Source organism: Prenolepis imparis, unplaced genomic scaffold (genome assembly GCF_030444845.1).
Source record: "Prenolepis imparis isolate NDT839.2.m4 unplaced genomic scaffold, iyPreImpa1.0 SCAF_167, whole genome shotgun sequence".
Classification (NCBI taxonomy): domain Eukaryota; kingdom Metazoa; phylum Arthropoda; class Insecta; order Hymenoptera; family Formicidae; genus Prenolepis; species Prenolepis imparis.
The window spans coordinates 12657-80240 of NW_028141325.1; the positions used below are offsets into that span (position 1 = coordinate 12657).

A 67584-nucleotide genomic window follows, 5' to 3' on the forward strand; every position below is an offset into this window, starting at 1 on the left:
TGTTTTTAATCTATGCAGCTGCCAAATTATCATGAACTTTTATATGCAATTTTCGAATAAAATCTGTAATTCACTAACCGACTGTTCCTCATTTAGACTCTTTGAACTACTTTTTGTCGATAACAGATATTCTAATGCTCTCTGATAACATTATATTGCAAAAGGCAGCACATCCGAATAAACCGTCAATTTTCACGTTTACATTTCTCATTGCTTTAAAAAAATTAATTCAACTATTGTGTTAAAAGTCACATAGACTAAAGGCAACCACAAGCTTTTTCATAATACGTTACGTTACATTAAGTACTAACCGTAAACTTAAATTCGTGATCTTAAATTTCAGTTAATACAGAAAGAAAATCATAACATAGTAATACTTTTGCTACATACGAGTATCTAAATTTATGATCAATGTTAACGTAATTGAGCGTACCTATTTAAGATCTAAACAAAATGAGAGTTTGAGAGAGTTTCATTTTCTTTTGAATGCTTTTAGTCGGACTAATGTACAAAGAACAATAAGATTGAATGAGTGTGCTTACTTGCACTTGCGCAATCTATAGAATCTATTTGGAAGGACTGTCGGAAAAAACTTAAAACTCATAATTCCCGCCGAATACGTAGATGTCTTAACTAAGCTTAAACTATTGCATAGAAAATTAAATTGATTCTTTGGTAGAGCTTTGATAAAAATATCCGCTCGCTGCAGATTCGTCAATACATATTGCACATCTATTTCATCGTTTTTGCCAGTTTCTCTTATGAAATGATACTTTATGTCTACATATATGTTTGATGCGTTTATGAACTATTCGAACTGCGCTCTTATTATCGACAAATAGAATCGTCGCACCCTTGAGTACGCAGCTAAGATCTTTTAATAGTTTCCGCAGTCATATCGCCACAGTATAAATATACACAGTAGCGTCGCTTCTTTATTCTATGTGAGATCAAATTTCCAGTACGCATGCGTCGGTTGTACATTTGAAGATATAGCTGCGCCCATATGTACGATATTATAACCTGTAAGGCCGGGTCTACATTGGTCGTAGAATCGTAGATCGTAAGAAATTTGACCAACCACATTATTTCAAAAATAATCAACTGTGGTTGGTCAATTTTTTTACGATCTACGATTCTACGATCAATGTAGACCCGGCCTAAGTACCTGTGTATGTAACCTGGGTGCCTATTACGGTTCTTTGAGTGAGTTTGCTCACGAGGTGAAAATTACAAAAGTGAGAGATTCACTAGATTATCTACGATTTCATTTGTCGAAATCTGGTGAATCTCTCACTTTTGTAATTTTCACCCCGTGAGCAAATTCTCACCCAAAGAACCGTAATAGGCACCCTGTTTTTTATAATTCGAAAAGGTGTATGATATTAAAAATAGTTATTTCTAATATAAAAATTAACATTCTATTTATTTATTTATATATAAACTAACTTTACATTTTACTCTGAGCATTCAAATTTAAGCGATGTACAATTTTCAATGTGGCAATGGGTCATATGACTTGGGACAACTACATCAAAGATGCCGACTACTCGCTCAGTGTCGCTACTGTGTGTACTTATACTGTAATATCGCTTCTTTCGCAATCGTTACTACCGCCACGTATTCGGCTTCCGTTGTGCTCAACCATAGACATATAAGATAGACCCAACATGCATATCTTTGGCAGAACAAAGAGGTAAAACATAGGAGAATTTTTTCTTTTCATCACGATACTTTATACTTTCAGATGAAGTTAGATTATTGTCAATTGCCGATCATTGCTGTCACCAATACGTGTACAAGAAAAGGACACAGATTCACCGATGTTTTGCCTCTCTCTCCGTTCTGCCAAACCTAACCTAACTTGTATTCTAAGGAAATATATGGCATGTTGGGATTATCTCATATGTCTACGTGCTCAATGTCATAAGTTTTCTGTCATTGAAACGACCAAGATACAAGATTATTAATTGCACATAACACGTAACCCAATAATTGACCTTCAAGTCTCCACATCGCTTGTGAAATTGAAGTCTGAAAACCCGATAGATTTGAAAATGTTTCCGTCGTTTTTGTACTTTATTTGGACACACATTGACCATTCAATTAGATATTTAAAGATCCTTTTTACGGTTTTCCAGTGGTCGTAATTATTTAAATATCTACTTACAGAATACGCAATATCTGATCGTGATACAACGAGAAACATTAGTGACTCGACCGTGATATATATACTTTTACCTAACTCTCTTCATCAGAATCGTTTTAAATTAATAATACAGATTGGCAAGCAACTTATAGCTTTTGTCCTACTCATTTGATATTGATCAATTATTCGCTTCGTATATGCTGCTTGATGACAGAAAAATATTTTATTCTCGCGATTTCTTTCTATTTAAACTCCGACAAATATGTGCCCGTCACCGAGAACATAATTTCGACACATAATTTTGCATTTCGCAGAGATTTGACAATTAAATCGAGAACTCGACGTAATTTGACTGCGATTAGCCTGTCATCCACGACTAATATACATTGATTCCGTCAACATAATCATAACCACAAAATAAGTACTTATCGGCCTAAGTTTTTCGAAAATTACTGTTTTTAAGAACCGCGAAACTTCTCGTTCCAGCACCGAAGTATATTTATTTTAAACCATACAACGATTTATTTAATTTGTATACGATGTCTTGTTTTCTGCTTCCTTGATGTTGAAATCCTGAGAGATTTCCATGTAAATTTCTTCTCACAGCTCTCGAACTGCACGAGCTTCAAATCTTTTTCAACTACCAAGATAAATAGAACTCGCAGAAAATCGTATCTCATGACTGGAGAAAAGGTTTCTGTATAATCAAAACACTGTTTCTGCAAGAATTCTCGAACGCAGAGTTGTGCTTTATAGCGATATGTTTTGTCGCGATGTATCTCGCAACATTTTGAACACGGGTACTTTGTATCGATGGGCTTCTGATTATGTTTTTTCAGTACGATCGTCTAAGTTGCGTTTGATCATTTTGTTGCTCTTATAAGCGTTGAACTCGTTCCTCATAGCCTCGATCCATTTCTCAGTCTCCAAGCTGTTTATTGCTTCCTAGAACGAAGGTGTATTATACTCGGCTATCTAGACCTCATACCTGGAAGGCCTCCAAATCGAAGACCGATCTAAAGTTGTCAATTTTAAATAGGCTCTTCTTGCTCGATTCTGTCCTCGATTGGTTTTGCATGCTCTTGTCCTCATTGTTCTTCTTGAGATACCAGCTCGATGTCTTCTGCTTGCTCGAGAGTATTATGTTTGTCTTTTTCGTAATTAGAGAACGTGTACTCGTTGCAAGTCTCTTCGTTCTTCACCGTTAATTCTCTAAGCGATTCCTCCTTGAAAACAATATCTCGTGATACGATTTGTTCAGTGCTCGTATTGTGCAGACAGTAGTTTGTAGAATCGTCCTGATATCCTATTAGGATTATCTTTTAGCCTTGAATTTTTATTCGGAATTGCTTATCAATATGCATGAACGCACATCGGAATCGAAAACTCAAATGAGGTACATATGATATCTTAGCCTTCCATATTTTGTACGGCGTTTTCTTGTTTTGTGCTCGATAATGTTTGAATGATACCATGCTTTAGTCCATAGCAACAGAAGTAAACCTTTCAATCATTGTATGAGCGCTCTCAATCATGATCCTGTTGTCATGTTTTGACTTCCTAAGACTTCTGTTAAGATGTATGCGGCGCTGAGGTGTCGAGAACGATTCCTCGAGTCGAAGACATTGTTTCATCTCCTAATTAATATATATCTCGTTCATTATCTGAGCGTACTCTCATTGACTGAATTTGTTTGTGATTTAAGCCTCTTATATTCCTTAAACTGAGTAACAACATCAGATTTGTTTCTGATAAAATAAAGATACAAAATCTCGTTTTGTCCTTGAAAGTCACAAAATATCTGGAAACACCGGGCGATTCGACCGACATTGGTCCGCAGATATCCGAATGTATGATCTCCTTGAGTTGAACGTTTTCCCTCACTTTATTTTTCTTGAAGGTTAAACGATGAGATTTCATTAGAGAGCATGACTCACACAGAAGAAGTCAGCATCGGACAATTTTATGTCATGGATCAGATTTTTTTTATCCTCTCCTTTAGCATTCGTGTTTATGTGTCCTGTTTGTGTACGTGCTCATGCCACAGGCACAAACTCATTGTGGTTACATTGACTTCATTATTAAGTTGAGAACGTTTGACCTTGAAGAACATTCGATCTCGTTGTCTTGTTTGATATTGATGGCAACAGTTTTACCGTCTTGCTTGAAAGTTATATATATACAGGGTGTTACAAAAGCATCGGATTTGCTTAACACCATGCGATAGAGAATGAAAATCTAAGAAGATTTTTCCTCAATGAAAATGTCGAGGCATCAATAATTTTCGAGTTATAAGTGATTGAAAATGAAGGGCTTTTCGCAAAATAAACATTATGGAATTAAAATATTAACAAAACTGCATTCTTCAGTTAATTTCAGGTCGAGTTTAATTTAATAGATTTTTAATTTAAGGCTTAGTTACTAAGATATATGATGGCAAAAATTGGGAACTTGCAAAAAGATGACCTTCCTCGACATTTTCGTTGAGGAAAAATCTTCTTAGATTTTCATTCTCTATCGCATGGTGCTAAGCAAATCCGATGCTTTTGTAACACCCTGTATATATATATATATATTACAAATTCAAAAGGAGGCTATATGGAGCCACGCGTAGGGTGTAGGTACGCAAATATTAAAAACAAACTTGTTGGAATAACAAATTTATTGAATCTAAACGTTTCGGTCCTTTCTTTGGACCTTCTTCAGTAAATTTAATACAATAAATAATAATGGGGAATCTACATACTACCGCACGTAGCGCAAAAGCCGTGAGCCCCCACTATCGATATCCCATTGGATAGACAAAGTGACATAATATGTCAGGTACTCAAAATGGACTCTAATAAAATGGACGGGTATAGTGAGGAATTTACGAAAGGGGGCTCACTCTTACTCACACACTCATCTATCGCACGTTCACACGACCGTACGCGGACGCGCCCGACGCACGAGTGAAGAAGATATTCGTTTTGATGCTATTTATAAGGCGCCCTACCACGGCTCATAGCCTGTTATCGAAGTCAATGTCAAACAATGTGTGGAATTTATTTCTCCTTCTCTCTCTCCCTCTCCCCCTCCCTCTCCCTCTCCACTCTCTCCCTCTCCCCCCTCTTCCCCACCCCCCTCCGTCTCCCTCCCTCTATCCCTGTCCCCCCTTCCTATCGCTTCCCCCCTTTCTCTATCTCCCTCTCTCAAACATACGATGTATGGAGATTAATGTTACAAATGATTTATGGCTCTCTAAAGGAATTCGATAACAACTAAACGAAGACCGTCTTTCAAGAAATTTGAGGCATATTTGTCACAACAGATATATATGCTTGACTTAGACACTCTGTGTCTTCTTGTCGGTTTAGGCCATTTATCTGGCGCCTGATAAACAGCATCTCTGAAACAAGTCTCTTCCTTAGAAACGGTTCCTCATCCAAGATCTCAACGTTATCCCAATCAAATTCGTGGTTATTCAGCCTGTGATCCGTGATCACGGATTTTTGCGCGGTGTTTCTTTTTATGTGATTTCTGTGCTCCCTAATGCGTGTTCTCAACTGCCTGCTGGTCTGACCGACATAAGAGGCATTACAATTTTGACATGAAATTTTGTATACAACGTTATTATGCCAGTCTTTCTGCAGTGTGTCTTTATGCACGCGGATAAACGAGCGTAACTTATTCAAACCTGTGTAGGACATTTTTACATCTAGATCACGGACCACATGGCTAAACCGCTCGGATCATTTGGGTATGTATGGGACATTAAAATATGCAACGCGAGCCGAATTAGTATCAGGTGTTCTGTTAGCGTCACCTGAATTATTATTTTTATTTCTCGCAAACAAAGTCCTAAGCCTTTCGTGAAATGTTTCAAAAATCAGTTGTAATGGATACCCATTATCACGTAACACCCCAATGACCAATTCGAGGTTCTTTTGGTGATATCTTGGATGTGATAACCAGAAAGCCCTATCTATTAGGCCAAATATTGTGCCTCTCTTGTGGCAGAGAGGGTGACAGGAGTAATAATTCAGATATCTTCCCGAAAATGTTGGTTTATGATACCAATCGAATTCAACGTGTCCCCGGTTTAGAATGAATGTAACATCCAAAAAATCGAGTCTATTGCCCCCCTTTTCCAAAGTAAACTGTAATCTATTATGACACGCGTTAAACTGTCTTAGTATCTCTTGGCTCGTCCCGGGAGGGACGGCCAACGCGATATCATCAACATAGCGTACGTAGATCGGGAGTTCAAAAGGAAGGTCTCCTATCACCCTGCTCTCCAAATCGCGCATGGTTAAATCGGCTACTATGGGAGACAGCGGAGAACCCATGGGCGCTCCGAAGGTTTGTTGATAGATTATGCCATCAAAGGTGAAAAAAGTTGAGTGAAGAGGGGGGGCTCACGGCTTTTGCGCTACGTGCGGTAGTATGTAGATTCCCCATTATTATTTATTGTATTAAATTTACTGAAGAAGGTCCAAAGAAAGGTTTTGATTCCGAAACGTTTAGATTCAATAAATTTGTTATTCCAACAAGTTTGTTTTTAATATTTGCGTACCTACACCCTACGCGTGGCTCCATATAGCCTCCTTTTGAATTTGTAATTTATCAATGCAGGGAGCCTATATTGTTACTTATTATATATATATATATATATATATATATATATTTCTGTCCTTAAATACTACTTCTTTAGAAGTACATACACCGACTGTGAACAGATTCTTTCACAATTTAAGAACATATAAAACATGTTTAATTCACGCTTTGAGCTATTTTCCGTTCACCAATTTATCGACCATGATATTGCCTAAGGCAATAATAACGCCTAGCATTATCGCCCAGCGATATTGGTGGCTCGCCATTGCTCGAATGAAATTTGCTATATCAGTTCTGTCGATAAGTAATATAGCGATGGTCCGCTGTTGATGATCCAGACCTCACATGTATTGACTGCCAAGAATCATTCATCTTCACCCAATGGCAATATGCACAGTCTTCTCGTTTATCACTACGTGGACAGGAAGTCACAACAAAAACACAGTTACGCGACTTATTTTTATTTTTCTTGTCTTTCTTTACTCGTTTTTTCTTGCGGTACTTGCGAGCATAGTGTCTTCCTTTTGCAGTAAAAACATTCCACGTTATCTTTCTTATTGCCTTGAGATTTTTCTCCGTCTTTGCTTTGCACGATCACTTGTTTCTGATTTCTACGGCCAAAGTACTCGTGACGTCATCGTTTTCTTTAATCGATTTTTTCCTTTATTAGTTCCAATAGATTTTCCAGCGTTTGACTATTTTCAGCGACACTGTATCATGCCGTTGAAGAGCGTTATATCGCGGAGAATGACTTCCGAGAATTTTCGGAAATATTCTCTCCCACATCCTTCAGTTGCGTTGCATATGCGACACGTGTTGAACAACCGATTCATTCAGGTTCAGGCGATATTCATGAAATTTTTGCTGAAGTAGCAGTTTATTCAAGACTAATTTTTACTCGTGTATATTTCCCATTTTACCCTGCATCTCTTTAGCTGTAGTGCAGGTGAGCAGGCATTTGAGTTGAGTGTATTCCAACGCAAAACGAGAAACATCACTTTTGCGTTCTTTTATCGAACTTTTTCCTTAAGCAGCGTCCGTAGGCATCACTCTAGTTTCAGACATAAAATCTTGTGAATATATGCAACAAAACTCGCATTGATTTGGAATTTTCTTGGAAATTCGAGCTATAGATTTCTTTTTATTTTGTGAGGATATCTCTTCTGATATTTTCGTTTCGAAAAATTTCGCGATATCAGCATACCGAAGAACAAAGATGATGACCATGTGGCGACCAATAAACAAATCGAAAAAATTTCTTTTATTACTTTTATCAAATAATTCCTTTCAGAGAGATTCTACGCAGGTTGGATGACTAAACTCATAATCTTTTAACGTAATTGAGCGAATCTATTTGGAATAAACGAAATGAGAGTTTAAGAAAGCTTTTTAACACATGTCGTCTTTTAAGTGCTTTTATTCGGACTAACGTATAAAAAACAATGAGACTCGAATGAGTGTGCTTATTTGCACTTGCGTAGAATCTATTTGGAAACTGTTCGCAGATCCTCGAGCTGATATTACAAACACCTTGGCAGAGTTGGTCAAGCAATACGATATTTATAGATTAAAATGTCCGTGGAAACAACTTTTCTTGATATCGAGTACGTGAAGTTGCAATAAATTGCTTGCGACTAATGATCCTCCTAAACAATACGAGGTGTTTGAGGCTAACTATTGGAATCTTACTAATCCATTATATATTGAAGATGTAATTAGTAAGCGTTATGCGTTGCAGATTTTAATAATAACGATGAATTAGTTGATTAGTCATCAATAAATATAAGAAATAATCCGTTACAATTATATAACGGATGGATCCAAGTCTGAGGGCGGCCTTTCCACAGGCTGTGCCTTTTTTGATGCTGGCGATTCTATGAGCTATACGTTTAGTTTAAAAAACAAAGCTTCGATTTTTACCGCAGAAGTATGCGCAATTGCCAAAGCTCTTAATTGAACCCTTTGATATCTAGGAAAAGGATATTTTAATCTTTACGGATTCGCTTACTTATTGTTAGTTTAATAAGTAAATTACACAATAATGATAAGAACATCTATACAAACCCATATATTACTGAAATCAGACATGTTGAAGATCTTAACCATCTATATTGACGGGAGGGCAAGAAAGTTGTGTTTATCTGGATTCCAGCGCATAAAGGTATATATGGGAATGAAATTGCTGAGTTAGCTAAAGAAATCAGAGACCAAGTTCACATGAATTTCCTTAATGTATCTTTTACAGATTTCTGCAAAGGACATAGAGAAGAGAAATATGTTTCAGGACAAACAATGAAATTATTTATCAATTTAAATTTAAAGGAAAACAATATTATCTTATATTATCTTATATTATCTTATATATATAAGAAATTCTTTGATGAAAATACAAGGTATCCATAATTCGTTGGCATTAATTTATCTAGAAAATCTGCAGTTACTATTAATAGACTTAGAGCAAATCATTACAACTTCAATGAATTTCATGCTAGAATAGACTATATTGAATCTTCGAGATACGACTGTGGATATAAAAGTGAAGATATCAACCGTTTAGTCTTTCAATGTAGCAAAATTTGACGATATCAGGATTGATCTCAATATTAATCTTAATAAGGTAAGAGCGAGTAGACCAGACTGCATATGGCATTGGCTTCAGAAAGAGGAAATGCGCGCACTCAGAATTGTATTTGTTATCTCGAGGACAGGAAAAATCATATAGCTATTTAGATCTTAACTTATTGCTTTAATTTAATTTAATTTAATTTAACTTAATGTGTTTTAAGCTTTAATTTTGTTAAAGCGTAATAGTATCATGTGTAATTCTATTTCTTATTATGTATATCCGACTCTCGAAAATTGTGTTTAAGTGTTGTTGAGCGATCGACTGAGACGAAATAACGAGACATTCAAAAGAAATGTAAATATTCAATATTGTCAACTCGAAATCTGTATCTCATCATTGTTATGATTCTTTGTCTGATCGCCGGATTGTCTCTCGGGTAACCGACTCTTTGAAAGCAATGTATCGCGCAAACTCGGTCCTCCCCTTCTAACTTCTCCGAACTTTCTGGATTATTTGCGGTATATAAGGAATCAATTTTTGGATCTTCTCTCTCTTTTCTTTTCGTGCGAAATAAGTCGATTGAGTATATCGAGATCCGAGCGTTCAGATAGATCTTTAATTGTTCAATATTATTCAGACTTGATGACGAAATATATCTGCATGGATTAACAATCAATTCTCTCGGTCTCTTCTCTTGATTCCTATGCTATTTCCCTCTCTCCATCTCTTCACGATTCGCAACCGAATTCATTTCCTGCATCTCGCTTGTTTACCTCCTAACGTTCTCTCTCTTTCTCTGTCAATCTCATTGCAAATCGTCCTTCGATCCTAAAAACGATATCTCGCGCTTTCTCTGAGCGAAACCGGCAAAATTCAAGTAACTCGCGGTCTAAATTAATACCGCGCGTGAACAAATTTCTAGTTCCTTATTTTACATGTGTAAGATAAACTGTATAGTCTAAAAGCACGTACTTTCAACCGAAAGTATTAAAAAGAAAAAGATGGTAGTAAAAGTGCTGGAGAAGGATGAGGACGGGGAGAGTTGGATGAAAGTTAGAAAAAGTAAGAGAGGGTAGATGGAAGGGGTTGTTATTAGAAGAAAAGGAAATGGTGAGAGCGGAGAGGAGAGAGAGGGGGAGGAATGAGGGGTAGTTTATGGAAGAGGGGAGAAAAAAGAGAAAGAGCGAGTGAGAGAGAATGTGAGGATAAAAGAGAAAGGGTTAATGATTGAAAATGCAGCCGAAAGCAAAGGTCCATTTAGGCTAAGTTAGAATATAAAATAGAATAAATAAATAGCATGTGTGTTACACTGAAAAAATTATTTATGTAACTGCAACCAACCCAGATAGCACAAAATGTCCTCAGGATAATCCTGAATATGTCCAGGATGTCCTTTCCATATTTCAAGGATATTTAATTGTGTATTTATGCATATTTTATATGTATATTTGACTTCATTAATTATGAAATACTTAAAATAATTTCTGGAAGTTTTAAGAACTACAATAAAAGTATAAATCATCCATTTAATGTCCACTAGACTCAAAAATAGCATAAAAGTCCTAAAATTATCCTATACACATATCCATGTCTTAAGGCGTATCCCAGGATGTCCTGAGTACGTCCCACAAAACTCCTCAAAACATACTGGGCACATTTTCGATGATTTTTGGATATTTTTATTATATCTAGTGAAAACAGTGTTTATTAGCTTGTTATAGTGTGTGAGTGCCTAAACAAACGCAGCCAGAGTGTATCGCGCTAAGTAAATTGATAATAAAATAACTGAATGAATTTTGGATATTTTGTTCTTATATGATCAATATTTTACTTTTTAAATTACGCGGTACAATATGGTAGCCGTTACAGACATTAGCATGATACAATGAGAGGACTTCCGGTTCCGGTCTCTCCTCACATCTCACATGGTTACACATGGAAGAAGCAGCAATCATAGCAACGTGTATAACGAATATCGATTTAATTTCAGGTAAGCTCTCCTTATTCAAAATAATATTATTCACATAAATATTTCTAAAAGTATTTTTGTATTATATATGTCTATTTCAATATTATTCAATATTATCCATATATTGTAATTTAGCGATTTGTCATTACTCTAAAAACGTGACATAATCTGTAAAAATCATGTTATGATTATAAAAATTATTTTAATGTATATATAATTGCGACATTTTTAAATGCATATATTAACATTTGTGATCTTATTAAGTGAATCTTTCAAGAGCTTATGCTGTATTAACAGCTCCATTCTTAAATCTTAACCTTAATCTCAAAATTTGTAGCAGTCCAATCATTTTTGTTATTAACATTTTTTGTAAGCAGATGTAAAAGTAATAATTATTATTTCTGTTTTATGTTGCAGTGTTATTGTTGTTCAGTAGAACACGTAGCAGAGCAATAGTGCATTCTGACAGCAGCGAAAGAGGAGGCTTTATCTATTATTAGCTATGTAAGTAATAAAAACTTAAATTTATTAATATAAGGCTGTGTTTCAACATTAATTGCTGGTACTGAAAATCTGAGATAAGAAAGATCTAACGTAACATTGACCATAGATTTTCAGTATGATCATTGAATATTGGAACACAGTCGTATTTAACTTTGTATTCTTATATTACATATGTAAGCAGATGTAATTAATAATAATTATTTTTGTTTTATGTTGCAGTATTATTGTGTACGTTCAGTAGATAACAGTCCAGAGCAATAGTGCAATTCTGATAGCAGCGAAAGAAAGGAGGCATTATCTATTATTAGGTATGTAGGTAATAAAAACTTAAATTTATTAGGCTACGTTCCAATATTAATTACTGGTACTAAAAATCTGAGATATCTAATGTAACATTGAGCTTAGCTTTTCAATATGAATATTGAATATTGGAACACAGTCGTATTTAACTTTGTATTCTTATGTTAGATATGTAAGATGTAATTAATAATTATTATTTTTATTTTATGTTGCAATGTTGTGTAACGTTCAGTAGAACACATAGCAGTACAGAACAATATATAGTGCAATTCCGACAGCAGCGAGAAAGAGGAGGCTTCATCTATTAGATACGTAACTTACGTAACGTAAGCAACAAAATTTAATTCAAGCACACACACACACACACACACACACACACAATTAAATATAATAAAGATTAATAGTTAATTTTTATGTAAAGTCTGTTCTTTGTTGTTAAACTAATGCATTTATGGAACTTAAAAACAGCTATATACATCTGTGATTTTTGATGTTGAAGAAAGATGAAAGAAAAAAATATATATAGATCTATGTATATAAGAAAAAAAATATATATCGAGTGTTCAAAAGAAAGTGTAACAATAAGTTTTCATCTCCAAAAATATTGTTTCTAGAAAAAAGGTTTTAAATAAAAATTGCAGTATTTCAAAAAGGACCTAAGTTGATGTTATAGGAACATTTGTGACGGTTTTTAAGGTCACTTCAAGGTCAACTTGATTTTTTTTAATAGAATTATTCTAAATGCTTTATGTAAATAGATTCCTTGTAACATTTGAATTATTTTAATAGATTATTTAAATAGATTCCTTGTAACATTCCACATAAAAAATTATACATATATATATAATATAAAGATAAAATAACAAAAAATTGAACGGTTCATCAACTTATGTCTCCTTTGAAATACTTCAATTTTTATTTGAAATAATTTTCTCTAGAAATCATATTTTTGGAGATAAAAACTTGTGACGTTTTATTTTGAACATCCGGTGTATAGGTCTGGAAAATTTATTGCAGGTGTTACCAATTTTTTGCATAAATGATTTCGATTAGAATTCCGAACAGTTTCTGAAGAAATTTAATTTATAAATTATAAATTTGTTTTTTATAGCCGAACTAGCTGGAATAATTTCCACTATTTCCACTTTTTACACACATATACACACACGCGCGCGCATGTATCATTATCTTCATATTTTTAAACAGTTGAAGTTATTGAATTAATTTTTATTTTAAATTACTACTTTTTTCTTATAAAAGCAATTGCTAAATTAGTTTTAGAAATACAAATTTAATATGTTGGGTAAAAAACATTCATACAAACGTACAATTACTTCCTCATATCGAATAAAAATGACAAAAATGGAAACAGATATTATAATGGAATCTCATAAAATCGTTCAATCAACATCTGCTTAGACATCATTTTCTGAAAATGCATTACAAAATGAAAATGTACATGATGATAATCGTATAGTACAAACTGAATTTGAAAATACTGTATTCAATGATGATATAGTACAAAATGAATCTGAAAATGTTTTACGTGATGATGATATAGTACAATATAAATCTGAAAATGTTTTACATGATGAGGATCTAGTATCAAATGAATATGAAAATGTTTTGTGTGATGAGAGTCTAATAATGTCGAATGAATATGAGTTTTTTGATAAAAATGGCAGAGTAGTACAAGATGAATAAACAATGTTACAGAAAATAATAATGTAGATAGCGCATCAAATAGGAATATTAATTTTAAGACATTTTTAAGCCAATGGGCTATTAAAGAACATATTTCGCAATCAGCATTGAGCTCTTTGTTAAAAGGAATTAAACAATATACATGTAATAACTGCAGTTTCAACATACCTTTAGATTCAAGAACTCTTATGCGTATTCCTAGAAGTAGTAATATTGAGATTTGCGCTGGTGGTCCATATTATCATTTTGGATTGAGAGAAAGGATACTAACAAGTATTTTACCAATAAACTCACAAGATATTACAGATATCAAAATATCAATAAATGTTGATGGATTACCATTATCGAAATCTTCACAACGACAATTTTGGCCAATTTTGGGATTCATATCTAAATCTAAAAAAGTTTTTATTATTGATATTTATTATGGAACACAAACCATCAGATTCAAATAAATTTCTTGCAAAATTTGTGGATGAAGCAAAGATATTACACGAAGAAGGAATTACTATTAATAACAGAAATATACCATGTACATTACATTCTATTATATGCGATGCACCAGCGAAAGCATTTGTGTTGCAAATAAAAGGACATAATGGTTATTCCAGTTGTACAAAGTGCATAATTGAAGGAAGTTACATTAACAGTAAAATGTGTTTTCCTGTAACAAATGCACAATTACGAACAAATGAAGATTTCCGTTTAAGGAAGGACGAAAATTATCATATTGAGCATTCAGCTCTTTTAAAGCTACCAGATTTTGATCTTGTGAACAATATACCTTTGGACTATATGCATCTTGTATGTTATTTAGGAGTCATGCGCAAATTATTATATATGTGGTTATTCGGTGTCTCTGATTAGTAATAAGATTTAATTTTATTTTGAGTTTTTGTGTTGTTGTTTGGTTTCTTTTATATTTGTATTTTGCGCCTTACCGCGTACATTGCGGTAGAGCTAGGTGGCGCCTCCAGCGCCACGACTGTTGTGCTCTCGAGTGCTTTGAGCAGTGCCAGTGGTACGTGAGTCTCGGTCCTGTACACTCAAGCAATAAAGACTGATATGAATGTCTTAAGTAAAGATTTGTGAAACTAATTATTCACTTCCCGAACTTCATCCTGAAGCAGAGCTACGGCTAAATGATCAACTACGAAACCCATTTCATTCAGAAAACTTGAAATACGTTTACAACACAGAAAAGTTGAGACAATATCATTGCAGCTGGAAAATGTATTAAAATTATATATACTATGCGAATTTGAGCATAAATCAAGATCACTTGCCTTTGTCAAACTATGGAAGGTAACTTTATGTGGGCCACCCTGCATATATATGTGTGTATATGATATATTACAGTACAGTACACGTATACATAATGGAAGATTTATGGTCCATTGTTGAGTTTGAAGATGGTATGGAAATGATTCCCACCTCCTGGATAATAGAAGGATCCTGGATAAAAGTGCTGCTCGTTGGCCAAATTTTACTTCACATTTAAAATGTATGAAAGCTATAAAGAACCTCATACCACATGAAAATGATTGGTCATTTTATAAGATAAAAAAAGTCTTAGCCAGTTCAAGTAAGTTACTTACGAAATATACAAAGTATAAATTTTGTTATATTAGTTTGTATACATTGAACATTTGTTATAAGTTTCTTGTTTTTGTTATACTTATTAAGCATCAATTACATTTTCCATTTAGGTACATATGACAAAGGATTATTAAAATTAAAAAAAGCTGAAATTTTATCGGACATTAATTCAGAAAACGACGATCTAGAAGATTTCAAGAAATCTCGAAAAGCAAGAGCAAAAAAGATTCTCTCAAGCAGTGATGATAATGATAATGATCAAGAAAATATACAGTTATCTCATTATCCCAACGTTCCGCAAATAAAAAGTAACACATTTTACAAATCAAAGAAATGTGATGAAAAATCCAAGAAACAGTGTATAAGTAAGTATGAAACAAATTGTACATATATTTATATAATACATGTAAAAGTGTATAACTAATTATTATTATTGATTGGTTCATTCAGAAAAGAAGCTGTAATTACTTTGGAAGGAAAAGAACTGAAAATGTCTACAGAGACTAATGTATGCGAAATAAGAAAAAAGAATGATAGTGATTTCATTTCTGGTAATTTAGATTATTTATAATTAAAAAATCAAATAAACATCAACTAACAATAATACTATACACCAATGTTATATTTTCGTATTCAACAATATAAATGTAATAATGCATATTATGTGCATGTTACGTATTACATTGTATTACACGAAAAATTATAGCATTGATGATGTTATATTACTGATAGTTCGTGTTTACATTGGATTGCTTTTTTAAAAATATATATTGATATATTTTCTAATTATAGATACGTGTAATAAAGATAATTTATCTGATGATCTACATGACAAACCTTGCGCTAAACGTAATGCAAGTAATACTGGTTTAAGTAAGTATGAAACTATCATTTATAAACATATAACGTGTGTATTTATTTTATTTTACGATGTACTAATATACTATTATGTAATTTTAGCAAATTCTGATTTTCAATGTTACATAATTAGAAAACTCGTAGACGTAGGATATCAATTACGTTCATTGCAAGAACAAGGAAATGTTATGAATAACAGATTAGATAATATTTTACAAAACCTTCAAATATCTTCCTCTCATGGAACAGAAGGCGAAACAGTGGAACAAGATATAATGAATAATTTTCCCATTGAAAATATTGAAGATTTACAGAGTTTTGAAAAATTGTTAATTAAAAGGTAAAATAAATCGCCAAAAATTGGTAAGTGTTAAGATTGGAAAAATTGGAATTAATTGTGTGTGCATGTGTGCGTATGTGCGCACATGTGTGTACATAAATATATTTTAGTTTTTATTATTGATATTTATTATGGAACACATAAACCATCAGATTCAAATGAATTTCTTGCAAAATTTGTGGATGAAGCAAAGATATAACACTGTTAGTAAGTTGAGAGGTTGTGCGAGTGGGAGTCTTTTGACCACGTTGTTATTGACCACAGATACTTTTGACCATGTTGCAATTGACCACGTCGCGATTGACCACGTTGCTATTGACCACGTTGCGATTGACCACGCGTTGCATTTGACCACGCGTCGCATTTGACCACGTCGCGATTGACCACGTTACTGTTGACCACGTTGCATTTGACTACGTTGCTTTTGACCACGTTACGATTGACCACGCGTCGTTTTTGACCACGTTGCGACTGACCACGCGTCGCGATTGACCACGTTGCGATTGACCACGCGTCGCATTTGACCACGTCGCATTTGACCACGTCGCGATTGACCACGTTGCGATTGACCACGCGTCACATTTGATCACGTCGCATTTGACCACGTCGCGATTGACCACGTTGCGATTGACCATGCGTCGCATTTGACAACGTCGCATTTGACCACGTCGCATTTGACCACGTCACGATTGACCACGTCGCGATTGACCACGCGTCACATTTGACCACGTCACATTTAACCACGTGTCATTTGACCACGTTGCGATAGACCACGCGATGCATTTGACCACCACTTGACCTTTAATGATTTAAGGCGGGAAACGTATGTGCACACACACACACACACGGTGGGGTGCAAGGGGAGGCCTTTGGCCCCCCCTCCCGCATCCACCCCGCCGATAGTATGGTGCCTATGGGGGTGCAAGGGGGGCCTTCGGCACCTCTTCTGCACACGTAGGAATGACCCCCCCCCCCTTGCAACCCACCTCGTATGTGTGTATGTGTATGTGTGTGTGCAAACGTTTGTCGCCTTAAATCATTAAAGTTATGGTAGAGCAATAAGGACGCGTGGTCAATCGCAACGTGGTCAAATGCGACGCGTTGTCAATCGCAACGTGGTCAAATGCGACGCGTTGTCAATCGCAACGTGGTCAAATGCGACGCGTGGTCAATCGCAACGTGGTCAATCGCGACGTGGTCAAATGCGACGCGTGGTCAATAGCAACGTGGTCAATCGCGACGCGTGGTCAATCGCAACGTGGTCAAAAACGACGCGTGGTCAATCGTAACGTGGTCAAAAGCAACGTAGTCAATTGCAACGTGGTCAATAGTAACGTGGTCAATCGCAACGTGGTCAATCGCGACGTGGTCAAATGCGACGCGTGGTCAAACGCAACGTGGTCAAATGCGACGCGTGGTCAAACGCAACGTGGTCAAATGCAACGCGTGGTCAATCGCAACGTGGTCAATAGCAACGTGGTCAATCGCAACGTGGTCAATTGCAACGTGGTCAAAAGTATCTGTGGTCAATAACAACGTGGTCAAATGAGACGCTGCCGGTTGAGCACACGAAATAAAGATAAAGCGGTTTGATATAACACTGCACAGAAAATTTATTTCTATATTATAAAGAAAACGTGAGGCATAACGCGAGAGACAACTTGAGAGAGTATCGAGAACGACTGATAGCGCGATGTTACTCTTACTAATGTCGATCGAGGACAAAACGGTTTTTAAAGGAACGGTAGAAAACGAATATCGAAGTCGGTCGATACACAGTAGGTCGATGACTCGAGTCAGCTGATTTTAACTGAGAAGGTAGAGCGAGGGGCGCAAGAAAAACTGTGTAAACACAGCGAACGATAGGCATCGGCGATGCGGTGATTTCGCGAGAACGCTATTTATAGACAATAACAGAGAACGTAGATAATCGATATAAAAGAGAGAATACAATTTTGCAAAATAAGGAAATAATTCTGTCGCACGAAAATTAAGACTTTTTAAAGAGTAACAAAAATAATATGAATATGAGACTAAAATATTAATGTTACTGCCCGCTTCAGGGGCGTGATTGGCGCCGCTGAATGTAAGATAAACGAATCGATGAATTACAGAAAGAAAAGAGATGAGATGAGAGATGAATTAATGATGGATGATGATTATTTACAATGTAGATGTTACAGAGAAAAGAAAAAGAATGATATTAAGTCGCGATCGGAAGCGGACAAAATTTCACGATCGGTCGTTTGAACTCAGAAACGGCCGTTCGAACCGTAACGACGCGTACGCGACCGTCAGTGCCAGGATGTACTGCTGTCACGCGTGCGAGAGGCCATTTGGTGGGTGGATATCGCTCGTCAAGGATAAAGACGAGATCTCCGATTTGAAGAGGCTTGGTGGATAGATTCCATTTGTTCCTTGACTGTAGACTTTGCAGATATTCGGTTGACCATCGAGTCCAGAATCTATCCAGCATTTGGCGTAAGAGTTGCCAACGCGGTAGCCGAGAAGTCGGAACGTCGTCAAACGGCGGTTCTGGAAGGACGATGAGAGATTCACCGATAAGGAAATGCGCTGGCGTGAGCGCGCTGACATCCTCAGGGTCATCGGACAGCGTGCAAAGCGGTCGAGAATTGAGCACCGCTTCGACTTGCGTGAGGAGAGTGCTGAACTTCTCGTAGGTTAGAACGATGTCGCCTAGAAGTCGTCAAAGATGAAATTTCGCTGATTTAACAGCGGCTTCCCACTTGTTTCCGAAGTGTGGAGCGGACGGAGAATTAAATTTCCACTCCGTTCCGTCAGCGGCCAGTAAGTGAGCAAACTCTACGATGTCCTTCGATGCAGAATTAAACAGGCGTCGGAGTTCAGCGTCTGCTCCGACAAAATTTGTCCCGCAGTCACTCGAGATTGTGATGCATCGTCCTCGGCGTCCGATAAATCGTCGATATGCGGCGAGGAAGCCCTGAGTTGAATAGTCCGTGGCCAGATCTAGATGAACAGCGGAGGTCGAAAAACAGACGAACACAATGAGATAGGCTTTGTACGTTCTGGATGCTCGGCCTCGCCAGGTGCGCAGCGTGTAAGGTCCGGCGTAGTCAACACCGCAGTGCAGGAATGGCGCGTCGGTGTGACACGCGATGCCGGAAGAGAGTCCATCATCTCTTGAGCAGTTGCTGCGCGATGTCGTGCGCATCGAACGCAGCGGCGAATGAATGCGCTGACCGGAGCACGTCCACCGAGTATCCAGTAGTGCTGTCTCAAAGTAGCCAGAACAACCTGAGCTCCGCCATGTAAAGTTCGATTATGAATATCTGAAATCAGAAGATGTGAGAACGAGGAATCACGAGGAAGAATGGCGGGATGTCTTCCGTCCGGATCGAGAAGTGAATTTTTTAACCGTCCACCAACGCGAAGAACTCCTTCTGAGTCGACGAATGAAGCCATTTTGAGAAGCGGATGCGTTCTTGACAGTGGCGTTTTGGAAGAACAGATCTCTAGCTCGCGACTGAAGTAAGCTCGTTGCGTGTCCTTGAGTCAGAAGATCCGAGCATTGAGAAATTCCTCAGGATGTAATGATAGCGAAGAATGATGATCTACTTTCTTAAATATGGCGGCGATGCGTAGGATCCATGCGGTGATGCGAAGGAGGCGATCAATACTGGAAAAGCGATCTATTAAATCCCAGCAGGAAGATGCCACGCTTACCACAGCTGCTGAGACTTGCTGAAACCGTTTTTCTTCGAGATTTGTGGCATCATCGATGGGAGGAAAGGTAGATGGCCACCCCACGGAAGGACCTTGAAGCCAGACTGGTCCACGCCACCACAGAAAGTGTGATTGCAGCAAGGTTGGAGAGAGTCCTCGCGAGACGCAGTCGGCTGGATTTTCGCTGCCGGCTACGTGATGCCATCGTGCGTCGGGAACGAGCTCCTGGATGACGGTAACTCGATTTGCGATGAATTCTTGCCACTGCGATGGATGTCCATGAATCCAAGCCAAGCTGACATTGGAGTCGACCCAAAGGTGAGCAGGAACGTGTTGAAGTCCGAGAATGTTACGAACGCGAGTCAGCAGACAAGATAAAAGAACGGCCGCTGCTAGCTCCAGAGGAATTGTCTGCTTCTTGAGAGGCGCCACCTTGCTTTTCGCTACGAGAAGCGTGACCTTGGCATCCGCGAAGGTTTGAATGGTGCGGATGTAAAGCACTGCGCCGAGAGCGTCCTGAGAGGCATCCGCGAATCCATGGAACTCGAGACCTTGAGTGTTAGATGAGGTACCAAGCCGTCACGGAATCGAATATTCGGAAACTCCTCGTAGATCGTCATCGAAGCAGTTCCATTGCTGTTCGACAGATAGAGGCAGCGGATCATCCCATCCGATGTTGGACTTCCACAATTGTTGAATGAAGATCTTGCCGAGAATTGTCACTGGAGCGAGCCAGCCGAGCGGGTCGAATAGCTGCGCTACTCGAGAGAGAATGGATCTTTTTGTTAGCTTGATGATGGGATCAGTGCGGGTTACATGAAATTTGAAGGAGTCTGATGCCGGATGCCACGTGAGACCCAGAGTTCGAGCTTCTGATTGGAGTTCTCAAGTCGAAGAGTTTTGAAGTGAATCCGAGATGCCTTGAAGAATTTCGTCGCTGTTGGCTGACCACTTTTGAAGTTTGAAGCCGTCCGCCCTGAGGAGCTGGATTAACTGGAGAGTTCGGGTCTGCGCGTCCTTCGGAGTGTCGGCGCCTGAGAGAACGTCATCCACGTAAATCGCCGTGCGCAAGATGTTGGAAGCGTGCGGAAAGACGTGTTCTGTATCCGTGGCGAGTTGCTGAAAAACTCGAAGAGCGAGGTATAGCGCACAAGTTAATCCGTACGTCACTGTGTTGAGTTGATAACTGCAGGGTGAGTCAGTGGTGCTCCAGAGAATTTGCTGATACTGTCAGTCTTCAGGATTTATCACGATTTGCCGATACATTTTTTCAGTCGGCGGCAAATGCGAAGGCGGGTGTCCTCCAGCGTAAAATGACCGCGTCAAGGTCTTGCTGAAGTTTCGGACCTGCGTGCAGACAGTCATTGAGTGAGACTCCAGTGGTGGTGCGAGCTGACCCGTTGAAGACTACCCGCAGCTTGGTAGTCGAGCTGATCTCGCGTAGAACTTTGTGATGCGGGAGGTGGATTGAGGTGAGATCAAGTTGAGAAGAAGAAGTCGGCACCATGTGACCCAGATCAGCGTATTCCTGCATGAAGTCCGAGTAGAGTTTTCCGAAAGCCTCGTCACGTTGGATGCGTTGGCGAACTCTAGCAAAGGAACGCAATGCAAACGGCAGCGAATCGCCCAGTCTGTTCATCGAAGATCGAAAAGGCAGTCGAACGATGTATCGCCCGGTCGCGTCCCGAGAATGCGTGGAGCGAAAATGATTCTCGCAGGCCTGTTCATCCGGTGTGAGGCATGGAGTAGTGGACGAAATGATATCTTCCTGCATCCAGAATCTTTGAAGAGTATCGTGCAGATCCACATCTGGAAGGTTGCAGCACGAGACGATGGAAGCTGAGTGAGACGATGACGTTCGAGCGTTGACTGGCCCGGAAACAATCCAACCCAAGGTCGTCTGTTGAGCGATGGGTGCTTGGAGCGTTCCGCGTTTGATGTCGCCGAGTAACAAGGAACCGTACACGTCGGCTCCGAGGATGATGTCGATGTGACCAGGTATAGCAAAGTCCGGATCGGCTAACGGCAATTTACTCAGATGATTCCACGAGGCAGTTACTGGGCTTGAAGGAATTCGACCTGTGACCTTTGGAATGACAAAGGCTGAAACAGAGAACTCAATAGACGGATCGTAGCGTGATCGAAGCTTCAGGTTCACGGCACCTCGGGTTGAGCCTATACTGTTAGCGCCGACGCCAATGATTGGCACAGATGCACGAACTCGAGGAAGACGTAGCAGCTGAACCAATGACTCCTCGATGAGCGAGATCTCGGATCCTTAGTCCAAGAATGCGCGCACCTTGATGCTGCTTCCCTTTATGTTGATAAGCGTGACGTAAGCGGTTGCCAACAGTACTTGAGAACGTTCAAGGTGAGCTGCGGCATTGTAAGAATGCACAGCTGTTGAGGTGGACGATCCAGAGGACGGCGTAACGTGCGTTGATTCCGTTGAAGCGATATCCTGAGAGTTGCCTGCAATGGTTGAGATCTTGGAAGAAGCGGCAGCTTCGCGATGAAGCAATGTGTGGTGCTGACTCTTGCTCTTCCGACATCGTTTGAGAGAACGACATTCATTGAGCTTGTGCGAGCCGAGACAATTAAAGCAGAGCGACTTTTGTATTACGAGATCCTGTCGTTCAGCTAGTGATTTCGATGCAAAGTCAGAACACGATGAGATGTAATGAGAGGCACCACAGAAGGAGCAGCCAGGTTGATTCACGATAGCAGCGTGAGCGCGAGCTGAGGTCTTTGATTTACTGTTTGACTTCTGCGATGATGCGGTTGTAAAGAGAGAGCGAGATTGCACGGATTCGAGAGCTCGAATACGTCCGTCCAAGAAGAGTTCAAGCTGCGTGAAGGTTACGAATTCAGGCGACGTTCCCTGCTCGAGCTCCCATGCTTCGAGAGTTTTTGCGTCAAGACGTCGGGTGACAAAGTATACGATCATGATATCCCATTGTTTCGTGGGTACTCCGAGAGATTGCAAGGGTCCTATTACTTCCTTGACCGTAGAGAGCAGAGACGTGAGTTCGGAGCTTGATTTCTGCGTTATCGGCTTGATACTAAACAGACGGTCGAGATAGGTCGTAACAATGACGCGTCGATTTTCATATCGATCGGTGAGCGCTTCCCAAGCGCGCGAGAAGTTTTCTGACGTCACGGGAAAGTTGACGATGTATCGCGCTGCTTTGCCAGTCACTTGCGATTTTAAATAATATAATTTTTCAACGGCGGTAATACCTTGTTGAAGCTCACCATTGATTTAAATAAATCGCGAAAGGACGGCCATTCCTGATATTCTCCGGAGAATTTAGGCAAACTGATCTTCGGTAACGCCCGACACGTGCTCGAATTATATTGAGATCCGCTGGAATCGTTGAAGAGACCCGTGATGGAGTCGCGAAGGGTCATGATACTCGAGCGAGAATCGTAGTAAGCTTCTTCGCATGATAAATATAAATCAGTGGAGAAGTAATTGTGCTTACGAGTCTCGTCTGTAAGAGCACGAGTTTGTCATGATGTTCCTGGAATCGCTTTCAATAAGCGTCGAGAGATTTAATTCGAGCTTCAAGGTTGTGGCGGTTGATTTTATCGCTTCCCAGTTTTTTCGTATTCTCGAACGCTCGAGCGATGAGACCGAAAAGATTGTTTTGTTTTTCGACAAGTGATCCGAAGGTTGACATCGTTGGTTGTTGACGCACAAGGTCACGAGAGTACTGATATAATTTTAAAAACGAATGTTAACGGTCACTAATGATTACCAGTATAATCTGGATATGCCGAATGCAGATTGAAGAGTTGCACTGAATATGTAACTGTCACTTCGCGATTGAGTGCGAAAGAGAAAGTATAAATAAGCGCGATGAAAGCGCGAAAAACGATCGCCGGTCGATTGCGGTGTCGCGACGAATGTTCGAGAATCCGCGAACGAAAGATCCGCGATCGAATATCCGGCTCGAAGGACCATAAATGTTAGTAAGTTGAGAGGTTGAGCACACGAAATAAAGATAAAGCGGTTTGATATAACACTGCACAGAAAATTTATTTCTATATTATAAAGAGAACGTGAGACATAACGCGAGAGACAACTTGAGAGAGTATCGAGAAAGACTGATAGCGCGATGTTACTCTTACTAATGTCGATGGAGGACAAAACGGTTTTTAAAGGAACGGTAGAAAACGAAAATCGAAGTCGGTCGATACACAGTAGGTCGATGACTCGAGTCAGCTGATTTTCGCTGAGAAGGTAGAGCGAGGGGCGCGCGCGGTAAGACGAGCGACGCAAGAAAAACTGTGCAAACACAGCGAACGATAGGCATCGGCGATGCGGTGATTTCGCGAGAACGCTATTTATAGACAATAACAGAGAACGTAGATAATCGATATAAAAGAGAGAATACAATTTTGCAAAATAAGGAAATAATTCTGTCGCACGAAAATTAAGACTTTTTAAAGAGTAACAAAAATAATATGAATATGAGACTAAAGTATTAACAAACACGAAGAAGGAATTACTATTAATAACAGAAATATACCATGCACATTACATTCTATTATATGCGATGCACCAGCGAAAGCATTTGTGTTGCAAATAAAAGGACATAATGGTTATTCCAGTTGCACAAAGTGCATAATTGAAGGCATTAACGGTAAAATGTGTTTTCCTAAAACAAATGCACAATTACGAACAAATGAAGATTTCCGTTTAAGGAAGGGCGAAAATTATCGTATTGGGTATTCAGCTATTTTAAAGCTACCAGATTTTGATCTTGTGAACAATATACTTTTGGACTATATGCATCTTGTATGTTTAGGAGTCATGCGCAAATTATTATATATGTGGTTATTCGGAAAAAACTTGAAGTTCGTTTACAACACAGAAAAGTTGAGACAATATCATTGCAGCTGGAAAATGTATTAAATTTATATACCATGCGAATTTGTGCATAAATCAAGATCACTTGCCTTTGTCAAACTATGGAAGGTAACTTCCCAGATAGCCAAATCTGTCAAGAGCATGTATTAAAACTGTGTGCTATATATTTTTGCCAGCAAAAAAACTGCAGATTTTATACAAAACTTGTTATATCAGATAATGATAGCAGAACGTTGGCAGAAATGTTATAAAATCTGCTGACATAATTTGGCAGCAAGTCAGTAGCAGAAATCAAGCAGGATTTGTATAGAATTATCATAGCAGATTGGTAGTAGAAACCGAGCAGGATTTGCGCAACGCAGTTTGGTGTCAGATTGACGGCAGAAATCGAGCAAGATTTGCGCGCGCACAATCTGATGGCAAATTGACAACAGGATCTGCATTTTGCAGTTATTTAATAGTTCCTTCACCTACCGCTATGTGATGTATTTTCTCGCAATCAAATTTCTGTTAAAAATAGATATAAAGTCTGCAAGTCGTGGCTATTAATAAAAGGTCAAAAGTATATTTTTCTATCAGTTTAATTTTTGATATCTGACAAGTCTAACATGAGAATATTAAACTTATTAGAATCAATAGGATATACATGAAAAATTATCCATTTACTTTCTATTTAAAGCATAAAGCAGAATTTAATTCTCATATAAATTATATCTTAAATTTGATAAATTATATTAATTTAATTATTTTTACAATTTATTTTATTAATTTAATTAATAGATTAAATTGAACATTTAAAATTGCTATGTGAGATATAACTACATACAATATAATATGTTATACATTAAATATCATATTTATGAAAAAAAAAATATATAAGTAGCGGGTAACACGTCTTATGCATCTGTTATATTCATTGAAAAATATTGAATTTTATTATACTTATATATTCAAATGGCAAGAAACTGTGCAGATCCTGCTCGATTTCTGCCGCCAATCTGCTATTAGATTGCGTTTGACAGATCTGTTCGGTTTCTGCCGCCAATCTGCCATCAAACTATATGTGCAGATCTGCTCGATTTCTGCCGCCAATCTGCTGTCAGATTTTGCTTACTAACTATGCTAGCAGAATATCATCAATTGCGGACACAGTGGATAGGAATCTGCTGTAAAGTCATGATTAGATCTGCTGTCATACTGCCGACATGCTGCTAACATTTTGCTATCTGGGTTTATGTGGGCCACCCTGCATATATATGTGTGTATATGATATCCCAGGTAGCAAGGTATCGTCATTATGACGTCATTTTTTAGTCATTGGTTACGTCAAATTCATCTTTGAAATGACGTAAAAGTGACGTTAAAATGATGGTCCTAAGTCACAGACCATTGACGTCATATTTATGACGACAAAATGACGACATTTCTCGAATATAAAATGACATACATACGACGTATATACGACGTATATACAACGTATATGCAACGTATATACGACGTATAAAATTGGTGAATTTACTTTTCAAAATTTAGCATTAATTTAGTAATAAAAATCCATTGGACTATTAACTCTTTATCAAATAAAATAAAAAACATGGAATATATATATTATAGAACACATAGCAAAATGAAATTACAAATGTAATATAATTTTTATATACACACATATATTTCACATATTGTGTGTGTGTGTGTGTGTAAAATATGTGTAAAAATTATATTTCATTTGCAATTTTATTTTAATGTGTGTTCTATAATATATATATTCTATGTTTATTATTTTATTTGATAAAAAATTAAATATATATATATATATACTTATATATTTCTTGTTATTTTATATTATAGAAATATCTATATCTAACAAAAAATAGAAAGAAGATGGGTAAATTTTACAATAATACTTTAAAAACTGCATAAATGTTTGCCAGCTCTAATTGACAAAAGGTTATTGAATAAATCTAAAGGTGTTTGAGTGACTCTGAAGGTGCCACGCAACTTATTCGAATAATTAGAAAATGGTAAAAAAATAGTTTTTTCGTCATTTTGAATACGGCCCACCACTCAAACCTGTATAAAAATTATTGGAAAATTTGAAATTAATTAAAATGCATGTTTAAAAAAAATCTGGGATTGCCGCCCTTTTAAGGTACTTTTACATGGTAGCATTGAGCGTCGAGCATCTGCGCAGAAACTCATGGCGCAGATGTTAAATGAAATAGATTCTAGCTTTTTGCTGCTAACAACATAATGATGAGTCATACGAATACGGTCAAGATCAAAATGTTATATTCTAATATGCACACATTAGTACTGAAAATTAATGATATTAATTATATTCATTTATATTTGTTATATTTATTAATATTATTAGCCGCAAGAAGGTAAATTCTATCTCATTTGAGATCTGCGCAAACGCAGACGCTTGACTCTTGATGCTACCATGTAAAAGCACCTTTAGCTTTGAAAATATAACGGTTTTTAATTATTCTGAACTTTTTTACCTTGAAGATGACCTTGGAAAAATCTAACAAAATTTGGGTATATTTTGGTGTATGGCCCCTATATACCTAAATTTTTTCAGATATTTTGACCTCGGCGTTCCCGAGATAGAAGGCAAAATAACCTAAAACAAACGGTTTTTCGCGTTTTTGAAGACGGCGCACCTATAAAAACTTGAAAAAATTGGTTGGTATATTTATAACAAATTAGAATACGTATTTTAAAAAGAAAAAATTCGATGTATGGTTTTTTGTTTTAATGTTATAACGATTTAAACTTTTTCGGAATTTTTTTTACCTTGAAGATGACCCTGGAAAAATCTAAACAAATTTGGGTATATTTTGATGTATGACCCCTATATACTCAAATTTTTACAGATTTTTTTAGCAGGAAATTTCCGAGAAAAAAATTAATTTACAAGAAAAGGGGTTTTAACCCCAGGAATGAGATGGAGGAGGGGGAGGCGGGCAGGGTGATAGAAGTTATTTTTTTAAATTTACAATAAGTTCCAATAGGTTTTTTTCGAAAAGCGGAGTGAGGGCATTTCGACTATTATAATGGGAAATACCCTTTGCATTTCTGATTTTCCTTTATCAAAAGGGCCTTTCCTGGCTATACAAATTGTACAGGATCTGCACCAATCTTCAACATCCTGTTTACAAGCAGACCAATAAAATCGTTTTCGAATTTTACTAAGGGTTTTATTCACACCAAAATGCCCACCAGATGGAGAATCATGAGCTTCTTCCAAAATCTGCTGAATTTTTTTTTTGGAACTACAATTTGAAGAAGGTGAGACCGTTAATTAGGAGACTCCCATCTTCTATATAAAACTCCATCCTTCAAAACTAAAGAATTCCACTGTAACCAATAGACCTTAGCAGAATTTCCTTCCGAAACAATTTCCTGCCAAGAAGGACGTCTATTTTCTTCTTTTCCACGAAAAATCTTAATTAAGACAGGATCTTCCAGTTGATCTTTCTTCCAAGTTTCTAAATCATTACTTTCAAAAACTATTCGTCCAACAAAATCTTCCTGTTTCTTCTCAATTTTGCGACAATAATTACAATTCATCTCTTCGCAAGGGCGTCTTGATAAACCATCAGCATTTCCATGTTTACTTCCTTTTCGATACATAATTTCAAAATTGTATTGCTGAATTCGCTCCAACCACCGCGCCAGTTGTCCCTCTACATTCTTAAATGACAACAACCATCGCAAAGAAATGTGGTCAGTCCTAACCAAAAAATTATTTCCATACAGATAATGATGAATAGATTTCAATGAATCGACAATAGCGAGTAATTCTCGTCGCGTCACACAATAATTCTTTTCTGATTTGCTAAACACACGACTATAATATGCTATAGCTTTCTCTTCCCCTTCCTGAATTTGAGATAACACCGCGCCAATACCATTTGAAGCATCGGTGTCTAAAACGAATTGCCCTTTATCTTTGGGAAAAGATAAAATTGGAGAAGTTAACAATCGTTTCTTCAATTCCTTAAAAGCTTTCTCACAGAATTCAGTCCAGACAAACTTTGTCGCATTTTCCGTTAATGAAAACAACGGTTTTGCTATAAGTGAAAATCCCTTCACAAATTTTCTATAATAAGAGCAAAATCCTAAGAATCTGTTTCTTACTTCGAGGAACTGGCCAATTTTCTACCGAAGAAACCTTTTCGGAATCTGTAGCAATTCCTTTTTCAGAAACTACATGACCTAAATACTTAATCTCTAAAAAGAAAACATTTCTTTGGATTTAATTTCAAATTAGCAGAGCGGAGTCGAAAGAAAACTTGCTCTAGACGACTTAACATTTCCTCAAAACTTTTGCTGTAAATTATAACATCATCTAAATACACTAAGCAGATTTTAAATAATAATTGATGTAAAACCTTTTCCATCAAACGCTCAAATGTAGCAGGAGCATTACAAAGTCCGAATGGCATGACCGTAAATGGCCATAAACCATTCCCGATCGAAAATGCAGTTTTCTCTTTATCTTCTTGACGAATCTTCACTTGCCAATATCCACTTTTTAAGTCTAAGGTGGAAAACCACCTATTCCCAGACAATTAGTAAAGCATATCGTCAATTCGAGGAATAGGATAAGAAGCCTTTTTAGTCACTGTATTTAATTTTCTATAGTCTACACAAAATCTAAGTGTACCATCTTTTTTTCTAACTAAAACTGCTGGGGATACCCAAGGACTTCGAGACTCTTCAATTATTCCTTGACGCTTCATATCTTTTATAATTTCATCTACTTCCTCTCGCATCCGTAATGGAATTCGACAATAAGCTTGTTTAATTGGATTGGAATTTTCCAAATTAATCATGTGTTCGACCTTATTACAATTTCCTGCAATTATTTTCTCTGAAAAGATATCCCGAAATTTAACTAAAAATTGAGTGAAACAAGTCTTTTGTTTTTCTGTCAGACCCTTAGACTCTCTATCAAAGAGTTCTTTTAAGAATTGGGGAACTTCATCAGTACAAGCTCCTATTTGAGCACAAACATCTGTACCCTCTTCCTCAATACTCTTTTTAAAAAAAGGTTCGAAAATATTTCCTAAATTTATTTTTGAAAGAAAATCTAACCCTAAGAGACAATCCTCGGCCATATCTATCACAAAAACCGGACATTCAACTGAAAATTCTCTTATACGAATTAAAGTATTAATTTTACATTTCACCGGTACTTTCTCTCCTGAAGGATATTTCAAACAAGAATCTTCTACCGAAATCTGCTTCCTAGGCATTTTAATCAGTCTGCTATTAATTAAAGAAACATCCGAACCCGTATCAATTTTCAAAATAACAGGTTGTTCGTCAATATAACCATTAAAACAAAATATTTTTTTATTTCCAAAATTAATTTTCTTATTTTTACTTAAATAATTCTTTAATTCTACCGGGGCTCTCTTTTTCTTCGTCGAACTTGCCCCTAACAGTTCGACAAAACCTAGTTTTCCTTTAATTTCTCTAAAGAGGGACACTTCGCCCGAAAATGACCTGTACTACCGCACTGCCAACACTCTTTCGTAAACTTTTTCTTATTATTTCCATTAATTACACTCTTCTTTTCAAAATCCTTACTCTCTTTTAGAGACCATTACTTTCTTTTAGAGTTCTTTCATTTTTATTATTTCCGTTTTTAATAAAATTAAACTTTTTTTCTTTATTCCCTTGTTTATAATTTTCATCTTTTCGTTTCTCAAAATTGGTTTCTTGAATACTTTTTATAGTTTTAGCTCTTTGTACGGCCATCCTCGGGGAAGTAATTCCCTCAAGTTGAAGTGTTCTTTTAATAAATCTGTCGGACAATGCAGAAATAAATTGCGCGCACGCGATTTTATCTCGAATTTGATGTAAACACTCAGGATAAGCCAATTGCACCAATCGTTCTAAATCTGTTCCCACAGTCGCTTCATCTTCTCCCAATTTTTGTCTTCTATTAGTAAATTGCGAATAATATGACTGGGACAAATAACTCTCCCCGAAACGCAACTCTAACTTAGATTTCAACTCTAAATAATTAAGACTGTTAAGGGGATCCTAAACGGTTGGCCGAACTCCGACGGGTTTGCGCCCTCATCTGAGCGGAACTAAAATTGTCGATAATTGTTGATAATTTTAGTTCTACCATTATCGACAGCGTTATGCATGTATAAAAAAGTAATTAAAAATTGTGTCTAATATGTTGAAAAGACATCATATATTTCTACTGTTCTATCGCTTCGCACGCGTATCAAAGAGTATCGAAGCGCATAGATAACAGTATATCACATGTGTCTGTCTTTATTATGTGTACATGTTTGAACACAATTGTTCATATGTGTGAGCGTATTGCGTTTATAAATTTTTATTACATATATAATATATATAAATATTTATTTATATGATCAAAAATATATATAATTATAAAAATATATATTTATAAATAATACATTGTTATATTATATAATCGCCGATTATATAGATTAGAAAAAACGAACTGTATTATATTGTAATTTACTAGAAAGTTACATTATAATATTCAGTTATATATTAGGTGTACAACTTTGCTTCCGCCGTTTTCCTATAGATAGCTTTAGCGGTAAGTAGTGGTCGAAATAAATAGATCATAGACGTCATGCAATAAACTTGGGCATCTGTCAACATAACCCCATAGAAACATTAGTCGATTTGTCTCTGCATCATAAAGTTATTCTCGATTGAAAATGTCAGTTTACGAGCCAAATTCTCGTCATTTGCGGGAGGTTATTCGGTTTGGCCGTCGACGTGGAAGCATGGCCGGGATATCCCCATGATTTTCTGCGCTTGGGGTTATCGTAATGAACCCATTTTTCGTCCCCAGTCACAATGCGATGCAGAAATCCCTTCCGTCTTTCAAGCAACTATTCACAAGCAAACAAACGCCGTTCAACATCTCTCGGTTTCAACTCGTACGGCACCCAAGGTTTCCTTGCTTCTGAATCATTCCCATGTCTTTGAGGCGTTTTGAAATTGCTTGTTGAGTCACTCCCAATGATCGTGCCAATTCTTCTTGACTTTGACTCGAGTCTTCATTAAGTAATGCCTCCAATTCTGCATCTTCGAAAACCTTCTCTCTTCCACCACTATGCTGGTCTTCGACGTGAAAATCACCGTTCTTGAAGCGTTGAAACCACTCACGACACGTTCTTTCACTAATAGCGGCCTCACCATAAGTATTTGAGAGCATTCGATGAGCCTCAGCCGCAGATTTCTTCATATTGAAGCAGAAAATTAAAACCTCCCGCAAATGACGAGAATTTGGCTCGTAAACAGGCATTTTCAATCGAGAATAACTTTATGATGCAGACACAAATCGACTAATGTTTCTATGAGGTTATGTTGACAGATGCCCAAGTTTATTGCATGACGTCTATGATCTATTTATTTCGACCACTACTTACCGCTAAAGCTATCTATAGGAAAACGGCGGAAGCAAAGTTGTACACCTAATATGTATTATGCGCACATACATCTGTATGCGTCATACACATTTCTTATATTTACATACATGTATGCATACATACATAATACGTATATATATACGAGGACAGTTCGATAAGTCAGTGACTTTTACAAGATATGGCACTCAAATCGCAATCTAATTTTATTTCTGATATTTACCATCTTATTTAAGTATACACACCAAGTTTCAAGTAGATCTGTCAAATAGAAATTTTTTGACAGCGTTCTAAAGCGGATAAGTTTGTGTTTTTTGCTAAAATGGAAAAAAGTGAATTTCGTGTGCTAATAAAACATTACTTTTTGCGTGGAAAAATTTAAGGAAACTGAAGAAAAGCTAAAAAAGTATTATGGGGACTCTGCTCCGTCGCATGGAATGGTTCACAAGTGGTTCACTGAATTTCGTTGTGGTTTTTGGTCGATTGTGAGCAAGCGCGGCACCCATCTGGCCGACAGCTTCTTCATGCCCAAATGTTTATGCAAGATATTAAAAACACGTTCGTTTGAGATGTTTACCATCTTGGCTATCTCGCGTATCTTCACTCGACGGTCGTCCAATACAATATCATGGATTTTATTGACTGTTTCTTCAGTTGTGACCTCATTCGGACGTCCCGGGCGCTCAGCATCATTCGTGCTTGTACGACCACACCGAAATTCAGTGAACCACTTGTGAACCATTCCATGCGACGGAGCAGAGTCCCCATAATACTTTTTTAGCTTTTCTTTAGTTTCCTTAATGGTTTTTCCACGCAAAAAGTAATGTTTTATTAGCACACGAAATTCACTTTTTTCCATTTTAGCAAAAAACACAAACTTATCCGCTTTAGAACGCTGTCAAAAAATTTCTATTTGACAGATCTACTTGAAACTTGGTGTGTATACTTAAATAAGATGGTAAATATCAGAAATAAAATTAGATTGCGATTTGAGTGCCATATCTTGTAAAAGTCACTGACTTATCGAACTGCCCTCGTATATATAGGGGTGAAATGTGGCCCCGCATGTTCAGTATCTGGCTGACATGCGGTGGGTCCCAGGTTCGAATCCTGTTCGAACCAATCACCCCATATGCCTGCTCGGGACTGATGGAAGGAAAAACGGTGTCGGTGAGAGAGAGGGAGAGCAGGATGACGTGGGGGCGGTGCCCCCCTGCGTCACAACCGGGAAAGGACCGCACGACCAATTCGCGGGGGAGAGTATCCTCCTTTCGGGGAGGACGCTCTCCTGAGAAGGTAGGGCCAGGGGATGGCAAGAAGTCATGCTCGGCAGTTCCTTGCCATCCCCATAAACGCCAGCGAAGGCACCCGCTGTGGTTTTAGTGAGGTAGGTCTTGGACCCCATCGTCGATCCACACGTGGATCGATGATGGGGGACAAGGAGTCCCACATAACCCTCATCCCCTACCCGGGGGTGAATGGTACCATGAGGTTTCCACAGCGCAAAAAAAAAAAAAAAAAAAAAGGGGGTCTGACATAACACACTCCGCGTTAAATTTTAAAGTCTGTCCCGTTCTGTGCAATAAAATGAAGGACAGAGTCTCAGGCATTAATTATGAATAAAATGACTGGCAGTTTTGAAGATTTGCGCATTTGTCACGTCAACTGTCAGTCATTGCTTGCGCACTTTGACGAATTCAATCTGTTTTTTATCAATTCAGGATATCATATAATATGTTTGTCTGAGACATGGTTAAAGCCTGCGATTCTAGACAGCATGGTAAGAGTGCCGGGATACTCCCTGTTTAGGTACGATAGAGAGGGAAGACAGGGGGGAGGAGTGGCTTTCTATCTGTCGGATACACTCAGAGCGGTGATATTAAAACAGTCATTTACGGATGCGCATTATAAAAAGCCTGAATTCTTAATCGCTGAGATTATAATTGACAATAGGAGCAAGCTTCTTCTCTCTGTGGTCTATAGACCCCCTAACTGCGGATATCTGCACGAATTTGAAAACCAGTTCCTCGATCTACAGGTCAACTATATTCACTCAATCATTCTGGGCGACTTTAATACCGATATGAATCAGGTTACATATGATAGGACACAACTCTGCAACTTTATAGAGACTTCGAGCATGTTTATGGTCCCCTACGAGTCTACACACCATCTGCGCAATTCAAGTACGCTATTGGATCTGTGCATAGTAGATGACGCTAATAAACTGGTCAACTATGGACAGGAGGCTGTCCCGTTCTTGTCAGCACACGATCTAATTAGCATTACATATGGCATACGAATAGAGAGGCGCTCACTCCGACAGATAATGTGCAGAAATTTTCAACACTTCAAGGAGGATGATTTCTTTGCGGATGTAAAAGCATGTGACTGGACCGACCTCCTGTCTACGGACAGCCTAGAGGAGAAGGTGAAAATCTTCAACGAAAAACTTCTTAGATGCTTAGATAAGCAAGCTCCAGTGCGCACTATTGTGTTCAGGAGACCGCCGGCTCCGTGGTTAACTGAAGAAATAAAAATAGCCATACGAGATCGGAATGTGCTCAGAAGAACATGGAGAAGGAGCAGAAGCGGCGCAGACTACGATGCTTTCAAGATCAAGAGAAATCAGGTGCAGAGTAAAATAAGAACTGCGAAGAAAAATTACTATCTTGCGGTATTTGGTAGAAAAGACAGACCAGACCTAACCTGGAGCAAACTAAGGCACCTAGGGCTTATAAAACAAAAGGAAAACAATTACAGATTAACGCATACTGTAGATGAAATAAACGCTTTCTTCGCTGATGCTGAAAATAATATCGAAAACGATGTTCCTGAGGAGCGAGATGTGTTGGATTGGTCTGACTACACCTTCGATGACACAAGATTTTATTTTAAGCATATTACACCGGATGACATTCTTAAAGCTATTAGGAAAATCAAATCAAATGCAGTAGGGATAGATGGTGTTAGCATAAAACTCATGAGGATGACTCTGACATACATAATGCCCATTATCGACCATCTACTTAACTTCTCTATCACAAATGGTATTGTTCCCTTACTTTGGAAGTCTGCTGTAATTACACCAATACCTAAGATAAAACAGCCGACCTTAATAAGTAAGGTACTTGAAAGAATAGTCTCGGACCAAATAGTGGAATATTTAAACAAAAATGAATTACTAGATCAATGCCAGTTTGCTTACAGAAAAAATACATCTACGCAGACTTGCGTAATAAGAATGTTGGACGACATCAGACAGGCTGCGGATAAGAGAAAAATAACGATATCCGTCTTCTTCGATTTCTCAAAAGCATTCGAGAGTTCAACACCAGATACTCTTAATTAAACTAAGGGCGAAAGGTTTCTCGAATGCAGTAATAAACTGGCTATCCTCATACCTGACTGAAAGAACGCAGGCAGTCAGGGATCGATATAATGATACTACCTCGAATCTGATTTACACTGGAGATGGAGTACCACAGGGGTCGGTTCTGGGGTCCCTACTGTTCGTATTGTATGTGTCGGACATTAAGGATGGTATAGGCAAATGTAAATATAATCTATATGCCGATGATCTGCAATTTATCTACATGAGGAACCATACAACTTGCATAATGGCATTGCTCAGGTCAACAACGATGTTGAAACAATAATCTCCTTAATCTCCTGGTCGAATAAAAACAAACTCTTACTGAATCCTGATAAAACTCAGGCCATCATATTTGGTTCAAGAAAATACATTAATGCAATCAATTTTGACAATCTTCCTAGTATAATGGTGGGAAGTTCGAGGGTCAAGTTTTCGACGAGCATAAAATATCTTGGCGTTAATATTATGAACACGTTATCGTGGAACATACAAGTAACTAGCACTATTAAGAACGTTCGATCGAAACTCTACCAACTAAAAGTATTCAGACATCTTCTGCCTCATGAGCTGAAAATTAAATTGATCATGACACTAATCATGCCACACGTGGACTATTGTTGTGCTGCCCTCACGGACATGACCGATCAGCTCAATGTATGTCTGGGTAAAGCACTGAATGCATGCATAAGGTTTGCATTTGGTGAAAGATGGGACGAACACATCACTCCCTACTACAAGAGATTGCATTGGCTTAAGATAGAGGAACGCAGACGCTACTTCGTGGGAAGATTGATCTTTAGCATCATTCGAACACGACAGCCAGTGATTCTGTATAGGGAGCTCACTCTCAGAACGGAGCACTGTTCACGTGAAACAAGAGCTGCGAGTGACCTTCTTGCAATGCCAAAATGTAGAACAGAGATTTATAGGCGCTCTTTTAGAACGACAGCGTCTAAGCTTTGGAATGAGCTACCTCCTACACTACGTACAGCAAAGTCGACTAATGAATTTAGAAATGAGCTTTACAAGATTCTGCTACAGACATATTAGTTTTTCAGTCCTTATATTAGGCAATTGTTTTTTCTGGCAAGTCCTGTCTCAAGTATGATACGAGGAAACTAGACTATTTTCATGTTAGACTTATATATTGATATGGATGCTGCTAGTATAATCCTACTGTACCGTCGCACTGTTCTTATACTGTCTATTTAACTGCTGTTCTTTTCTTTAATCTGGTACCTCTATACTGTCATAATTTCTTCTGTATTATTTCTCTTAAATTATTTCTTATATTAACATAATTTCTTTAATTTCTTTTGTATTATTTCTTTTACCTATTATTTTTGTATTATCGTTTATTTTTGTGTTATTTTTATATTATCTTTATATTAATCTTATGTTTATCTTTTCTTTACTTGTGTAAATTGTATTTCGTATGTATTAACAAATACTTGTAAACTACTTTGATGGTGCGCTTGAGGGGATTTTATCCCAGGGCGCTGCAATAAATATACGCTTTCTCTCTCTCTCTCTCTCTCTCTCTCTCTCTCTCTCTCTCTCTCTCTCTCTCTCTCTCTCTCTCTCTCTCTCGGTGAGTAGTCGTAAACAGACGTGTTTTATTTTGCTCCGCGGCTAGTACCGATTTCTCTGCTGTTTCGTGCCCTCCGGGGCCTTTTTCTTTCTTATAGGACAGTGTGTCAAGGGCTCTTTTACTTGATTTTCGATACTTGTCTCACCCCTGCTTTGGTCAGTCTCGGCTACCTGCGAATTTCCGGACTTGTGGAAAAATTTTTGACTCGCTCCTTGTACATCTTGTAACGACCGAGGCATTGTTTACTGGGAATCAAAATAAGGTCGTTGAGATGGATTCTGGCGTGGGCGCCGGCGGGCATGCCGACAGTGGCGTAGGAGGAAAGGGGCTTTCAAGGCAGTCATCCGCCGCATCTATGAACTTATCAGGTATGTCAGAGAGATATTTGGATGTGATAAATGCCTCTAGAGTAAATGCGCTTAGGGCAATGATAAATAGGCATAGCGATAGTGTGTCCAAGATTTTGCTTGGCGGAAAGGAGACGCTGGAGAGGCGTGCGACTATCGAGGCCGCGTTTCGGGCGTGTAGAGATGCTTTTACGGAGGTATCGGTGGTTCTTATAAACCTTTTGGATGAAAAGTCGGCATGTTCGGAACTGTCGGCGGGAAACATGGAAAAGGATGGTGGAGGAGGCGTTGGATGTTTTCGTAAATCGCGACGAGTCTTCAGGGGGGGCGTCTGCAGAGAGGGAGCGTCGCATGGTGGCGCATCCTACGCGTCGGTGGCTGGCTCTTCAGGATCAGAGGTTCGGGTTTCGAGTGGACCCACCATTGAATTGTCGGGCACCTCTAGCTTCCTGGTACTGCCGGAGAAGAACAGAATGGATGAATTCGGATCTTCCAGTAGAACTAAGGAGACCTTGTACAAGGTCCTTAAACCTGCTGAATGCGGTCTCAGAGTGAAGAGGGTGACATACGCGCGAGACAACGGCGTCAGGATAGAGGCGTTCTCTCCAGACATTGAGAGAATTAGGGCACATCCGGGCCTCACGGGAGCAGGACTCACAGTGTGTGACAATGTGAAATTAAATCCTACATTAATTGTGCATGGGATTCCTGCAGGAATGTCAGCGGTAGAAATAAGGGATGAGCTCATAGCACAGAATTTGAAGGATGAAGCTGGCAATCTTAAGGTCGTTTATTTATTTAAGCCAAAACTAAATAGAAGCACCACTAGTTGCATCCTTGAGGTGTCACCTGAAGTGCGGAAGACCTTGCTGAGATATGGGAAGATTTACTTGCGCTTTACTGTCTGCTATTTTGCTGATTACGTGAGGGTCATACAATGCTATAGATGCCTTAAGTTCGGGCACATAGCTAAGGATTGCAACGGGGAGCCTGCGTGTGATCACTGCGCTGGGCTGCATGATATGAAGGATTGTAAGAACAAGGATCAACCCCTAAATGTTATAACTGCGAGCGTTTGCACGGATCAATTAAAAATCAAAAGCACACGGCCATGGATGCGGCTAAGTGTCCGATTCTTGGCAGGAAAATTAAGGACAGAATTTTAAACATTAATTATGATTGATTCGACAAATGACCTTGAGGATCTTAATATATGCCATGTAAACTGCCAGTCCCTCTTCGCGCACTTCGATGAGTTTCGGCATTTCTTTAGCAAAGCGGATTTTCACATTATATGCATGTCGGAAACGTGGCTGCGACCGGAGATCTCGGATGATATGGTCAGGTTGCCGGGTTTCTCCCTTTTTAGGTGGGACAGGGTCAGCAGGCATGGCGGCGGAGTGGCATTCTATCTGGCGGACTGTCTTCGTGCGTCAATCCTTGACGTCTCTGCCGTGCCTCTGGCTCCTAGACCGGAGTTCATGATAGCTGAAGTCATTTTCAAGGACTTATCTAAGCTTCTGCTGGCGGTGGTTTACCGGCCGCCGAACACGGGATATCTGAACGAGTTTTTTCATACGTTCTTAGAGCATCAGGTGAATTACAGACACTCGGTCATTCTCGGTGATTTTAATGCCGATATGAATCTGACTACCTTCGATAGTCAACAGTTGACCACTTTCATTTCGTCTTCAAGCCTATATCTGGTTCCGTACCTACCAACTCATCATCTCAGAAATTCCAGCACGCTGCTTGACCTATGTATTATTGACGATGTAGACAAGCTTAAAGGATATGAACAGCATGAAGTGGCATTTTTGTCAGTGCATGACCTTATATCTGTGAAATACGCGATCAAACTGCAGCGTCGCCAGGGAAGATTGGTTGTCTGCAGAGACTGGAGGAACTTTAATGCAGCTTCCTTTAGTGCCGATGTTGGCGGTATTGACTGGACTGATCTGCTGATTTCCGATGACATGGACGACAAGATCACCATTTTCAATACAAAATTACTGCAAGCTTTTGACTCACATGTACCTTTGAAGAGATGGTACTTCAGAAGTCTGCCTGCTCCCTGGCTCACGGATGTTATTCGCTCGGCGATGCGAGTCAGAGATCGTGCTAGAAGAATTTGGCGCAAACACAGGCGTGAGGCAGACTACAACCGTTTCAAGGCCCTGCGCAACAGTGTACAGAATCTTGTGCGCTCTGCGAAACGTGCTTATTACATCGAGGCTTTCAGCCGCGCCGGCAGCTCCGATGAGGTGTGGAGTAGACTGAGAAATTTGGGACTAATCAAGGCAAGGGGCACCGGGGTTCGTCTATTGCATGGGGTTGACGAGCTGAATGAGTTTTTCAGTCGTAGTGAAGAGCATTCTAATGATGGAGGAACGCTCGAAGATATACTTGAAGGGACCTATTACGACGAAAGTTTCCACTGGAGCTATGTAACACCGTTGATGGTTAGGAAAATGATTGTCAGAACCAAATCTAATGCGGAGGGACTGGACGGCATTTCCATGAAACTCTTGAAGCTCACAATGAATTGTCTAATGCCGATCTTGGAGCACCTATTCAACTTCTCTCTCATGACTGGAGCCTACCCTACGCAGTGGAAGTCAGCTCTCATCTGTCCGATGCCGAAAACTAAGCATCCTACTTCGGTACTACATTATCACCCGATTTCGATTCTTCCGGCGCTGTCGACGGCTCTTGAGCGGATTGCCAGCGAGCAGATACGCCAGTATTTGGAGGATTGTGGCTTGTATGATCCTTGTCAGGCCGCCTACCGGGGCGACCACTCAACACAGACATGCATGATACGGATGCTGGATGAGGTCAGACAAGCGGGGGACCGAAGAATGGTCACCATCTCAGCATTTTTTTATTTCTCGAAGGCCTTTGATAGGGTAGATCATTTAAGACTGATCAGGAAGTTAAAGAAATTAAATGTTTCTGATAGTGTTTTGAAGTGGATGCATTCTTATCTTGTGGGACGAAGTCAGGCAGTTAAAGACAACATAGAAGGCACTATCTCATCTCTGTCTCTGGTCGGCTCAGGAGTACCTCAGGGCTCAGTCCTGGGGCCGCTATTATTTACGCTCTATCTGTCGGATTTTAGACAGGTTCTAAAGCATTGCAAATACAACTTATATGCCGACGACCTTCAGGTATACATGCATTGTGAGCCCCGAAATTTGGCGGAGACCGTCCGAGAGATCAATAACGATGTTGAAGCTATCCTGGACTGGACCACGGATAACAATCTCGTCTTAAACGCTGATAAGACTCAGGCCATCATCATGGGTACCCAGAGATACGTTAAGGTTATCGACTACTATACCCAGTATTAGGGTTGATGGAACCGAGATCGAATACTCAACATCTGTTAAGTATCTCGGAGTAATTATCACCAACACTTTGTCTTAGGAGAGACAAGTTACTGGCATAACAAAGAAGATCCACACGATTTTATACCAACTAAAACTCTGTCGACAACTCTTCCCAGAAGCCCTCAAATCTAAATTGGTAATCACACTTATTCATCCTCACATCGACTACTGCTGTGCAGCATTCACGGATATGACAGCTGAACAGAACTTGAAAATTCATAGAGCTCTAAATTTGTGCATAAGGAAACATTTTCAATGCGAAAAGGGATGAACATATAACACCATACTACCAAAGGCTCCGCTGGCTTAAGGTCGATATGCGTAGACACTATCTGGTTGGATGTCTACTATTTGGGATCTTGAAGAAAAAGAAACCGTGCCTTCTCTATTCAAATTTTGAGCGTAGGGTTCTGACATCGGATAGGGCTACCAGAGGACCGAGTGACACGCTAGTTCTACCGCACTGTAGAACTGAGCTGTTCAAACGATCGTTCTGGCTCACGTCAATCAGGTTATGGAATGAGCTTCCTCCTAGTATTTGTAATGTGGACACACTATCGGAATTTAAGCGTGGTTTCTATGCACGCTTGTTGGGGGGTCTGTGATTAGTTGAAGGGGATATATATGCCGAGGCTTTCTTTTCTCTCTGACATACCTATACTATTCGGTCGCTTCTCTACCGGCTGTATATATGTATATATTTCTATTCGTTTCTTCATAATAACCAAATACTGCTTGCGCGGGCGCTCGCGTACGCGTCATTTCTACACTCTCACTTACTCATACTCAAACACACACACACACACATAAGCACATATCAGCTCATGTACATACACTTACACGCGTTATACATACATGTTAACATGCTTCAATGCATTCAACATATAAGAAATTGTCACATGTCTAATCGGCGAGAATTTAAATTTATGTATTGTTTTTTATGCGCTTGAGGGGATTTATCCCAGAGCGCTCAATAAATATAGCTTTCTCTCTCTCTCTCTCTCTCTCTCTCTCTCTCTCTCTCTCTCTGTGTGTGTGCGCGCGTGTGCGTGTGCGTGAGCGTGTGCGTGTGCGTGAGCGTGTGCGTGTGCGTGAGCGTGTGCGTGTGCGCGAGCGCGGTGCGTGTGCGCGAGCGCGGTGCGTGTGCGCGCGTGCGTGTGTGTGTATGTGTGTGTGTGTGTGTGTGTGTGTGGAAACAAACACACGTTCACTTCGCCTTATTTTAACCTCTTGCACCCTACTTTATTTTCCAGCTCGTCTCGTTATATTTGCTTTGCGCTTCGCGAGGAGCCCGGAGCGACAACTACGGACCTCCGTCTAGCACCAGAGTCCGTAGTCACGGGTAAGTGTTTTCTTTTGTTTCTGTATTTTTTTCCCTTTCCACGTTTCCTTCATTCTACACTCACTCGCAAAAAAAGCGGTACACTTGAAATTATAAAATTTTAAATGACAATAACTTGGTAAATAATTAAAACAGAAAAGTTTATAAAAAATGAAAATGAAGCTTTGAATCTCTACTTTAAGAACATATTCGTTTTAATGTCGCGAGATAAATATATTGAAAATAGCGGATTACAAAACATGGCGTGAGTCAAGTGTCGTAACTCTATGGGATAAAAAGCATGCGATAGTACAGAGTCTCCTCTTTAAAATGCTCTTTTAATCATCTCGATACGACTCCTCGCTGAGACATTCACATTTTCCCCGAAGAGACGGCTTGCGATACCGATATTATATTTATTAATTCGCGTTTATTTTTATATTTTGTTTTCGTACACGGAGCCGTATCGAGAGGACAGACTCAAATAACAACGATGATATAGAGAGCGACAAAAACATAGCCGGCAAGCTTGGAGGGACATAAAAACCGTCCGGAGCCGCAATATTTACAAAAATTGGAAAGTCGGCCGCTTCAAGGATGCGGCCGTTACAGCGCGGATCGCACAAACCCTCAAGACCGGGCAGTGACGTACGCAGAAAGCCCTTGGGCGAGGAAGTCACTCCGGATCCACGAGGGCGGATCTGATCGAGCTGCGGTTCGGCGGGGCCGAAAATTGATCGCGGCCACCCCTCCGGATATTACGAGGCCCAAGGACCGGCGAAACTACCGAGGACACGGCTTAATAAGCGCCGACCATAAATTTCGCGAATTGCCAATAAGGGCGCTGTCGCTCTAAGTACGGCCGTGCGTAAACCGCGCGACGGCGATAAGTCGTGCGATGCGATAATTGGGTGGGCGCCCGCGCAACCCCTTTCGCGCAGGATTGAGTCCCGATATCGATTCGGGGCGGTAGATCCGACACTCTTGTGCTGCCTGTCCTGCGCGTCGCGTGTCCGCTCCCGTCAGCTGATCTCGAGGCTACCGAGATTCCAAAGTCCCGAGGACGCAAGGGTGCTCAAGAAGAGAGAGTATTTGTCGGTGAGGTTACCCGTGTACGCTATATTAATTACGTTCTCGCACGTCCGAGCCTTAGCCATTCTGACGTTGTCGCGAGGCGACCCAGGCAAACTCCGAATTGATGTTGGAGACCTCACGCGGTGACAACGCGAAACTCCGATTTCAGTGTTGCCAACGCTGAGAAACTAACTCTCAGGTTTTATGTAGTGGTGTATGTCTGTACACGTACACACACCATTGCATTGCTCACGCGGACGCACGGTAGAGAGACAAGGATCGATAATCTCGTTATCCTTGTTCCTCTACCGTGCTGATCACGTGCTCATGCTACACGCGAGATACGGCCTGAAAATGGTTTCTGGCCTTCCGTAGCAGAAGGCAGTAACGTAGCAAGGCTAATAAACACCCACGTTTTGTAAATTTTGTTCACGCACGGGCAGAATTTTGCCAGCACGCAAATTGTTTTGCCGGTTTCGCTTCGAGAGAACGATAGGCGATAAGAATGAAGGAGAGTGCGGGACGGAGCGTGAAAAAAAGAGATGGAGAGTAATTTAGAGAGAGAAGAAGAAAGTAAGCGAGAGATTGCAGTATGTGAATTAGGAGGCAATGCTTGAAGACATTGAGAGGAAAATAGCACAGGAATTAATATAAAAGATCACGAGAATTGATAGTTGATCAATGTATATATTTCTAGTTATTGATTCCGAAGATGCTTGGATAATTAAAGCGCGATCTTAACGCTCGACTTATTTCGCACTAAACGAAAACCAAACAGAAAAAAATTCCGAACATCGATCTCCTTATATACCGCAAAGAATCTAGAAAGTTCGGAGAAATGAGACGGGGAGGACCGAGTCTGCGCGATATGTTGAGTTTAAAAGAGTCGGTTTAACGGAGGACAATCCGGTGATCGGAGACAGAGAATAATAACAACTGAGCTAAATATCTCGAACTGACAATATTAGATATTTACCTTACTTTTGTGTGGTTCTTTAGAATCGTCTTCGTCGATCGCTCAAACAAAAACACTTAAACACAATATTCGAGAGTCGTGTATATAGAATAAGACATAAATTCACAAAAGGATAGAATTATAATATAAATTTTGATTACGCTTTAACAAATTTTATATACGCTTATGCACATATGTGCGTATATTATATATAAATATATATATATATATATATATATATATATCACTAAAAATTATATGTATGTTTTATAATTGTCTAATGATAAATAATAACAGTAGCATAATTGAGAGTGAATTAGTATACAATATATGTTAGACACGGGTACTTTAGACTTGACAATTTATTGCTTATACTTTTTTATCGATACTTTATGTATAGTCAGCGCGATAGAGAGACAAGAATAAGAGAACGAATATAAATTATTATTAGCTTGTAGCAATCATGATTGACGAATATGTTGATTATTCTTCATTTCTTTTCGATTATTGATGTTATTGTATAATTTGCTCCATAAATACTTATAATGTGAAAAAACTTATGTCGAGTAATGTATGATGGCTCAATGCAAGGATGTTCAGTGTATCACCCAGTAAACTAGAGTTCAAATCAATATCAATTTTTTTATAATATATTGCAATATAGAAAAATTATAAAAAAAATATATTTCGCCGATTAATTTAAACATTTTTTGAAAATATTTTAATTATTTTACTACACACACTATATAAATGCAAAATAATTCAGAAAATAAATTTAAAAAATTAATAATAAAAATCAACATACCAGCTATTTGTGTGTGTGTGTGTGTGTAACTGCAATTGATTTATTACTTGATTAATTTATTTACGGAATTATTTTGCATTTAATATACATAGTGTGTGTAGTTGTAAAATGATTAAAATATTTTCAATATAAAAATTTTTAAGTTTATCGCCTTAAAAAATATATTTCTATGATTTTTCTATATTCCAATATATTATAAAAAAAATTGATATTGATATATTTGAACTCAAGTTTTCTACGAGATTGAATATTCTTGCATTGAGCCATCATACGTTACTCGTAAGTTCTTACACGTTATAATAGTATTTATGTAGCAGAGAGAAAGAGATAAGAGAGAGATTATACAATATAACATCAATAATCGAAAAAAAAATCAAGAACGCTTGTCATATCTGTGTTTGTGTGTATATATATAAACTTATATATTATATATTTTATAAATAAGTTAAATATTATATGCAGACAATGTACAAGACGTTCAGTTTGTGCCATAAAGCTCAAGCTTCAATCAATAAAATACTCCAATGAATATATATAATCAACAATTATTTTTATATAATAATAAGTATTTGAATATATAAAAATATTTAAAAAAATTTGTTTAAGATTATTTTAAAAAGAATATTTAAAATATTTTTTAATATTTAAAATATTCTTTTTCTCAATAAAAAAATATTTTTTAATATTTTTATATATTCAAATATACTATATACTATAATATAAAAATAATTGTTGATTATTATATTGGATTATTAATTGATTGAAGCTAGAGCTTTTAACATGGCAGTAGCGTTGTTTTTTTTTTTTTTTTTTTTTTTTTACGTGGGGGAAACCTTCAAAAGGCACCCCGGTTTTCCGGGGTAGTGTGAGATTCTTACTCACTAAAACCCCCACTGTGCATACGTTACTTGCTGCAATATAATGGCGTTGATTCAATGGTATCCACGCCTCTTCATTGAAAGTGATCCGCCCTTCAGACGTCTCCAAATCTATCTGCAACAAGCAACTCTATAGATAATATCAATATAATTATAATAAAGAAATAATTCATTATAAAATCTGAAAGGAAAACAATGTCAAATATATAATATTAAAATATCAATTACTTATAATAAAATCATAATTTTTTGCGCTTATTGGAAACACAACAATAGAAGCGCTACAACATATTGTTACATATTGTTATCCCGAAAATCGTTATATATAAATATTTAATACAAAATATTGTAAAAAATATGTAATATAAATATAAAAAAATAATATAAATAATAAGAAATGTTAATAAAAGTATAATATATGCAATTTTTTCCAATGCAATCAAACATCTATGAATTATATATTTGATTGTATTATTTTTGAGATCTTTTCTATTTTAAAGTTTTTAATGTAGTACGATTACTCTGGGTTAAAGATATATAATAATATGTATACAATGTACATATAAACATACATACATTTAAATATCTATTAAATATCTTTTCTATAATTTGAAGTTAATAAAAATTTAAATTTATGTAATTGCTATTGTTTCTGTACATATTTAATAAACAACACGAATTAATAATTCGAGTGGATCGCAATTTAAACTAAGTTAAATGATTGCGTCGCAAAGTGACCTCAACCATATTATGGGAAGTATACTTGTACTATAAAATATTTCTTATTTTACATGCAACTTTGTTTGTTATGTGTTTCTATACTTTGTAATTTGTTACCCATCTATATATATAAGTGCCGTCCGTCTGTCTGTCTGTATGACCGCGAACTCCTTCCACATTTGTGGACTGATTTTTGTGAAACAGGTACCAAAATGTTGTAAATTTTTCGGGGTTGGCTGCTGTGGGGTTTATTTTCATTTAAAAAAAATTTTTTTTTTCTCATAGAGGAGGGTATGTTTCCTGAAAATAATTTTTTTACAGATTTCTACGCCATTTACGCCAATGTGTTTAGGGTGTTCCAAACCATTGTATGTGGGTGGTTGCGTGGGTTTTGCCCACCCACGCAACCACCCACACACCTACCCACGCACTCATACATTTGTTCACCGATATTCAATAAATTGGTAAAAAAATTCAGCAAATTTTTCGGTGATGGCTACTATATGTGATTTTTTTAACCTACCCTCGCAACCACCCACGCACCCACCCACGCACTCATACATTTGTTAACCGATTTTCAATAAATTGGTTCCAAAATTTCGCTAATTATTCGGGGATGGCTACTATATGTGATTTTTTTTTGTTTTACACCTTCACCCACGCACCCACCCACGCAATCACATATTTATTAACCGATGTTTTCGAAATTGGTAGTAAAATTTTCGATATTTTTAAGGGATGGCCATTATGTGGTTATTTTAAAGTTTTGCCCACCCACGCAACCACCCACGCACCTACCTACGCACTCATACATTTTTTCACCGATTTGCATGAAATTGGTAACAAAATTTAGCAAATTTTTCGGGGATGGCTATTATATGTGATTTTTTTAAACAAACCCTCGCAACCACCCACGCACCCACCCACGTACTAATACATTTGTTCACCGATTTTCATGAAATTGGTGAACGATTCGAAATTGGTATTAAAATTTTCAAATTTTTAATTTTTTAAGTTTTGCTAACCCACGCAACCACCCACGCACCCACCCACGCACTCATACATTTGTTCACCGATTTTCACGAAATTGTTACCAAAATTTCGAAAATTTTTCGGGGATGACTACTATATGTGATTTTTTTAGTTTTGTCTACTTACGCACCCACCCACGCACCCACACACGCATTCACACATTTATTAAACGATTTTCACTAAATTAGTACTAAAATTTCACAAATTTTTCAAAGATGGTTACTGTATGTGATTTTTTTTAAGTTTTGTCTACTTACGCACCCACCAACGCACCCACTCACGCATTCACAAATTTATTGACCGATTTTCAAGAAATTGGTACCAAAATTTAGCAAATTTATTAGGGATGGCTACTATGTGGTTTTTTTTAATTTTACACCCCCACTCATCCACCCACGCATCTACTCACGCGCGTGCGCATTTAAATAATGTTATTTTATGTTAAAAAAGTTTGTAGTTATAAAAGAGAAACATATAATTTTAATAAAATCATCTTTTGGTAGTGGCATGATTGTTAAATGGTGTTATTAAGTAAGAGCATTTATTTAATAATGTATTGTTTTTTTTAAATCGTAAAAATTTTTAAATTATTTTGTTCAGTGAGATTTTGCAAAAATCACCCCTTAGAGGTGATGAGTTTTATTTACATGTCATTTCAGAAATGACTATCTATCTATCTATATCTATATATATAAGTAGCTGGTTTCACATATTAAATGTCATCATTGATCAAACGAATACAAATCAATTTGAAAATACAATCATGGAAGAAAATAATATACCGAAAGAAATAGAAAAAGAAATTGAAGAATTTCTAAATGGTAAATATAAATAATAATTAATTTATTTAAATAAAATAATATTTTTTTTTTTAATTTGTTAATTGTTTTATTTAAATTAATATATTATCACATTAACATATAATCTAATATATTTTTTAATTAAAAAATTTCAGTACTTGAAGATGATCAAATAAATACAAATCAATTTGAAAATACAATTGTGGAAGAAAATAATATACCGAAAGAAATAGAAAATGTTCTGATAAATGAAACAAATGGATTTGAAATTAAAAGTATAACGATGAATGAATTAAATATATCAACAGAAATTGAAGAATTTCAAAATGGTAAAAATATAAACAATAATTAATTTATTTAAATAAAATGATAATTTTTTATAAATTTGTCAATCGTTTTATTTAAATTAATATTATTACACATATATAAAGATATAACCTAATCTATATATATAAATAAAAAATTTCAGTATTTGAAGATGGGCTAGATCATGTATTAATAATGGCATTAGAAGAATTTGAAAAACGAGAGGAGCTAAAGAAGGAGGAGTGTATGAAGAATGAATTTAAAGATAAATTTCAGAAAAAAACTAAAAAGCGGAAAGAAGATAATAATGACAATGATGAAAAAAAGGATAAAAAAATTAAAAAAATATAATTTGGTATAAAATAATTATTTAAATTATTAAATATGTGTATTTTTTACATGTTTAGATGTATATATAGTAATATATAATTTAATAAAAATTATATATTAAAAATTTTTATTTGTTAATTATTATTTAATAAAATTCGCTGCTTTTTAAATTTCTATACGTTAATTTAATTATTTTTTCAAAATTAATAGAATAAATATTACAACATTTGTTTGAGATATGCCCAAATATAATATCAATAAATAAATTTTCTACAATTTGCAATATGGGATACGTAACAATAACAGTAATATTATATGTAAAAATTATAGTTTACAAAAATTAATTTAAAAAAATTAATGAACTAACATTATAAATAATAAAAATAACAAACAATAATAAAACTAAAAAACTAATAAATAAATAATAAAAAAATAATATTAATAATATTAATAACAATAAAATATTTATTTAATAATAAATAAATAATAAAAAAAAATAATAATAATATTAATAATAATTTATTTATATAAATAAATAATTATTTATTTATGTAAATAAATTTTTGTTATGTTTTGTGGCGGGAGAGAGAGAGAGAAAGAAGGAGGATAAAGGGAAAGACGATATATTTGAATATATTACATGTAAATATAAAAATTAATTATATAATATATTATTACATGCTAATATAATTAACAATTGTATTTCCGCGTCCGCGGCCACGTTCGCGTCCACGGCCACGGCCACGTCCGCGTCCGCGTACTCGGCCTCTTCCGGCTCTTGCCCATCGAGCTTTCTGTTTTACTGTAAAAAATTTATATTATTTAATATTTATTTTTATTTATTATTCTTTATTATTATACTTACATTGCAATGAATCCTTTAAAAAATCTTCTGGCGGTATCACTGCAGGCTGTGGATCGTCAGCAGCCACCACCACTGCAGGCTGTGCATTATCGTCAGCAGCCACCACCACTGCAGGTTGTGTATTTTCAGAAGTCAACACCACTGCGGGCTGTGGTTGTTGTTTGGCCAAAGCAGCGGCCAATTGCCGCTGTAACTCCTGCATTTCCGTCTTTAAAATATTATTTTCAGCGCTAAGTTCGCGACTGATCTGATCCTAAAAAGATATATATATATATATACATATATATATATATATATATTGTAGATAGAAGATTAATAATCTAAATTTCTCTCTCTCTTTCTCTCTCTCTCTCTTTAACACACACATACACAAATCTCTCGCTTTCTCTCTCTATCTTAACCTTATTATATATATATATATATATATATATATATCTCTCTCTCTCTCTCTCTCTCTCTCTCTCTCTCTCTCTCTCTCTCTCGACTTTTTTTCTGAGAGAAGACGTGTCAAACATCGCTCTGCAAAAGTGATAACTTTTAAGTGATTATATAGTGAGGGAGAGTGGCGAAAAAGTATTGAAGTAATAGTTGCATAGACCGGGAATAGACATGAGTGTTATCTAACAGGAATATGCTGATTTGTGAGCGTGAGAGTTATATTTCTTGTATGAGGCATCGAGATTTCACGCGACAGGTAGACATTAAAGGTGGACACAAAGCGCTGACGTGTGAATTTGGACAAAGGTAATTGACCGCCTATGCTGGTATTAACAGCTTCGGCCGGTAATTATCGATATGAACGATGAATATGACGAGTATCGATGCTCGGCATGTAAGAAGGCAATAAAAAATCAGGTTGTTGCATGCAAATCTTGTATTAAACTGTTTTACCATCCAGGATGTGCAAGTAAACATAAAATTTATGATAGAAATCGCGAACTGGTGTCGTGTCCTGGCCCATTTGAGAAATTTACAATTGAAAGTGAAGCAGATATGAAGAAGGCACCGACAGCAGCGGGGAGCAGCAGGGAAAGACAAGGATCTACAGGATCTATGGGTTCGTTTACGACATCAAGCAGTGGAAATAGAATATCAGGAGCGAGTGGATCATCGAGTATTGACGTAAAAATAGATTGGCTTGTAAAAACTGTGAAAGAAATAAAAGACGAAACAGCATGTAAGAAGGAAATTAAAATGATGGTTAAGGAAATAGTTCGAGAATTTGGAAGTATTAAACAAGAACTGGAAGACTTGAGAAGAATTATACAAGGAGGAGCGGGTGGACTGGCAGGAGGAGCTCAAAGATGTTATAGTGAAGCAGTTAAAGAGAAGAAAAAAGAAAATATTATAATTGTCAAACCCAAGGTGCAACAGGAGAGCGAAGCAACTAAAAAACTGATAAAAGAAAAGATAGATATCAAGAATATGGCTATGGGAATAACGAAGTTAAAAAAAGGAAGTAAGGGAACAGTGATTCTCGGCTGTGAGACTGGAGAAGAAATGGAAAAGCTAAAGGCGACAGTACAAGTCAAGCTGGGCGAGAATTTTAACGTTACTGAGTCACCGCGGATGAAACCTAAGATAAAAATTGTCAATATTAGCGAGGAAGAAATGGAGTTGAATGATGGTGATTTAATAGGTACAATTAAGAAGCAGAACAAAATTGATGTGAAAAATGAAGGAATTCATATGCGAATAGTGAAGAGAATAGTTAAAGAGAAAATAAATGAGAAAGATCAGTCCGGAAGAAGAGGAAAAGATGGTATCGTAATAATTGAAGCAGATGAAGAGACTCATGAAGTAATGTTGAGAAAAGGGAAACTGAATATAGGATGGAGAAAGTGTCCTGCATTCAATCACATTAACATTAAAAGATGTTTTAAATGCTGGGGTTATTATCATATTGCAAAGAATTGTACGCGTAATGAAACATGTCACAATGTGATTTCCGGCACAAATGTGCAGGAAATCACAAGGTGAGTGAATGTACAGCGACAAAGAAAAGATGTATAAATTGTATGTTTAAGATTCAAACATACAATTTGAAAATAAATGATGAGCATGGCGCACTTGATCCGGAATGTCCGACTTTCAAGAGGGCGATACAGGAGGAGAAGAGGAGGGCCGGATGGGAGGAAGATAAATAGCAACTACAGAAGGAAACGGAATTAATACTATATACAAATGCGCAAAGTTTGATGGCGCATAAAGACGAGATACAGCATCAGATTATGAAGAAAATGAATCCTGCGTTCATAGCGTTATCAGAAACCAGAGTGACTGCTGAAATTGAAGACTGTGAAGTGAACGCACCGGGGTATAGTATGATTAGATGTGATGCTGAAAACAGAAATACAGGAGGGGTTCTTTTATATGTAAGGGACGATATTAAATATGAGATAGTATTAGTAAAAAAGTTAGAAGCGAATTGTTGGTGTGCTGCGATTGAGGTGAAAGATAAATTGTATAAAGGAGTGATAGCAGTAATATATCATTCACCGAGTTCATCGCATGGTGAGTTCGTGAGATTTCTGGAGGATATAATAGAAGAATTAATAATACGGGGAGAATGTATAGTAATAGGAGACTTTAATATAGATATTATGTTGGACTCGTTTTATACAAAAAAGTTACAAACGACAATGTTGAGCTTAGGCATGAAACAATATGTAAATAAACCGACGAGAATTACGAAAGATAGTAAGACAATTATAGATTTAATTTACGCTAATAATAAAATAGAAGTGCAAGTAATTCATGAACCTAAAATAACGGACCATGCGTGGTTAAAAGTTGATCTTAATGCGAATAAAATTGATAATAAATACAGAGAATTTAGTGCTAGGAATTTTAAAGAGTTTAATGTAGATGAATTTATTAAATTAGTGGAAAATAAATTAGGAAAAAGCCAAGATATGAATGTCAGTGTGAGAGCGAAGAAACTTGTCGATAATACAGTAAATGAGTTGGATGCTACAGCACCTAGAAAAAAAATTTAGAATTCCGAAAATATGGGAAGGGAAAAAATGGTTTTCGGATGAAATAAGGGAAGCAGCGGCTAAAAGGGATGAGGCGTACAGTAAAGCGTTGTATGATGACACGGATGAAAATTGGTTACAGTTTAAAATCGAAAGAAATGCAGTGGTTAAACTAATCAGGACAAAGAAAAAAAAATACTATGAAAATATGATAGATCATAACAAGGGAAATCCGATATCTATGTGGAAAACCTTAAAAGAAATAATAAGGGGCGAACCAACGGGTACAAAAAAAATAGAGAATATAGATTTTGAAATATTAGATAATACTGAAGGGTGCAATATAGCTGATAAATTTAATTTATATTATATACAGAGTATTGATAACATAGTAAAATCTATAAGTAGAGATAAGTTAGGAAGTCCAGCTAAAAGAATTATTTTTGTTATTGAAAGCGAGGGAATAATGGAAAATTTTGAGATGATTAGAATAGAGCATTTACAAAAAATTGTTATGGAACTACCAAAAAAGAAAGGCACGGAGGAGGGATTAACTAGTGATATACTTAAAGCAGTATTTTATGTAATAAAAGAGGAATTTATTGATATAATAAATAACTCTTTGAGGGAAGGTTGCTGTCCAGAAGGTTGGAAAACGTCTACGATAATACCGATTCCAAAAATAGAAAAAGCCAGAAAAACAAGTGAATTTAGGCCTATTAATATGTTACCAATATTCGAGAAAGTATTAGAATTAGTAGTTAAAAAGCAAATTGAGGCGTATTTAGAAGATAACTGTATTATAACAGAACATCAGTCAGGTTTTAGAAAACAGTATTCGTGTGAAACAGCGATTCAAACAGTCATTGACGAATGGAAACTGGTAGTTAGTGAGGCAAAAATGGTGGGGGTAATTTTCATGGATCTCAAGCGAGCATTTGAAACGATAGATAGAGAAAGACTGTTAGAGAAATTATATCAATACGGAATTAGAGGAACAGCTTTAGAATGGTTAAGATCATATTTAAAGAATAGAACACAGCAGGTACGATTTAACAATGAATGGTCTACATTATTGGCCACAGAATATGGAGTACCACAGGGATCTGTATTAGGACCTTTGTTATTTATAATATATATAAACGATATAATTAAAGTCTGTCCGGAGGGATGTAGTATAAAAATGTTTGCAGACGATACGCTAGTGTATGTGACTGGAGGGAGTAGTGCGGAATTAGAAAGAAAAATGAATATGGCATTTGTTACAGTGGAAAGATGGATGAATACAAATAAGTTAAAAATGAACGCAGGGAAAACGAAATATATGATAGTTCGAAGTGTACGAAAAGAACTGAGAGGTAACATTACACTGAAACGTTTGGATGGAACGGAGATAGAGCGTGTGGAAAGAATGAAATATCTAGGCATAATTATTGACGATAGGTTAAGATTTAAGGACCACTGTGATTATATGCTAAAGAAAATAGGGAAAAAAGTGAGTTTTTTAAATAGAATAGGTAACTACATATCGGCATACACTAGATGTATTATATATAAGTTAATCATAGCGCCTCACTTTGAGTATTGTGCGACGCTGTTAATTGATATCGGAAAAACACAACTGAATGAATTGCAAAAAGCGCAAAACCGGGCCATGAGGGTCATATTGCAATGTGATAGATATACCAAAGTGGAGAGTATGCTGCAAGCGCTGCAGTTTATGTCCATAAGACAGAGGCTGAATTATAATGTGTGTATATTTATCTTTAAGATTTTAAAGAATATGTTACCGGATCAATTAAGAAATAAGTTAACAATAGTGGGAAAAGAGAATGAAAGACAGACACGGCAAGCTGGGGACATTGTGGTACAATTTCGTAGGACAACGAGTGCACAGAAGAGTATGTTTTATGAGGGAGTGAAAATGTACAATGCCTTACCAACTGAAATAAGACGAATCGAAGAACTGGAAGCGTTTAAGCGAGAGTTAAAGGAGTATATTGTAATTAATGTAAATTAGACTTGTATTTTACAAATAGCTGAGAAAGCTAATAAATATCAATCTCTCTCTCTCTCTCACTCTCTCTCTCTCTCTCTCTCTCTCTCTATCTATCTATCTATCTATCTATCTATCTATCTATCTATCTATCTATCTATCTATCTATCTATCTATCTATCTATCTATCTATCTATCTATCTATCTATCTATCTATCTATCTATCTATCTATCTATCTATCTATCTATCTATCTATCTATCTATCTATCTATCTATCTATCTATCTATCTATCTATCTATCTATCTATCTATCTATCTATCTATCTATCTATCTATCTATCTATCTATCTATCTATCTATCTATCTATCTATCTATCTATCTATCTATCTATCTATCTATCTATCTATCTATCTATCTATCTATCTATCTATCTATCTATCTATCTATCTATCTATCTATCTATCTATCTATCTATCTATCTATCTATCTATCTATCTATCTATCTATCTATCTATCTATCTATCTATCTATCTATCTATCTATCTATCTATCTATCTATCTATCTATCTATCTATCTATCTATCTATCTATCTATCTATCTATCTATCTATCTATCTATCTATCTATCTATCTATCTATCTATCTATCTATCTATCTATCTATCTATCTATCTATCTATCTATCTATCTATCTATCTATCTATCTATCTATCTATCTATCTATCTATCTATCTATCTATCTATCTATCTATCTATCTATCTATCTATCTATCTATCTATCTATCTATCTATCTATCTATCTATCTATCTATCTATCTATCTATCTATCTATCTATCTATCTATCTATCTATCTATCTATCTATCTATCTATCTATCTATCTATCTATCTATCTATCTATCTATCTATCTATCTATCTATCTATCTATCTATCTATCTATCTATCTATCTATCTATCTATCTATCTATCTATCTATCTATCTATCTATCTATCTATCTATCTATCTATCTATCTATCTATCTATCTATCTATCTATCTATCTATCTATCTATCTATCTATCTATCTATCTATCTATCTATCTATCTATCTATCTATCTATCTATCTATCTATCTATCTATCTATCTATCTATCTATCTATCTATCTATCTATCTATCTATCTATCTATCTATCTATCTATCTATCTATCTATCTATCTATCTATCTATCTATCTATCTATCTATCTATCTATCTATCTATCTATCTATCTATCTATCTATCTATCTATCTATCTATCTATCTATCTATCTATCTATCTATCTATCTATCTATCTATCTATCTATCTATCTATCTATCTATCTATCTATCTATCTATCTATCTATCTATCTATCTATCTATCTATCTATCTATCTATCTATCTATCTATCTATCTATCTATCTATCTATCTATCTATCTATCTATCTATCTATCTATCTATCTATCTATCTATCTATCTATCTATCTATCTATCTATCTATCTATCTATCTATCTATCTATCTATCTATCTATCTATCTATCTATCTATCTATCTATCTATCTATCTATCTATCTATCTATCTATCTATCTATCTATCTATCTATCTATCTATCTATCTATCTATCTATCTATCTATCTATCTATCTATCTATCTATCTATCTATCTATCTATCTATCTATCTATCTATCTATCTATCTATCTATCTATCTATCTATCTATCTATCTATCTATCTATCTATCTATCTATCTATCTATCTATCTATCTATCTATCTATCTATCTATCTATCTATCTATCTATCTATCTATCTATCTATCTATCTATCTATCTATCTATCTATCTATCTATCTATCTATCTATCTATCTATCTATCTATCTATCTATCTATCTATCTATCTATCTATCTATCTATCTATCTATCTATCTATCTATCTATCTATCTATCTATCTATCTCTCTCTCTCTGTCTCTCTTTGAAATTAAAATTTACTTACATTATGCTCACTGGTGTTGCACGCATTTTCGCTTATCTCTTTAGACATCTTGATTAATTAGAAGCCGATTTATACAATTATACGTAGTAATTAGAGATGTGTGACATTAACTACAAAGAACAGTTGAAAGAAATGTGGTACGCATAAAATAGGAATATTGAAAATAAATGTTACTATAGTCAAGGCATACAAATTAAAGGTTTATTTACACGAATTGCACACATATACACAAACACATACACAAATTTTTCAACAATTACTTCTTAGTGTAATTTTGTAAAAATCACCCCTAAGGGATGAGTTTCGATTTTTTAACGTGAGTCATTTAATAAATTTATCTATAATAAATTGCTGGTTTCACATTAAATTACGTTAAATGTCATAATGGATAGGTCAAATAAAATAGAAAATTTTATAATAAATAAAATCGGCACAACAAAGAAGGAATCGAAGGTGTAAAATTTTACGAGAAAGGAAATAGTGATAGACGAAGTTATAACGTTGAAGAGGGAGAGTGAAGGGAGAAACGGTAGATATTTTATATAATTAAAGCAGTGGTATCAACGCAGAGTACTGTTTAAATATTTGTAATTAATATTATTTAATAATTACACTTTTATTATATTTTTCTTATAGAAAAAAAAGATTTCTAAGATATTAAAAATTCAATTATATAAAAATTATATAAAAAAAATTTATATAAATTATATAAAAATCTATATAATAAAATTATATAAAATACATATAGATAGATAGAAAAATATATAGAATTATATAAAAAGGCTGCTGTGCGCCTGTAAAAAAAGGCTGCTGTGCGCCTATAAAAAAGGCTGCTGTGCGCCTGTAAAAAAAGGCTGCTGTGCGCCTATAAAAAAGGCTGCAGTGCGCCTATAAAAAAAGGCTGCAGTGCGCTTATAAAAAAAAGGCTGTTGTGCGCATATAAAAAGAGGCTGCGGTGCGCCTATAAAAAAAGCTGCTGTGTGCCTATAAAAAAAGGCTGCTGTACGTCTATAAGAAAAGGTTGTTGTGCGCATATAAAAAAAGGCTGCGGTGGGCCTATAAAAAAAAACTGCTGTGTGCCTATATAAAGAATTAATATAAAACATAATAAGCACGAAAAAGAAAAGATTCATCAAGAAAATCGATGAACTAATGAATAAATAATTCTTGGTCATACAGAAAGACAAATAATACTTATATATATAGAATAATATAGATATAATTATTACGGCACTTATATATATAGATAGATATAATTTTTTTATATAAAATTAGGCAATAACATATATTTGAGAACATATATATTCAAAAATTACTATTATATATATTTGAAAAATACTCTATTGTTATTTAACAATTCGTATAATATACCTACGTATACGTCGTATACGGTACGACGTAGACAAGTATGCCTCAAAAGAGAAAAGGCGGAAATTTGTATAAAGTGAGTCGCGAAAGCAAGCGCTTACGACAAAGACGAATAAATGAGAGTTTTGAGGAAAGGTCTCAACGACTTGAAGCTAATGCTCAAAGAAATTCTCAGCAGAGGGCCGACGAAAATGATGACGCAAAGTCTCAACGACTCGAAGCTGATGCCCAGAGACATCTCAGCAGAGGGCCGACGAAAATGATGACGCAAGGTCTCAACGACTTGAAGCTGATGCCCAGAGATATGCTCAGGGAAGACAAAAAGCTAAACAATTAAATCATTACATTGCGCTAATTGCCAAGGACCATGAAATAAATGTGCCAGTTTATATACTTGGCCAAATGAATGTAGAATGCCAATTTTGCAAATCGTTAAACTTTTCATGTGAAAAATCTAAAGATGGAAAATTTACATATTGTTGTCAAAAAGGCAAGCTTCAATTAAAGCCAATAAGTTGTCCTGATTTTCTTAAAAAATTATATATGGGAAATGATTATAAATCAAAAAATTTTATGAATAATATTCGTTCATATAACAGCGCTTTAGCTATGGCTTCAATGGGTGCGCCGGGAAATAGAAATCCATTGGATGTTGTGAACAATGCTCCTTATTGCTTAAAGATTCATGGGCAATATCATCATTTAACTTCAACAGCAATGCGCCCAGCGGATGGGCAAGCTCCGCGATTTGCACAGCTTTACTTTTTAGATACAGAAGAAGCTGTAAATCATAGAATGAATAACAAAGCTAATAAGGAGTGTGATTCAGAAATAATGAAAGAGTTGTCAAGTTTTATGGTTCAATGCAATGAATTTGCAAAAACATTCAAGATGATGCGTCAAGTTGAACAAGATCTTAATCCGATAGGAAATAAAACCATAAATTTAATGTTGTCCTTTAGAAAAAATCCTCAACAAGATCAAAGAAGATACAATGCTCCACAAGCAAATGAAATAGCTGTGGTCTTTAAGAATGTAGATGGTGAGCCTCCATTTGAAAGAGACGTTCGGATTTATAATAAAAATTCGAACGATGTTCAACAAATATCAATTCTAGACAAGGTGTGACCCAATGTGTTGTCCTTTGTTATATCCATATGGTAACGATGGATGGCATTCAGAACTTAAATCATATAATCCTAAATATCCAGGATTCAAAGTAACTCAAATGGATTATTATGCTCACCTGTTAGCACCAAGATTAGAATTTAGTCAATTTAAAAAGGCAGGTAAATTGAGATGTCAATTTATACTTGATGCTTATCTGAAGCAAATAGGCTTAATTATATTAAATTAAATCAACCTCAATTAAGAGCAGAACTTTATTCGGGATTAATGGATCACCTAGATAATCGAGCACAAAATGAAGGAATTACAGCTGGTATGCCTGTGATATTACCATCTTCATTTATGGGCAGTCCAAGAAACATGCAAGAAAGGTACCAAGATGCTATGTCTTTGGTAAGAAAGTTTGGTAAACCAGATATTTTTCTTACAATGACTTGCAATCCTCAATGCCCAGAAATTAAGGATAATCTTGATGGATGTTTAATAGAATTTCGACCAGATTTGGTCGCTAAAACATTTAACTTGGATGTCAAAGAGATTTTAAATGATCTAATTCATAATAAAATTTTTGGAAATATTATTGCTTATGCAGGTGTGATTGAATTTCAAAAAAGAGGACTTCCACATTTGCATTTACTTGCAATGTTGAGTGATGAAGATAAGCCCCGACTTCAAGAAGTTATTGACATGATGGTATGGGCTGAAATCCCTGATGAAGAAAGATATTCAGAACTTAATGTAAAAATTTTGAAGCACATGATTCATGGTCCTTGTGGAGATTCCTCCCACAGATATCCTTGCACTGGAGACGATGGAAAATGTTCAAAAGGTTTTCCAAAAGAGTTTCGTGAAGAAACTAATGCTAATGTGAATGGATATCCTATGTATCAACGAAGGAATTTTGGTAAAAAATACATCGTTAGAGGCAAAGAAGTTGATAATCGATGGGTGATGCCATATTCATCATATTTAATCATGAAATATGATCGACATATCAATTTGGAAATATGTTCATCGGTGAAGAGCGTAAAATACTTATATAAATATATTCATAAAGGATTTGACTGTGCTGCGATTGAAGTGCAAGCACGAGATGGCACAAGGCTAATTAAAATAGATGAAATTAACTCATTCCTTGATGCAAGATATATTAGTGCTCCAGAAGCAATGTGGAGACTGAACGGATACGATCTGTTTATGAGATCTCATACAGTAATCAGATTGGCAGTTCATTTGCCTAATCGTCAAATGATTTATTTTCGAGCAGGAAATGAAGAGCAAGCTGCTCAGAGAGAGCTCACTCGAGATACTACGCTGACTGCATAGTTCAAATTAAATCAATCTGATGAAAATGCAGTGAATTTTATTTACACAGATATTCCTTATCATTATGTATATGATAAAAAAGATACTAACTGGAAGCCACGCAAAAAAGGTGGTGAAAAAATAATTTCAAGATTCTATACAGTAAGCATAAAAGATATTGAGAGATTTTATCTCCGTCTTCTTCTACTACATGTGACTGGAGCTAAATGTTTTGAAGATTTGAGAACTGTAAATGGAGTTCTTTATAATACATTTAAAGATGCAGCAATTGCAAAAAACTTGGTAGAAACTGATAATCTTTGGGGAAAAACGCTGGAAGAAGCAACAGAATCGAATATGCCTGCACAACTTCGAGAATTATTTGCTTACATTTGCATCTTTGGAACTCCAACAGATGTACCAACAATTTGGAATAAATATGAAGATTTTATGATTGAGGACTTTGTACATAACAATGATGTAAATCCTGAAAATATGGCTTTAAACCATATACAAGGAATTCTGATAAATAATGGAAGTAGCTGTGAGAACTTCCAATTGCCAAATCCAATTCCAGTAAATATTTACGTAACAAAGTATAATGTGGATGAAGAAAGAATACGTGGTGATTATTTATTATCGACACTAAATGCTGAGCAAAAGCACGTGTACGATATAGTCATGCGAGCAATTGAAAATGAAAATGAACCTCAGAGGTTATTTTTTTTGACGGGTTTGCAGGAAGTGGTAAAACATACCTATTTAACACATTTTTAAGTGTTATTCGAGGAAGAAACGAAATAATTCTTCCATGTGCTTCAACTGGAATTGCAGCCACACTTCTGAAAGGAGGAAGAACTTATCACTCTCTGTTTAAGCTTTCAATCCCAATTGATGATGGAGCTAAATCAAATATTAGAGGAAATTCTCAAGTTGCACGAGAATTGATTAATGCCAAATTAATCATATGGGATGAAGTGAGCATGACTGTTGGACATGCTTTAACAGCAGTTGATAAACTTTTAAAGGATTTGATGAAGACTCCTCGACCATTTGGAGGAAAAGTAATTTTATTTGCAGGAGATTTCAGACAAAATCTCCCAGTAGTGCCTCATGCACAAAAAGCAGCTATAATTGAATCGACTGTAAAATACAATCCTATATGGAGTAACGTAATTCAAGTTAAATTACAGCAAAATATGAGAACTGCGGAAGAAAAAGAATTTTCAAATTGGCTAATGCAACTCGGAGATGGTAAATTATCAAATACGGATGGACTACATCTCGATACAATTGAAATCCCTAAAGATTTTATATCAAAAGAATTTATCACAAGATTTATTGTAACTAATTTGAAAAATAATCTAATTTATGCGGAGGTTCTAACTGGTCCTGCTCGAGGACAGATTGTCATCATTCCAAGGATAGATTTAATTACAAGTGATTTGGAATTGCCATTTAAATTTAAACGAAGACAGTTTCCTATTCGAGTATCATTTGCTATGACAATAAATAAATCACAAGCACAGAGTTTAGAAAAAATTGGGATTTATTTGCCACATCCTGTATTTGCTCATGGTCAACTTTATGTGGCATTTTCTAGAGCAACCAAAAGGGAAAGTGTAAAAATTAAGATTGATGAATTCAGCAATCAAGGACATCTACTTGAAGAAAGTAAAAAATGTTTTACAAAAAATGTAATATATAGAGAAATTTTGTAAATTGAAGAAATATGAAATTGTATGAGAGCTAATAATAGCGGGTTAGCGGTGGGCACATTAAACATAAACAAAAAATATCTGACTAAGTAGAAAAAAGGGTATAACAATTAAATATAAAAAAAAAATTAAAAAATTTTTATGTATATATTAAAAAAATGTTTGAGAGCTAAAATATATGAAATTGTGTGGGGAAATTAACATAACAAAAAAAAATAAATAAGCAAAAAAAGTTTTTAAATAAATAATTAAGAGTTTATGCGAAACGCGACGCGAAATAAAATATCAAAATAAAAGGATTGAATAATAGGATAATATACATTTTTTAAATTATTTATAAAATGTTTTGGTGAAAAGCTAGTTACTAAATATTTTTGAAAATAGTACATTGCAAAACAAAATATATCTGATATTAACACTTTGCGACGCAATTACCTCAGTTCAAATTGCGATCTAATTTGCAATGCACTATTTTCAAAACAAAAGTATAACATAAAATTTAATTGTCATAATAAATTTAATATTACATATATAAAATATAGAATGGGCCCCTCCAACGCCCATTCCCGTGAGAACGCAACCAATATTCTTTTATCGTCTCTCCGAGATTTTTATGTTATACTATATGTTCTATACAATGACAATTGCAGATAACTTGTACCATTTTATTTTATCATTGCTTATTTTTGCATAATGGCAGCAATAAAAGTATACAAAGATGGGTTAAATAATTAAAAATATTAATTCGGGAAAGGCAATAATTTGTTGCTTTCTAGAATTTTAATTAAATGACGTCTCATGCACTTTACGTCACTGGAATATTTTTCATTACAAGGATTTCCTTTCAAGGCTATAGTTGTAGCGAAAGCCGCAGCATAAATTCCACAAGAAGTGTTATCTAATTGTGTTTGTACTTCTTCGAAAATCATATCATATTCGTTTATCTTGGGATAACGAAGGCGAATATATTCTTTTTTTTTAGCATGCAATTTATTGTACGTAGTACCAGGTAAGCTGTCGTACACGTGAAGTTTGGTGCCATCAAAATAAATACCAACGCCAATGATCTGTGCAATTTCCGCCAATAATTTGTAAACTTTTATTGCTACGACTAGCTTCAATTATATGCGGGTATTCTAAATATAACACACTTTGTGTTTCAAAGCAAGAAGTCTCTCTTATCATACGTAAAAATAGATCTAACAATTCATCATTTAATTTACTATCTATGGGCAATACATTATTCTTCACTAATAAGAGTGAAGGTATTATATCATCTAACATTTTTCTTTGTCTTTTTATATCATCCTCAGTTAGATCTCTTTTTTCATTTGAGTAATCAGTTATAATGCAATCGTCATCTTGCTCCATTTCTGGAATAGCAACAGTGGTAGTGGTGCTTTCAATAACACTTTCCACTTTTATGTCATTTTTCTTAGCCGCTTGTGCTTCGATGACATACTGCGGTTCCCGAATAGGCATATTTCTTGCTGCTCTACTATCTATTATTTCAGGAACCAAGCAGTCCTCGTAGAATCGTTTAAGCAGTGCTGACATTTTTGTTTCCCAAAATCTGTCATCACGCTCGACAATCGTGTACTTCAATCCCAAGGGTGTCCACACAGCAAAAATGCAATAATTTTGTTGCGTTATGTGGAGTTGTCCCTGTACTTGGAAGTAGTACGCGTGTCTTTGATTCATTCGAGTGTCATCCGTTTTATCAAACATTCTATGAACATCTGAAATCTTATTGAGCATTGCATCGATGGGAGACACTTGCCGCGCCGCATAAGGACATTTAATCTCAACGATAGTATCGTCTCCGACAATGCCATCAGGCGTCGCAGCAAGATATGGAATATTTTCATCAATATATATTCCACAATTATCAATTTGTATCCCCAACTCCTCTTGCAATTGCTTACGTGCTATCATTTCTTTTTCTTTACCCCACTCAACAGCCGCATTCGTCAATTGAGGAGAATAAAGAATTGCTTTAACTAGATTTTTGCACGAAGTTGTTTCTCTTCTACTACAAACTTTTCCAAAGTTTGAAGCAGTGAGAAGATTTCGCCGTATGTTGTGCCACATCGGGTTTTCATGCTGATCCCGTGTAGCATACTCCAATACAGTACGATTACTTTGCTGATCTAATAACATTTGAAAATGATTACGTCTCAGCTGTTCGTACATATTACTTTCGATATCTGGCCGTTCTGCATTTGGTCCATAATCTTTATCAGCCATTATTTTAGTGAAAAATTTAGATGTACGAACAGAGAGACCTAATTCTTTCGCCGCACGTGTTCGTTTAAACTGGTTGGCATTTTTTTTTATATTTCTAGTTTCAATGTATCTGTTTGTGTGGGTGGTTTTTTATCCATCGCACGACAAACAGAACTCAAGGCTCGCGAAGTATTATGTTGCACTACTGATGCTTTAACGCGTGTCTGGTAAAAACCTTTCATGGCAAAATGAACGCGCTTGCCACCAATAAATTTACTAATAATTGCATTACAACTTTCAACAGAATTACTAGTAAATTGATAGAGTAAGCTATCGGCATTTTCTATTACGCGTTTCATAGCATTTTCTACTTTTTGTAATAATCCTGCACGCTGTAATTGGGGCACAAGATTTTCTTCGCCTTCTTTCTGTTGTCCATTACAGAAATATTGAAGCGAAGCACAATCTTTATGTTCACCAAATACATGGCTAGGTATATTATTTAAATCTTTGATTAATTCTGAAATTTTTATTTGCCAACTAACTTCACGATTGCGGCGAAAGGTGACAGCCTTAACCACAGCGTTTCGAATTTTCATAACGCTGTGCTCAACGACCTTTTTCAATTTTGAAATATTTCTACTACCGGTACTATTTGCCTCATGTATTTTATTAGAAAGATTGCGGAGAAGATCATTCGTGCATTCAATCTTCTGCACAACAATATTTGGATACGGTGGAAAATCTCAATTTTTTTAATACGTTATTATCACCGTCACCGATATATTTACTATAAATAAGGCCATGCATTTCTAAACTAAGTCGGAAGCCTTCGAGGATTATATCACTTTCCATACTGGTGGAGCTCTGATTGCTCCCCCAATTTTTATAACATACATGCTTTTTTGCTACTGTATTAATTTTCGCTACTCTCGCACAAACAATACAATATTTATTTCGGACACCAACAAATAATACTTTTTTTGAATGATATCCCGTAATAATAGCTGCTCCGGATGGAGAATCGTAACTACCAGTACGGTAGGATCTCTTCATCCACGAGCCGTCTGTTATCACGGGTATATGCGGAATGCCGTCTATGACATCTCTTCTTTCTATTGCCAAACGTTTTTCCTCTTCGCCAGCTACGCGCATTTCTTCTTCCGCGGCGGCGGCGAAGGCTTCCGACATTTTATTATGATAGTTTATATATGTTTTATTACGCATGCATGGAATATCTGCAGCAGCAAGAAGTTCTTCAAGCTGCTTATGACCAGTCCCTGTCAATATAGTACCGGAAACGATACCACTATTGACATCCAATATTCTCTCATCTGTCGGTTCACTCCAAAAGTCACCTGTGGTGTGACACATTCGACATTTGACAGAAAATTGGGTTTTCAGACCGTCACGCTTCTTTTCACTCAATACAAGATCAGTAAAACGACATTCGCCGATCCAATGAGTGGACAGTCTCTGCAATTCAGCAAAAGCATGCCCAAAATCGACGATACGTCGTCCACTAATCTCTTCAGAATACAAATAATGTGCGTCGATATTCCCATCAGTGTGCAAAACAATATTTTCGATATCTTCGACGTCTTCAACATTTTCGACGTCTTCAACATTTTCGACGTTTTCGACGTTTTCGATATTTTCGATGTCTTCAACATTTTCGACGTCTTCAATATCTTCGATATTGTTTTGCATTATACTCTCCGAATCTGTCAGTATGCATGCATCTGCTGAATTTTCAAAAAATGTATTCAACGACTGCGGTGTGAACGCATCATTATCTGTCATCACATTTCTCTCATCTGTATATGTATGCGGCTCGTTCATCGACAAACATGTCAAATTTTTACAAAACTCACGAACGTCTGATAATGATCCTACAGATGAATCATCATCATCTAAAATATTATTTTTTTCTGATTGAAACTTCTGTGTTGCGCATGCATCGACAGATGATTGAGAAAATGTTTCTATAAAAGATAATGATGTCGATATGTCGTTATCTACATTTCTGTTATCTCGCATGCATATAATTGGTGTGATTTACCTGGAATTTCCATGAAATCCGATACGCATCCCAATGATTTTTTTCTGGAGTCCTCATCAATTCTTTCTTGATTCACAACAAAAGAATTGTCACAAAAATTTTTGTCACGCGCTTGTCGCATGCGACGCATTTTTTTTGATAAAGACACGTTGTGCCGAAGCTATTTTAATCTTATTAGTATATTTAGGCATAATGAATGTATATGCTCTCTAAATAATACTAATAATACTCTAATAAATACTCTAATAACACAGAACACTCTGACACCAAAACAATACTCTATACTCTGTGCTACTGAAACCATATGGAAGCTTAGATCGCGTGATATAAACGATATAATTGCACTCGATAATCGATAGTACATGTTAGCATAATGGCGAACCAGTACTCTGCGTTGATACCACTGCTT

At 36.4% G+C, this 67584-nt stretch overlaps 3 protein-coding genes across 3 annotated transcripts; all 3 read left to right on the plus strand.

The window, feature by feature from the left end:
* Nucleotides 1-34385: 34385 nt before the first annotated feature.
* LOC145947859 (uncharacterized) lies at nucleotides 34386-35960 on the plus strand. The gene has a single exon (XM_083057631.1). It carries the CDS (start codon nucleotides 34386-34388, stop codon nucleotides 35958-35960), a length of 1575 nt encoding a protein of 524 aa, XP_082913757.1.
* Nucleotides 35961-36389: 429 nt separating this feature from the next.
* Nucleotides 36390-37034, plus strand: LOC145947860 (uncharacterized). The gene has a single exon (XM_083057632.1). It carries the CDS (start codon nucleotides 36390-36392, stop codon nucleotides 37032-37034), a length of 645 nt encoding a protein of 214 aa, XP_082913758.1.
* Nucleotides 37035-39220: 2186 nt separating this feature from the next.
* Nucleotides 39221-41275, plus strand: LOC145947861 (uncharacterized). The gene has a single exon (XM_083057633.1). The coding sequence runs from the start codon at nucleotides 39221-39223 to the stop codon at nucleotides 41273-41275; it is 2055 nt and encodes a 684-aa protein (XP_082913759.1).
* The last annotated feature ends 26309 nt before the right edge of the window (nucleotides 41276-67584 follow it).

Bases quoted from the DNA above. Each gene is read 5' to 3' on its own strand.
- LOC145947859 (XM_083057631.1), top strand. From the start codon at position 34,386: ATGGTAAGAGTGCCGGGATACTCCCTGTTTAGGTACGATAGAGAGGGA.
- LOC145947860 (XM_083057632.1), top strand. From the start codon at position 36,390: ATGGTGGGAAGTTCGAGGGTCAAGTTTTCGACGAGCATAAAATATCTT.
- LOC145947861 (XM_083057633.1), top strand. From the start codon at position 39,221: ATGTCGGAAACGTGGCTGCGACCGGAGATCTCGGATGATATGGTCAGG.